At 43.3% G+C, this 71,821-nt stretch overlaps 3 protein-coding genes across 6 annotated transcripts; all 3 read left to right on the forward strand.

Annotated features, from left to right (window-relative positions):
• The first annotated feature begins 1,495 nt into the window (after nucleotides 1-1,495).
• Nucleotides 1,496-2,443, forward strand: LOC112663151 (olfactory receptor 1009-like). Its single transcript, XM_025451728.1, has one exon. The coding sequence runs from the start codon at nucleotides 1,496-1,498 to the stop codon at nucleotides 2,441-2,443; it is 948 nt and encodes a 315-aa protein (XP_025307513.1).
• Nucleotides 2,444-41,002: 38,559 nt separating this feature from the next.
• Nucleotides 41,003-41,377, forward strand: LOC112663703 (non-histone chromosomal protein HMG-17-like). Its single transcript, XM_049096598.1, has one exon. It carries the CDS (start codon nucleotides 41,025-41,027, stop codon nucleotides 41,295-41,297), a length of 273 nt encoding a protein of 90 aa, XP_048952555.1. The 5' UTR covers nucleotides 41,003-41,024; the 3' UTR covers nucleotides 41,298-41,377.
• Nucleotides 41,378-47,411: 6,034 nt separating this feature from the next.
• Nucleotides 47,412-55,788, forward strand: LOC112663702 (olfactory receptor 1052-like). Of its 4 annotated transcripts, XM_035701979.2 has the most exons (3): nucleotides 47,459-47,598; nucleotides 48,533-48,634; nucleotides 52,191-55,788. In XM_035701979.2, exons 1-3 carry the CDS (start codon nucleotides 47,593-47,595, stop codon nucleotides 53,148-53,150), a joined length of 1,068 nt encoding a protein of 355 aa, XP_035557872.2. In that variant the 5' UTR covers nucleotides 47,459-47,592; the 3' UTR covers nucleotides 53,151-55,788. The 4 variants fall into 4 exon arrangements, with proteins under 4 accessions (XP_035557871.1, XP_035557872.2, XP_035557873.1 ...); XM_035701978.2 differs by lacking the exon at nucleotides 48,533-48,634 and having other exon boundaries at nucleotides 47,412-47,602; XM_035701980.2 differs by lacking the exon at nucleotides 48,533-48,634.
• Nucleotides 55,789-71,821: the final 16,033 nt, after the last annotated feature.

Below are 71,821 nucleotides of genomic sequence, written 5' to 3' on the forward strand. Positions count from 1 at the left end.
ATTTTTACCACTTGGTCTGGGCAAAGGGAATTCTGAACACACCCATCTGGGTAGTAACTGTCTTTCTTGCAGCCTGAAATGCCTCGAAGAGACTCTCTATCTATCCCACAGATGTTTGCTGACCGCCTACTATGTGCTGGTCGCTGGAGACACAGCAATGAGCGAAATTGGCAAAAATGCCCGGCTCCACGGTTCTAGCATCCTAATACCAAGACAGAGATCATAGGCAGGAGCGATAAGTCGTGTGTGTGTCACATATTGGAAGGGGAAGAAGTCCTATGAGTACAAAAAAGAAGCAGAGAAGAGGGATAGTGAGTGCTGGAGTAGGACAGGGTTTCATTGTACATAAGATGCTTAGGGAGGGCTTCACTCGCAGGTGACATTGGAGTCTGACCTGAAAAAAAATGAGGAAAGGAGCCCTGTGGCTCCTGGAGCAAGAGTGCTATGAGGCACAGGGACAGGTACTGCAGAGGTTCTGAATCACTTCTTCATGTCCTAAGAGGAGCAAAGGTGCACGAGGAGCTGGAGCAGGATAAGCGAGAGGGAAAAGAACAGACAAGAGGACAGAGAGGTGAAAGGAAATGACGCAGCAGTGGCCAACCTCACAGAGCCATTGTGAGCATCCTGCCTTTTCTTGTGGGGTGACAGCCTCTCCCTGGCTGCTCCTCCTAGGAGGCAAGCAGGACACCAGCTAAGAGCAATTGCAATAAATCAAGCGAGAAATGAGGGTGTCTTGCAAAGAAGGAGGGGGAAGTTGGGACACATTTTGAAGGTACAGCCAATAGGATTTGCTGAGGGGTTCGATGGCTAGAAGGTTCGGGCCAAAATAACTGAAAGGATCCCATTGCCATTACCCAAATGAAGAAGATTTGCTTATCTAATTGATAATGAATTTATATTTATTCATTGACACCAGCACTGTGATAGATACCAGAGCACCAATTACCAAGCTATGAAGTCACTCTCCTCCTACCAAGAGTAAGAAAATCCAACAGGAAACCTGGATGGGCACTTTTTTTTTTTTAATGTTAAAATATAATGCCGTGAATTCAACTGAAGGAGGCTCTGTGAGACTCAAGGAAGAGAGGGAGGGGACAGACCTCTAAGCTGGGTTTGGAGAGATTGAAGGACATTCCAACAAGACAATATAGAATTTGAAAAGACACAGACATTGCAGTAATGTGTGTTTGTAGAAGTAAACCGTTCAGAATTGCAGGCTGAGAGCAGGACAGCACAGAGGTGTCACGGAACACAGGTGATGGGGGCAAACTGAGGGGTGCAGACGTCATGCTAAGGGAGACCGAGAACCCTCAGAGCTTCAGCATGAGTGTAACACAATGGGATCGATGTGGGGTTTGGGGACCAGTCTGCCACTAGGAGATACACATGGGCTCCTCGGTGTAGAAGATGTTGAAGACCATCTCTTTGATGACAATGTTAACATTTTTGTATCTCCTCCCCTTGATCATTGTCCTGCGTGTAACACACCAGTGGAATGACGCTGGGGCAGAACCACACCACAGTGACAAGATTCATCCTGCTGGGCCTCACAGACCAGGCCCCCGGAAGACATCTCCTCTTCGGCATCTTCCTGCTAATCTATGCTGTGACCCTGGTGGGCAACCTGGGCATGATGGACCTGATCCGTACCAGCTCCACCCTCCACACCCCCATGTACTTCCTCCTGAGCGTGCTCTCCTTCCTGGATATATGCAATTCCTCTGTGTTCACCCCCAGGCTGCTGATCAGCTTCCTCACCACGGACCAGTCCATCTCGTTTGCGGGCTGTGTGGTCCAGATGGCCTTCATGATCCTCCATGGCACAGGGGAGTGCCTGCTCTTGGCCTTCATGGCCTATGACCGATTTGTGGCCATCTGCCACCCTCTCCTCTACCATACGATCATGTCCAAGCGCTTGTGCATCCAGCTGGCGGTGGTCACCTATGCGGCAGGGGTGTTCATTTCAGCTCTGCAGACGGGGAATGCCTTCATCTTGCCCTACTGTGGTCCCAACATCATTGATCACTTCTTCTGTGACATCCCCCCCGTGCTCCAACTGGCCTGCTCAGACACCACCGTAGCCAATATCATCCTGCTCTTCCTTTCTGCCTTGGTTACTGTCCCCACGGTGTCAGCCATCTTAGTCTCTTATACCTACATCCTGGTCACAATCTGTAGGATGAGGTCCCTGGAGGCCCAGCGCAAAGCTTTCTCCACTTGTGCCTCCCACCTCATTGCCCTCTCCCTCTTCTATGGGTCTGTGTTCTTTGTCTATGTCCAACCCAACCCAGAAAGTGCCTCAGCCTATAATAAGACCCTGTCTGTGTTCTACACCATTGTGATCCCCATGCTGAACCCCCTGGTCTACAGCCTAAGGAATAAAGATGTCAAGGCTGCTGTACAAATTAGGGTTCTTAACTTAAGCAAAAAAGGGATTTATTAGAAAGGTATCTGGGGGCAGCCCCAGTGGCCCAGCGGTCTGGCGCTGCCTTCGGCCCGGGGCATGATCCTGGAGACCCGGGATCGAGTCCCGTGTCAGGCTCCCTGCATGGAGCCTACTTCTCCCTCTGCCTGTGTCTCTGCCTCTCTCTCTCTCTCTCTCTCTCTTTGCATCTGTCATGAATAAATAAATAAAAATCAGAAAGAAAGAAAGAAAGAAAGAAAGAAAGAAAGAAAGAAAGAAAGAAGAAAGAAAGAAAGAAAGAAAGAAAGAAAGAAAGAAAGAAAGAAAGAAAAGCATCTGTAGCTCATTAAATAGAAGAGAAGCCTAGAGATCTCAGTGGGACAGGAATCCACAGTGGCCAAACACAGCTGAATACCTGCCACAAGAATGGTCTATGCAGACTGCCTCCACGGGAGACATCACCTCTGAGCATTCCTCATTGCTATGGCTAGCACTGCTGCCCCTGAGCACATAGCACTGCTTAGCTGCAGGAAAAAGGCACCTACACTAGCCTCTGTACCACCCTCTGTAGCATCCAACCACATATCATCTCTAACTGTTCCTACACCTTCCCATCATTCAAGCCCTAAGCAGGAACATCCAATATGTTCGGCATATATCCCTCCTGGACATCTATCAATACACCACTTTCAGCACGTATATATTACATGCCCTGATATGCTATGCCCACACTTCTATCTTGCAGAGCCGTAGACCTCCTTTTAATGATTCCAGAAGTAGGAGTCAGATTGTCTTCCTCCTATCTTTAAGAGTTCTCAAATGTAGAAAAGAGCATTGAATGACACAGCAACAGTCCCTAAAAGGTTATATAGGGGATATTGCCCTTCCATGTGATATTAGAGAAATGGTCCATGTGATGTTTGCATATGAAGAAGACGGTGATCTTTTGACTTTGTAGGGCAGAATGGAGCCCCAGCTTCGGAAATCTCCACTGTAACTAGCCAGGGACCAGAAAGTGCTCTATAGTAATAATGAGGTATTATTTCTCTATAAATCACCAACTGAAACAAAAAAAAAGCTTCAAGGCCATAGAGCTTTTTCCAATTGAGATCAAATTACCTTTATGTCTTTAAGAAAAAATTACTTCTATGTCTTTGGACAAAACCCTTCTTTATTATAACAGAAATCAATCTTACTAATTTAAGATGGTAAGAAAGAGGTGGAATTTATTATGAAACCCAGATGTCAACTGAGGTATACTATCTTTCTGAGAATCAAATAAAATTGGTTTGAACTCCGTTGCATGTGTGGTGAAATCCTTGTATTTCTGCTTGTCCAGAAAACCTAAGGTAGCAGGGGATGGGGTATAACTGGTTCGTGTTTTTCCTGGTTACCAGGTTTTACCTGGTTTCCTGATTTCTCCAAATTCTGAAATCCACTGACTTACTTTGGCTTATGAGTCATCCAGGGAGGGAGAAAAGCATGGGGCCAGAAATGTGGATGGTATAAATGGGAAAGAGAAAGAAACAAAACCCAACTGTCATAGATGCTGGAAGGAAGGGGAAAAGGGAGTTTTGAGCAGACTGGGCTGAGCCAACACAGCCAGGCTTGCTTCCTACAGGAAACCAAGAAACAACGCATCTCTTCCAGACGAAACCTCCATGTTCACCTGCAACTTCATAAATATCAAACTGAAACAACATGTTCTTAGAAAATTGAATAATGCATGGGTGAACCTGTTGATCAATGCTGTGATGGTACTGAAATCGCCTCCTGGTTTAATTTACAGGTCTTATGAAACCAATAGGACATGATAGATTAGATGATTGAAGATAGATAGATAGATAGATAGATAGATAGATAGATAGATAGATAGATGATAGGTAGATAATAGAAGAGGATAGAAGAGGAGGTTTATTATAGGAATTGGCTCATGCAATTATGGAGGCTGAGAAGTTCCACCATCTGCCATCTGCAAGCAGAGAACCAGGAAAGCTGGTGGTATAATTTGGTCTAAATCAAAAGGTCTGAAAACTGGGGGCTGATGATGGTGCCGTTCCTGGTGGGAGTCCAAAAGCCCAAGAACCAAGTCCACTGATGTCTGAGGACAGGAGAAGATGGATGTTACAACTCAAGCAAAAAGAGCAAGTTTGCCTTTCTTCTCCTTTTTTGTTGTCAAAGCCCTCAATGGATTGGATGAAGCTCACCCCACATTTGTGAAGGTGAGCTTTACTCAGTCTACCAATTCAAATGCTAATCTTATCTGAAACCCCAGCCAGACGGAGCCAGAAGTCATATTTCACCAGCTTTCTGGGCATCCCTGAGCCCAGTCAAGGTGACACATAAATTAACAATCCCATGTACTAAGCAGGGATTAGCAGGCCCCAGCCGGTCCCCACCACCACCACCACCCAACACTCCATCCCCGACTCAGGAGTTTAGGGACTGCAATCTTTTCATGAAAAGAAGCCATTTGCTTAACTTTTTTTCAAATAATAATTTCCCTTAGGGCCAAGGAGACACAGAGCACCCAGGAACAGAGACACTGGGGTGTCAGCCCCTCCTTCGCTGCCCTGGTAAACTCACAATCTGCTCCTAATTTCATCAGTTCCTAAACACCCTCACCTCACGGTCCTGGGCAACCCAGTCACAGACAGCAAAGTCAACAGCTTCCCAGAAATGGATTACGGAGTAGCCTATGAGGAACAGAGGAAAGACAGGACAGAGTGTGGAGAGCAGGAGCAGCTGAGGCCATGGCAAAGTTTGCTCAGAAACAAGGCACCCAACCCCTTGGGTCCCACGCACACCACCCTGTGTGAATGTCTCCTCCCCTCTTCCTTCACCTAAAACCATCTGGCACAGAATCCAAAGGAGGCATTGGGATGTTGGTTGGAAATAAAGTCAAAGTGTTACCTCTCTCAAGAGCATTTGAATTACATTTTTTTATTTACACTAGGTCTTTACAGAGCCCACTCAGTACCCGAAGCTGTGGAACTTTTGACTGTTGGGAATGAAGCCAAAGGTAAGGTGGAGGGGCAGATCCAGCCACACGTGCTGGAAGGAAGACCAGTTTGCAGTCCAGACTAGGCAGCCAAGGCACTAGGCCACCGCAGACCATTGCCAGCAAGTACTGGATGTTGAGCGAACACTTACTGTTAGCAGGGACTGGCCCCATCACCTGACGGAAGTTAGTTAGCTTTGCCGGGCTTCCACCTGTCCCACGTGGACTAGACATGTGATAGCCAAAGCCAAAGCCTGTGTGTTTACAAATGGAAAGGGGGTTACGTTACTTCGAATCTCTTCAATGTTCATCTTGTTCCCAAGGCTCTCAAACTCATTTAAACTAACCTCAGAGGCTCTTGGGGGAGGAACACTAATCACACAGAGAGGCAGCCTTGGCATTGGGATCGCTAGTGGAACACTCAAGCTCTCCAGTGCTAAGTGCTGTCACTCGCCAGGTGGGACATCTCTCCAGGCATCACTTCCAGGGCCAGCTTGGTGCAGAAAGGAAGAAACCAGATGCAAGCGAGCGAGGGATCTTCCCTAGAGGAAAGAATCCAAGACAGTCCAAGACACTGCCAGCTGGGGCTAGTCAAAGGTAACTAGTATCAAAGAAGGGGCAAATGGGTGGACACCCTCTAGAAGATTCATGGATCCTTGCCCTGCCTTCTCCATAGGTCATGATACTGAACACTGTCCCCACCCCGACTCCAGAATGTCATACACCCAGTTTCATCCCTACCCTCTCCAGGACCTCACAGAAACTGGCCGCCAGCCCCAAGAAGCTGAGCTAGATGGGAAGCAAGCCTGGTTCAGGACAGTGTGCAGATAAGCTCTCTAAAGATAGATTTGCTCAATGGAGGGGCACCAGGCAATCCCAGAATCCCATTCTTCTCTAAATGCTTATAAGACATGATGTTTGTTGTAATTTGAAAGACTAAAGTGCCAAGGCCAGCCCTCCAGAGTAGTTACCAGCCAGAAAATTCTATGCCCACAAATCTGTGAAGTGCTGCCCAGTGAACAACACGTCTAAAGCCTGACTACAGGGTCTGAAGAGTGTGGCTTCCCATGGCTATTATTACTGTACCCAACAACGCACTTCACTGTTATAGTCATTTGTGCTTTTAAGCTCAAAATTGCAATTCTTTTTTGTGGGTTTTTTTTAAGATTTATATATTTATTTATTTGAGAGAGAGTGCACACTCACACAGGTGAGTGGGGAGGGTCGGGGGAGAATGAGCAGAGGAAGAGGGAAAGAATCTCAAGCAGACTCCACACTGAGCAAGGAGTCTGATGGGGGGCTCCATCCCAGGACCCTGAGATCGTGACCTGAGCTGAAATCAAGAGTCAGATGTTCAACTGACTAAGCCACCCAGGCAGCCCTCAAAACTGCAATTCTTTAAAAAAGTAACCCAATCACTCAATTTACAATGTGCTCACCTCGCTTATCTACAGTAAGTAAGTAGATAAGCGAGGTGAGCAAGGCTGGCAGGCATCCAACAACAAATTGTGCCTTAGCAGGAAGGAGGACCAGAGAAAGGATCTCTGGGCAGGATGAGATCCTTCCGATCTTCTTATGGTTCCCATCCGATGTTGTGCTCAAACATCGTGCCCAAACATGGGTGGTTTCCCTGGCCGCCTTGGCACCTAGCGCATCTTTCTGTCAAGGAGGCTTGTCACTTGGTGTGGCGTGGCAATTACAATTCATGGTTAAATCCAGTTCTCATATGAGCTAAATGCTCTCAATCTACTTGTGGTCAGAGGTCCCAGCTCATGATCATCCATCATCCAGGGGGCTGACAGTGGCTCACAAACATGGAAAAGGCAAAATAACCCATTTCAGGGATGAGTCGAGCTACTTTCCCCTTCTTCCTCACTGCTCTAGTTGTTTTCACATGTCAAGGAGCCTGAAGATACCTTCACTTTACAGGCAGCAGGGGTTGGAAGGATCTTGCCAGCATCTTTCCCGAAAGCCCAAATTTCTCAGCCTTAACCTCTTCAACCCGATGTTTGCTTCATGGGAAACTCTGCAGCTTGTCCTTTATGTGTCTTCCTGGGGACCTATCTTCTGGCTCCGTGTGTGTCAGCTCACAGGGTCCCAGTGTGACTAAAATCTCGGGAGAGTAATAAAGCTGTGCTAATGGGCTCAGGGGCTCAGAGGTGCATGTCACATGTGTGTGCATTGGCTTGTTTCCAGGGCAACCCCAAGGAAAGTGCAACCGAACATTCTGTCAATATAAAGACAGTGTCAGAAATGGTGCTCATGTCAGGTGTGACCCTCTAGGGATCACTCTTTGCCCTTTGCTCCCCGACAAGGTAGATCCTGTCTTGAAATCCTACTTGAATGACAGCTAACATGTATCAAATACCTGCGGTGTGTCAAGAATTTTATTTTCATCTCATCAAATAGTCCCGTCTACCCCCATGAAGGCACAAAGTACTATAGCCTCATTTTTAAGATAAAGAAACTGAGTCACAGAAGGGGTGAAGTCACCTGTCTCAGATGACATAAATCACAAGTGGCAGAATTGGGACTGAAACTCAGACCCTGGAGTGCCAGGCTCAACCACTCTGCTACATCGTCTCTGCCTTTTGGGAAGTATTCCATGGACTTCAACGATACTGGATTTCTAAGGATGGCAACCATTAACTCCTCACTTCTCTATATGACATACCACCCCTCCCATCGAGGTTGGGATAAAAATACAGATGCCAGGGATGCCTGGGTGGCTCAGTCAATTAAGCATCTGCCTTCAGCTGGGGTCATGATCTTGGGGTCCTGGGATCGAGCCCTATGAGGACTCCCTGCTCAGCAGGGGAGTCTGCTTCTCCCTCTGCCCCTCCCCCCGTTCATGCTGGCTCTCTCTCTCTCTCTCTCTCAAATAAATGAATAATTTTTTAAGTTTTCAAATAAATAAATGAAAATATGGATGCCCAGTGAAAATCAAATTTCAGGCAATGAATAATTTTTTAGCATAAGTATGTCCCAATATTGCATAAGACACATTTATACTAAAAAATATTTTATTTTGTGTATCTGAAATTCAGACTTAAATGGGAAATGGCACCATGTATTTCATCTGGCAACCCCACTTGTGACTTGCTCTGACCAATAACACACGGAAGTGACAATGTGCTGATTTCAGGCTCAGCCTTAAAGAGGACTGTTGGTGTCCGCTTCTTCCATCTTGGAAGCTCATCACCCCAAGACCACCAGACTGCAGGGAATCCCCGCTAGTCATGCAGAAAGCTTACATGGAAGAGCACTAAGCACCAGATGTTGAGAGAGGCCTTGGCCTTCCATGACCACCCAGCTGCCAGGTGCATACAGCTCTGTGAAGCTCATTACCCTAAGACCACCAGACTGCAGGGAAGCCCCGCTAGTCATGCAGAAAGCTCACATGGAAGAGCACTAAGCACCAGATGTTGAGAGAGGCCTTGGCCTTCCATGACCACCCAGCTGTCAGGTGCATACAGCTCTGTGAGCCATCTCAGGCCACTCCACATAGAGGAGAACAATTTGCCCCAAGCCCTACACAAACTCCTAACCCACAGTATCATGAAAAATAACAAAGGGCTGTAGTTTTAAAATACTCCATTTTGAGGGGCACCTAGGTGGCTCGGTCAGTTAAACACCTGCCTTCGGCTCAGGTCATGATCTCAGGGTCCTGGGATCGAATTCCTCATTGGGCTCCCTGCTCAGTGGGGAGTTTGCTTCTCCCTCTCCCTCTGCCCCTTCCCCCGCTCATGCCTGTCTCTCTCTTCCTCACTTTCTCTCTCAAATAAATAAATAAAATCTTTTTTAAAAAGACATATTTTAAGGAGTTTTCTTTTATAGTTAAAAAAAAAAAAACTGAAATAAGCCCTAATGACTGGTCCTTTAATTATTTTGAATTTAGTCCCCAAACCCTGTGGGGCTCTCCATGGGGCTCCAACAGGTTTGCCCTCCAGGCCTGCGCAGTCTTGCCCAGGCTCACTACTATTTTCCTGAGGGAGGCTACGCATCCTGGAGGTCCAGAGCATGGCATTCGGGGACAGCTAGACCTGGTGCTGGATTCCTGCTCCGGCTCACAAAGCTACATGCCTTAGTCTGAAAAATGAGGATGTCAATATTAATTACTTCATAAAGTAGTTCATTAGGATTAAAGGAGATTTACTGTCTATAAAGCGCTTAGAACAATGTTGGGTCCTTAATTAGTGTTCACGTCTTAGCTGTTGTAAGTAGTTGTCCTTCCACTGAATAATTTCTCCAACCTGTGTTATCTTATTATTTTATTTCCCCTATTATTTCTATGCAGGGGAGACAGTTGAGTGAAACCAGAAATCCTAAGACAACGAGGCTGGTGGCCTCCACCAGTGAGGAACCACAGATCTCCAAGAGGACAGAATCACTGCGAGGGGTCAGGCCCACCCCAGCCCTTCTTCTTTCACACCATGGCCTCATTCCCCTTTCCTCAGGCCCAGCAATTGCTGAGAAATCACAAGGCCCCAAATTCGGCTCAGACCTACTAGGTAATAAAGCTACTCCCAGGCCACCCAGTCACACTCCCCAATTTCCTTCTCTTTTCCGGGGAACCAGAAATGCTAGGCCAGAAAAATGGAGATTCCTGAGAACATAAGATGAAACAGAAGTTAATGGGTTATAGAATCACACAGGACTGATGTCTAAATCTGGTTTTACAACAGACAATCTGGCATAATTTGTAAACAAGAAAGTTGTGTGAAGATTAAATACTCAAATGATAAAAAACCTAGCATGAAGTGTGCTGTTGAATAGATGCTCACTTGAAACGGTTCCCCTACTTCCCCAGGCATTATCCATTCTGGGCATTAAATGGGCATTGGCTGCGACTGTGATGCAGTCATGCAAAATTACAGCTTCTTCTCGCTTTCCTGTGGCCCCAGCATCATCAGTCATTACCCTCTGTGACCTCTATCCCTCTGCGCAACCACCAACTTACCTATGCTAAGGGCCAGGGCCATTCTCTTCCTTCCTTCTGCTCACCCTCCTCCCCATCATGGGCATCCTGGTCACCTTCTGAAAGAGGCATTCCCTGAAGCCCAAAGCAAAGATCTTCCATCTTTGCCTTTCATCTTATTCTCTTCCTTTTCAGTGGCACTACCGTATTCACATATGCTCAGCCACGCTCTCGCAACAGTCTTAACCCTGCAGTCCTGTGGCAGGTCAGAGCCAGGCCAAGTTATTGGATCATGGTGAACAGAGTGGTGACTCCAAACCAAAGATGAGCCAAGGGTCAAACACCAGGAAAGGAGGATAAGATTTCAAAACATAAGTCAATGGAATACTACTCACCCATCAAAAAAATGAAATCTTGCCATCTGCAATGACATGGATGGAACTAGAGGGTATTATGCTGAATGAAATAAGTCAGTCAGAGAAAAACAATTATCCTATAATCTCATTCACATGTGGAATTTAAGAAACAAAACAGAGGATCATAGAGGAAGAGAGGAAAAAATAAAACAAGATGAAATCAGAGAAGAAGACAAACCATAAGAGACTCTTAATCATAGGAAACAAACCGAGGGTTGCTGGAGGGAAGGGGGGTAAGGGATGGGGTAACTGGGTGATGGGCATTAAGGAGGCCATGTGATGTAATGAGCACTGGTGTTATGTGCAACTGATGAATTATTGAACTCTACATCTGAAACAAATGACACATTATATCTTAATTAATTGAATTTAAATTTAAAAAATTTTAAACATGGGGGGCACCTCTATCGGTGACTCAGTTAATCATCTGCCTTTGGCTCAGGTCATGATCCCAAGGTCCTGGGATCAAGCCCCACACTGGGGTCCTTGTTCAGCAGGGAGCCTGCTTCTCCCTCTCCCTGTGCCTCCCCCCACCAGGCTCTGTATCTGTCAAAATAAGTAAATAAAATCTTAAAACACACACACACACACACACACACACACACACACACGGGTCAAAATAAGTAAAGCAGCATCATGAGTGAAAGCAGGATCAGGCATGAAGTTAGGCCAACAGGTGGTACACAAAGGGCAAGACAAATATTGGATTCCTTGTCCTTAAGGCCATTGGGAAGTCATACCTAGCTTGTGAGGAGCCAAACTCAGAGTAAAGAGCTGTTTCCAGATCCCTCTAGACTTCTGCTTATGCACAAAATGTGTTTGTGTGTGAAGACTTCTCCTCTAGTATCCTGGTACCTGACATTGACCTCTCTACCACATCTCTATTCCCAGATAAGAGACAATGACCAAAGACAATACTCCAGAGGCTGCAGTGAAGTGAACTCTTTCCAGCACCTGTTCCCTCACCAGTCCCAACACAAGGACACTTGTCACTGGGACTCTGCAGAATTATTTCCATATAGTTTCATTCCCACTGACTCTGCTCACCACCGTTACCTCACCTCTCCAAGTGAACCGTAGGCTTTCCAAAGCAGGAGCTCAGCTCATACTTCATTTCATCCCCACAGAGCCTGGCACAATGCTGGGTACTTAATCAGGGCATAGGAATTAAGGCACATTTGTTCATATATATTTCACCTCTTCCTCTTTGGATTTTAGGCTTTGGGGCAGTGGAAGATTAAAAAAAAAAAAAATTGCCAGTTGTCATTACACTATAAGACCCAGGCCCAACAAAAACTACTACTACCCGAAGAAGGCATTTTCCCAATAATTATAATTAATAGCTAACATTTATTGAACAGATATTATGTCCCAGGCATTCTGGGAGGCACATCATACACACTAATTTATTTAATCCTCATAACAATTCTGTGAGTAGATTATGCCTATTTCACAGATGAGGAAACCCAGAGTCTGAGAACTCTAAGGTCAAATACAGTTCACAACTGGTAGACCCAAGTTCAGCTGATTCCAAAGCCTAGGCTCTGCTCTAGTGCCTAAAATCCTTTGGATTTTTGCAGGAAATTATGCAACAAGTTTACATTTCTATTGCTTCCAAAAATTCCAAGGAGCTGCTCCTATGTTTCCCACCAGGGCCTGGCTTTCTTCTAATTTCAGAGTCTTGACTCCTACCAGGAGTTTCCAGTTCCTACCTAATACTTGAAAAGCAATTCGGAACAGGAAAAAAAGAAATGGGCTAGAAAAGGCAGAAAGAATTAGGACCTCAAAGCACCCTTTGTGCCCCTGACTTGGCCCCAGCCTTCTTGCCACCAAAGAAAGCCCAAGTCTCTAAGCCAGTTATCTCTCCCTCCAACCCTTCCTGCGTTCCATATTAATGCTGGCATAGAGTTTCTTTGTGAGTCACAGCAAAGAATGAAGGCACTTTTCCTGCCTTGGCCAGGCCAGGCTGGTTTCAAGAGTAGACGAGCAGTGATTCAATGATTCATCAAAAATCAGGGGCTTGGAAAAGTAATGATGTTGCTTAAAGTAGCTAACTTCAGCATCTCTCCCCCAAATCAGAGAAGGGTCTCTTGTCCTAGAACTCCAATTTTTCCTTGTGCCAAAGGAGGTATTTAGAAAATATGATCTTTGTAAGGTGTCCTGACTTTCACATGAAATCTGAACCCTCTTGGCAGTACCAGTGAACCTGTATAGTCATGAAAGATACACTGATGAGGTAACCTCCACAAAGTGACGTAACTCTACTTTTCTTCCCAGTTATCAAGAAGCCAAAACAGGAAGCAAAAGGGCCTTGGGGAAAAAAAAAGAAGAGGAGAAGGGAAGGGAAGAAAGAAGAGAAGAGGAGAGAAGGAAGATAAAGAAGAAAGAAGAAGAGAAGAGAGAGAAGAGAAGAGGAGAGGAGAGGAGAGGAGAGGAGAGGAGAGAAGAGAAGAGAAGAGAAGAGAAGAGAAGAGAGAAGAGAAGAGAAGAGAAGAGAAGAGAAAGAGAGAGAGAGAGAGAAGAGAAGAGAAGAGAAGAGAAGAGAAGAGAGAGAAGAGAAGAGAGAGAAGAAGAGAAGAGAAGAGAAGAGAAGAGAAGAGAAGAGAAGAGAAGAGAAGAGAGAGAAGAGAAGAGAAGAGAAGAGAAGAGAAGAGAAGAGAAGAGAGAGAAAGAAGAGAAGAGAAGAGAAGAGAAGAGAAGAGAAGAGAAGAGAAGAGAAGAGAAAGAAAAAAAAGAGAAGAGAAAGAAGAGAAAATTATCAAAATTTAAATTTTGATAATTTAAATTTTTATTTAAAAATAAATCTTCAAAAGATCACCAGAACACCTGTTGCTCAAACAAAGCTAAGTTCATGAGACCTATTTGTAGAAAGAGAATACACAGAATCCTAGTGTCTCAAAAGAACATTAGTGGAAGATATTTACAGAGTTGGGGGGCCCAGACCCAAGTGGTTTAAGGTGGATCTTTTTTTTAAGTTTGTTTGTTTGTTTAAGCAGGCTCCACACCCAAATGGAGCCCAAAGAAAAGCTTGAACTCACGATCCTGAGGTCAAGAGTCGCATGTTCTTCTGACTGAGCCAGTCAGGTGCCCCCAATGTGGATCTTTCAAATCAGGGAGCACATCAGAACTGGGCAAAGTCTGTGACATTATCCTTTAGGATGGGCAGGTAAGAGGGAAGGCAGAGCCTGAAAGCAAATCTCAAGAAGTAAACTACTGTTTGTTGAAGAGATTGTTTTCCCTGGGTGGGAAATCTACTGTCCTAATAGGAGAGCTGTTTGCCCAGAGGAGCAAACTATTTTTTTAGATAAATTGGTTTGCAGGAATTTCATGAGGCAAACAGTGAGGTTATTTCTTGGCTTATGGCCATATCTTCCTCAGCTGAATTTCCTGGAACAATGAGTAAGGTCATGTTGCCATCGGAAGTCACTACTCTCAGTCCCAATAGTTAAACCCCGTAGGTATAGATGATTTCCATTCTTAACTTCAACTTATTATTTTAAAACACCACTATGGGATGCTATTCTATTCCCTTAGAGACAGAGTTTCACCTCGCTTCCTCCATCAGTGACATTATGACAGGGCTATCATTGACTATTTCTCCCACTGACCACGCCAAGTGAGCAGGGACAGTCAATAGGGAAATCATTTCAGCTGAAAAAAGAACTCATTGCCATGTGTACATAGTCTGTCTGTGTCCTTGACAGTTAATGAATAATCAGCATTCATCTGAAAGGATCCGGGTCACCCAGTGGGTCTGGGAACAGCAGTTCATTACCATGGCATTGTTGAGTAATTTCAGGAAATATTTTTTATTCAGAAAGACCAGGTCTTCAACCCCAGAGTTCACTGGCTTGTGTACAACTTTTAGCCAGCACCTTCCCCCTCTGAGCCTCTTCCCAAATACGTTGACCCCAATGTTCCCCAAGAGTCCGTTCAACTCTGGCTTTCCGGGACTCTTGGACTTGGCCTTATTAATATCTCCACCCTTGATCAGAAAAGATACAAAGACTAGAAAGGGCATCCATTTGGCTGCTGACATAGACCACATGTAGTCTCTTGGTCGGGATATTCCTCAAGACTGGATTGGTGAAGACCATGGACCAGCATTACTCAGTATAGAACTTAGCGCTGTGCCGAATGCAAGCAAGTGCCAAGAACTCATAGCACATTATTCTCTTTCCCATTTCCCAGCAAGTAGTAAAAAAGCAGAGCCCTTTGGTCCTGCATCTCTCTGCCTCCTGGAGGGCCTGCAGGCTGACATGTCTGGTGTAGGCACACTGATATTTCACTCTATGAAGAATTTGCTGGTCAGTGTACCTGAGGACAGAGAAAGGGACTACTCCCAGACTACCAACAGGTTCATTAGCTGTTTGTGCTTGCTCAGAACAATTACATTTATTTGGGAGATCTTGTAAGTTTGGGACACCTGAGTGGCTTCGTGGTTGAACATCTGTCTTTGGCTCAGGTCCTGATTCTGGGGACAACCAGGGAGCCTGCTTCTCCCTCTGCCTGTGTCTCTCGTCTCTCTGTATGTCTCTCATGAATAAATAAATAAAATGTTTATTTAAAAAAAAAGAACTTGTAAGTTTGAATTTAGAGTAAGTAAGTAAGTAGAGTAAGTAAGTAAGTTAGAAGTTAGTCCAGGACTTTATTTCATTGCAACATATCACCTGTCAATCAGGTTTGCCAGAATGGAGTCAGATCAAACCTCCTACTCACAGCTAGAACCTTCTCATGTTAAAAAAAAATAATAAATTCCCATAAAGAAGTCCTGGGGGTGTAGTGTACAGTATGGTGACTATAGTTAATAATACTATATTGCATATTTGAAAATTGCTATGACAGTAGATCTTAGAAGTTCTCATCACAGGAAAAAAACATTGCAGCTATGGGTGTGATGGCTGTTAAGCAGACTTACTGCAGTGATCATTTTGCCATATATACAAAATCAAATCATTATGTTAGATACCAGAAACTAGTAAAATATATATATCAACTAAATCTCAATTTTTATTTTTTTAATTAATTTATTTATTTATTCATGAGAGACACACAGAGAGAGGCAGAGACACAGGCAGAGGGAGATGCAGGCTCCATGCAGGAAGCCCAATGTGGGACTCCATCCCGGGTCTCCAGGATCAGGCCCTGGGCTGAAGGCGGCACTAAACCACTGAGCAACCCGGGCTGCCCTATCTCAATTTTTAAAATTTAATAAAACTCAAAAACAGTAAAAGAAAAAGTTTTTATTATTTGTTTGTTTGTTTCCTCAGGTCCACTAAGCTAGATGCAGTCTCAGGGAGTATGAAGGAGCTGCTCCCTGGAGGAGGTAGGAAGGGGTCCCCCCTGAGAGGCGTGGATGATCTGAGTCAGGGCAGAGATAGAACTGGGGCCCCAGCCAAGAAAAGAACTTTGATCTTAAAGAACACACCAGGCACTGGAGGCCGCAGATGAACAAGTCACACCCCAAATCTCATCGGCTTAGACTAGAAGTTTATCTGGGCACCTGGGTGGCTCCGTGGGTTAAGCACTCTACTCCGGTTTTGGCTCAGGCCACGGTCTCAGGGTTGTGAGACTGAGCCCTTCGTGGGGTTCCACACTCAGCACAGTCTGCTTGAGATTCTCTCTCCCCTGCCCCTCCTGCTTACACCCACGTGCTCCCTCTCTCTCTTTCTCTGTCTCTAATACATAAACAAAATCTTAAAAAAAAAAAAAAAGAATAGAAGTTTATTGCTCAGTCATGCACAAGTTCATCATGAGTCCGTGATGAGTTTGCTCCATCTCAGTCCAAGACTCGGACTAATGTAAGAGAAGCCCCTCTGTCTTGTATGTGTCTGGTATCACCGCAGAGGGAAGAGAGAAAGGGTGGGGGGACCCCCAGGGGCTCCTAAGGCTTCCAGGCTCAGAAGCAGGCACAGATCACTTCCACTCCTGCCCCAGGGCGAAACCCAGTCATGTGGCCTGGCTCAGCATCAAGGCTGGCGGTAGGTGGGGAGCTGCAGTGAGGGGCGCCCTGACAACCTCTACCCCTAGAGGCCCGTGGAGGCCCAGGAGCAGAGGACAGGCACAGCGATGGGGACATCTACGAGGAAGACGCGGTGGGGAAGGTCAGGGAACAGAGCCCTGTCTCGCTGTCTCTGCAGGGGAGACTCAGCAGGTCTCCCCCAAGGGAACAAACCCCCCTTCTTACCTACGGGAAATGTGGGCCATCCAGTCCCCCAACTGCCTGCCGAGCCTCTGCGCCAGATCAGAGTCTAGGGACTGAATTTCTTTTACCCAAACAAGTCATTTGCCTAACAGGGCCCTTCGCCAGGCGTGGTGATTTCCCCTGGGATTGTGGAAACGCAAGGTGCTGGGCTCCCCAAGGCATGAGCCAGAACCTTCCACCAGAGGACAGGAAACACAGTCTGTCTCCACCTCTGCGGCCCTCGGGGCCCCATCCCTGGGGGCATTCGTCAGAGAGCTGCTTGTGACAGGGGAAAACTGGAAATCCCTTGCTGTCAACCCCAGGGGCCAGTACGTAGAGTGGCACACATCCACAGGAAAATAAGACACAGCCATCAAATGTGACAAGGGAGAAAGACACAGATACAGTGAAACGCCGGGACACCTGCACCCCAATGTTCACAGCAGCATTGTCCACAATAGCCAAACTGTGGAAGGAGCCTCGGTGTCCATCGAAAGATGAATGGATAAAGAAGATGTGGTTTATGTATACAATGGAATATTACTCAGCTGTTAGAAATGACAAATACCCACCATTTGCTTCAACGTGGATGGAACTGGAGGGTATTATGCTGAATGAAGTAAGTCAGTCGGAGAAGGACAAACATTATATGGTCTCATTCATTTGGGGAGTATAAAATTAGTGAAAAGTAATAAAGGGAAAGGAGAGAAAGTGAGTGAAAATATCAGTGAGGGTGACAGAACATGAGAGACTCCTAACTCTGGGAAAGGAACTGGGGGGGTGGAAGGGGAGGAGGGCGGGGGATGGGATGACTGGGTGATGGGCACAGAGGAGGGCACTTGATGAGATGAGCACTGGGGGTTATGCTAAATGTTGGCAAATTGAACTCCAATAAAATTTTTTTTTTTTAATAAGACAAGGGAGGCTCGCCCTTATTGCCTGACGTGGGGAAGTGGCCGTGGCGTCCTGCTCAGTGGGGAAGTAAGTGACAGAAGCGCCTGTACGTGGGCTCTGTCCGGCAGGGCCATAACCACGGGCGAGTGTAGACGTTTCTAGTAGAACGTCCCAGCCCCCACCTGCTGGAGTGGTGGTGGGACCCCAACCGACTTTCATTTTCAGATTGTACTGTCTTCTTACTTCTTCCCTGTGTTGCTTAAGTTGTTTACAGCTAGCTTGGATTTGTACAAAAAGCTGCTCTGCGGAAGGGGAAGAAGTACAGTTTTTGTTTTGTCTTGAGGTGGAGAAATGCATTGTCAATAGCGCTGAGCGAATAAAGCAATCACGGTAAAAGCCCAACAGCAAGTACACACCCGTAGGCCCGCGCGTCCCCAGCGAGCACGGTCCGGGCGGTTCTGAAGACGGCGGGAAAGAGCACCTGCCTCGGGGCTTCAGTGGGCACTTCCAGTCGCCTCCCGGGAGCCCGAGCTCCCACCGCCTGCCTACCGCAGAGATGCACCTGCACCTGCTGGCCATCTGTCTGGCCTCCCATCACCTGGGTCACCTCCCTGCTGAGCCCGCTGAGCTGTAGCCTCAGGAATAAAGAGGTGAAGGCTGCGTATGGAAGAGAGGCTTTGGCATCCGCCTTCCTAACCCTAACCGAGCGTGGAACATTCTATCCCAAGCCACACCGTGGGAGCCACAACATAAAGCACAATCATATTAACACTTGGATAGAGCAAAATATGTGCCAGTACTTTTTTTTTTCATTTGTTTTAAGTAATGTCTACACCCGACAGGGGGTAGGATCATGCCCCCAAGATCAAGAGTTGCTTGCTCCTCCGACTGAGCCAGCCACGCGCCCCCAGCACTATCTTAAAAGCTTTGCATGTATCAACTCATTTAATCTTCACAACAACCATATGAAATGGATACTATTATTATCCCTGGGAATCTGAGGCACAGAGAGGCCGAGTAACTGGCCCGAGGTCACACAGCTAATAAGAAGCAGACCCAGAATTTGAATCCAGGTAGTCTGGCTGCAGCTGTGATATTCTCAACCAGTACAGTATACAGCCCCTTCCTGACGACCACATCTCACAAACAGACAATGGGCACAGATTTTCCTAAACTCTTACATCAAAAGAAGGACCAGGACACCTGGTTGGCTCAGTGGTTGAGCATCTGCCTTTGGCTCAGGGGTGATCCCGGATTCCCGGGTTCGAGTCCCACATCAGGCTCCCTGCATGGAGCCTGCTTCTCCCTCTGCCTGTGTCTCTTCCTCTCTCTGGGTCTCTCATGAATAAATACATAAAATCTTAAAAAAAAAAAAAAAAAGGACCAGATCATGGAATCATACAGTGCAGTGGTACAGAAGGGACAAGGGGCCTGGCACACCTGAAGTCATGTTACCTCAGAGTGACTCTGTCCCTTGGCATCTGTGTGATGTTGAGTCAAGGTACGCGACCCCCTGGCCTTCAGTTACCCCAATTGAAAATGGGGCCCTCACATCCATCTGAACTGGTTACTATAAGGTTCCTATGAGTGTAAAAGAGGCTCACAAACAATTATACAAACACCATTGTTTTCCTTTCTTCCCTGAAAAAACCTCTTCATAAGACCAGGTATTTTTATACAGCAGGATTTTTTTAAGAGCGAGGCCGTGTCATATAGCTGTGATATAAATAGCATTTAGCTGAATCACCAGAAGGCTCTTCCTTTTCTCCCTACCTTTTCTTGCTATGTCAAGATGAACGTCTCTACTTGCTGCAGGTTTGATCCTCCCTAATCCAGCATTCCCTTTTTAATACAGAGAGCCAGCCTCAGCACTCGATACTAACTGGCGGGCATTTAATAATGTTACACTACTCTCATTTTTATTGATTATGTCACTTCTTATTTTATTCTGATAACATGTGTGTTTTAATTTTAAAAAATTGCTTAGCACAGTCCAACTTTAAGTCATTTTATTTAAATTTATTTTTTAGACATTTTATTTAAATTTAATTAGTTAACATATAGCGTATCATTAGTTTCAGAGGTAGAGTCCAGTTGTGAACAACACCCAGTGCCCATCACGTCACAACATGGTCCGACGTTTAAAAATCACAAAGCAGGTGATACACAAGGCAAAATATCATAGAGGATGTAAGCAAATGACTTTACAAGCACACTGATCTAGATCATTTATATTTTTCAGAACATCTTCTCATTCATTCTTTATTTTGATCTTTGCCAAATGCTGTAAGATAGATAAGCCAGGTGTCATTACCCCCATTTTAACAGATAACCAGAATAATAATAATGAATCTGAGGGGTTGGACTGGCTAGCTCTGAGTCCCACCGGACGGCCATAAAATAGCCTGGAGCAGGATTCACGATGGAACCCCAAGAACACACTTCTCAACTTCATTTCAGGAAACATGGAAATTCTTGATCCTCCTGGCTCTAGGTTCCTCCTCCCTGCCTTTCCTATTTAGTTTCTTCTGACAGAATGAATCTCCCATTTGCCTCCAAATGTCCCTCCTCTGCCTCAAACCTCTAGAATACACCCTGAGCTAAATCCCTCCTCTTTCAGGGAGCCCTCCCCTGCTAGCAACAGAGAACCGTTCGAAACAGGTGAAACCCCCAAGGTTTCTCATGATGAAGTCCATCTGTAGGAGTCAGAGAAGCTTCCCGAGAGCTGTTGCATTTAAGCTAGGGCTAAACTGATAACAGAGAGATTTTTCAGGCTAACAGAAGGATCAAGGAGAAGTCTGTGTGTCCTAATTGTAACAGAATCATTAAAAAAAAGAAAAAAGAAAAAGAAAAAAAAGGTTTGTGCTGGTGTGGAGGCTCCGTGAAGACAGTGGAGATCCAAACGACTTCCACCTTTCTGTCTGGGTATCTTCAGTGTATGATTTCTGTTGTGGGCTAAACTGTGTTCCCCCCAAAACTGATATGTTGAAGACTTAACCCCTAATACCTCAGACTGTATTTGGAGACAGGCTTTTAAAAGACGTTTACATTAAAATGACCCCATTAGGGTGGACCCTACTATAATCTGACCGATGTCTTTATAATAAAGGAAATTTGGACCCACAGAGACACCAGGGATGCACTTGCCACAGGAGAAAGACCACATGAGGATGCAGCAAGACAGTGGTCATCTTCAAGACAAGGATAGAGGCCTCAGAAGAAACCAAACCTACCAACACCTTGGTCTCAGACCTCTAGCCTCTAGAACTGTGGAAAAAATAATAACGATTTCTGTTGTTTAAGTGACTCAGTCTGTGCTATTTTGGCAGCCCAATCAGACTAATTAATACAACTTCGATATTCAAGGCTGCCTCTTAGTGCAATATGACTGCTGAAGCTCCAGCCATCAGTCCAGTGTCTTGAGGAATGAGGGAATTGCAGCCACCCGTGCCCTCTTGGTAGCCTTTCCAATAACTGCCAGTCTTGGCCATTTGCGTCTCACCCGGAGCTTAGTCACATGAGAGTCAGATGTCTGCAAGGGAGGCTAGGATAGACGGCTGTTCCCTGGGCACCGTGCCAACGTGTCTGGGCTCTGTTTTTCAGGAAGGGGTGATGCATCCTGGCCATGCCCCCCTCATCTCCTACGCCTGAGCAGAGGACGGTGGGAATGACAGCTCACCCACAACCTCCCATGCAACCTGCCAACAGGTTGTGTGTGGACCACACAGTAAGTTTGAATTTTCCAGTGAACATGAAAGGTGTTGATGAGATCACATTTCAGAAATCCATAGCCCCAGTTTCTCCGGGAAGGGAAACCGAAATCGGGCACTCCCCCAGCCTTGTTCACAGCCTTGCCATAAATGCCTGGCGCTGCGTCAAAGGCTCCCCTTTCCTCCTCCTCCCCACCCACTCGCCCTGGACTCCCCCACCGTTCTCCTTAAAGCGTTGCCTTCATATCACGCCCTGAGTTTCTCCTACGAGTAAAGAAAACTAACCACACTCACCTCTCTGGTAATAATGAGAAAACAGGGACCCACAAGGGACATGCTTCGAAGTAGAGGGCCAGTGCCTCGGACGATACCTGGCACGCAGAAGATGCGTGGTCCATACTCTTTGAATGTATGAAGATCATATGTATCTTTTGGATGTGAAAAAAAGGCCATGCATTTGTAATATGACCCCCCCCCAAAAAAAAAATTGTATGTCCGTGTAGAAAGAATAAAATCTACTTTTTTCCTCCGTGTAAGGTATCTGAGTATCCCTCCTAAGCATTTGAGTTTCTGACCCACGAGGCTGGGTGGGAGGTGGGGGGGAGGTATTCTCAACTCCTTCATGTTGTCTCACAAGCTGGTCCCAACCTAACTCTGCAGGGAGCACCTCACAATTTCTGCCACAACCCGCCCTGCAGCCACAACCACAACCAATGGTCTGGCCTGGCCTGAGCCAGTCATGAATTTTGGCCTAACTCTTCCTTTGCTCACGGCTTCCCCTGGCCCCTGGAATGTGCTGCCCATCCCTTTGTCAGCTGTTAGCCCTGACAAATCCCTTCATTACCATTCTAGTCCCTGCCTAAACACCATCTCTCCTGGGACGCTCCTCTGACTCCTACAGAGAGAATTCTCCATTCCTTCCCCTGGGCTGTGGTTTGCATGTGTTTAAAGAAAAATATGTGAAACCCATCAGAAATCAAAGATTGAGAGCTGAGTGGAAGAGAAAGAAAGAGAGAGAAAGAGAAAGAAAGAAAAGGAAGGAAGGAAGGAAGGAAGGAAGGAAGGAAGGAAGGAAGGAAGGAAGGAAAAGAAAGAAAGAAGAAGAAAGAAAGAAAGAAAGAAAGAAAGAAAGAAAGAAGAAAGAAGAAAGAAGAAAGAAAGAAAGAAAGAAAGAAAGAAAGAAAGAAGAAAGAAAGAAAGAAGAAAGAAAGAAAGAAGAAAGAAAGAAAGAAAGAAAGAAAGAAAGAAAGAAAGAAAGAAAGACTGATTTACTTTCAGGCAGGAAGCCCAATCCCACAGTCTAGAACAAATGGGGATCTGAAGATGTGGAAGGAGAAGCGGGGTCACATCCTACAGCCAGGAGACCATGGTGGGACCTGTGTTTTCTCCCCCATGGGACAGGAGCACCTGAAGTACATTGTTTTGGGTTTTTTTTTTTTTTTAACCTTATGTCCCAGTCGCCCAGCCCCTGGCCTGGTGTTGGACACAGAATATGCTGGAATCTTGCTAACGGCCTGACCTTAAGCAGACCGCGCAGTGACGCGCCCAGCACAGTATCTGACACGTAACACTTGCTCAGAAAATTATAGCTCTTCTCCAAGGCACGCTTGAGACTGAGGAACGGGCAGGAATCTTCCTCTTTGAAGCCTCTGCTCCCAGTGAGTCTTCTTTAAAACCGTCTACACTCATTTTAAGTGTGCAGGTTTTCCGTGGCAGCGTGACTGTCCGCTCCCTGAGGGCAGGGAGGGGGAGCTCCAGGAAATGTGGTTGGAAGGTTCCAGCATTGACCAGCAGCACTGCACCCCTGCACACCTGGAGCACGTGCTTTCCTCCAGCAATCTGGAGGCAGGTCAGTTTTTGTTCCCTCTGAGAAAACCCAATAGCTTCTACCAGCTTCCTCCTTGGGGGCTGACACCTACCCAACAGAGGTGGGAGACTTGGTCCGACCAGAAGCTTCTAATGAGCTCCAGGACAGCTCCAGAGGGCACTGGGGGCAGGAAGAAGAGAGAGGCAGGGCATGGGAGGGAGGGTGATGAACCAACCCCTGTGTGCCAATCCCCTTTCTGGGGCTGTCTCGGGGGTGGGGGGGCCTCCACCTGGGGCTCAAGGAAGGATGAGTCACGCCTCTGAAGGAGAGCTGGCTCGGTCGCTCTCCCCCTCCACCAGGATGAGTTCAGGCAGGCTCAGGAATTCAGGAGAAAAGCCCATGAGTCACTGATGATCTAGAAAACACCGGGGAACGGAAGAGGGTAGAACAGGTTCCTGCGCTGAGTCAGCGGCCACGGCCTCCCTGCTGACCCCTGTCCGAGGAGACCCAGGGGCCTTCCTAGGCGCAGGCCAGGCTCTCCCAACCTGGACACCACTAACGTTTGGGGCTGGAGAATTGTCTGTGGGGGTGGGGGTGGGGGTGGGGGGCTGTCCTGGGCACCACAAGACCTAACTCAGGTGCCAGGAGCACACCACCCTAACACCCAGTTGTGCCAACCAAATACGTCTCCAGAAACTGCCAACCGTCCCTGGGGTACGGAGGAATCATCGGGGTTGAGACCCGGGCCTCCTCGGGCTTCCAGCTCCCCTCGGGGCCTCCCAGTTTATGCAGAAGCCGGAGCTGGGATCTCAAGCTTCCCTCTCCCCCTCCGCAGCTGCCTCTTGCAGCAAGCAGTTCCTGGAGATTATCCCTCAGGCCCTAATTACGCCCAGGCTCTACTGCGGCTCCTTTCAGGGCAGTGGGCGAGGAGTAAGTAATGATCACTGAGGAGGAATCAAGTTCTAAGAACCAGTTACTTTTTTATTTATTTATTTGACAGAGAGAGAGCACAAGCCGGGGGAGGGGCAGAGGCAGAGGGAGAAGCAGGCTCCCCGCTGAGTGTCCCCACATGGGACTTGATCCCAGGACCCCCAGGATCATGACCTGAGCAGAAGGCAAATGTTCAACTGACTGAGCCCCCCCAGGTACCCCAAATGAGTTACTTTTGTAAAAAATGTACAGTATCAAAAAGAAAACCACAGGCCCCAAATGGCATCACTTAGGCCCACTCACCAAACCAGGCAGGGCTTACTACCTAACCTAACTAACTGGGGGTTCAACTGCCCCCACAAATACAGTCTTCATGGGCCAGCCAGAGAATTTCCTGGTCAGCACCAGTGAGATCATCTGTCACATGGGCTCCCTGCCATCCCCCAAGGAAAGATGAGGTCATCTGCATGAGAAGAGCCCCTGTGCTTCCTCCTAAGGGAAGGTGACCTCGCCTGAGACAATCCTTTCTTTTCTTTTCCTAAGAGCTTCCTCATCCCGCCCTCCTTCCTATAAAGACCTTCCATTCTGTACAGCTCCTCAGAGCCCCCCTCTGCTTGCTGGATGGGCTGCTGCACTTCACAGAGCCACTTAGACCCTCACATTGACTCAGTTCAACTTTTTTTTAAGGCTCTTATTTATTTCCTTTCTAGTAGTCTCTACATCCAACGTGGGGCTCAAACCCACAGCCCTGAGATTGAGAGTCGCAAACTCCTCCAACTGAGCCAGCCACGCATCCCATGACCTCGTGTTTTTTACCAAAAGAAACGAGTGAAATGAGTGTCAGCAATGTGTTTTACTTCGCCCGATATATCAACACTACCGTCGCTTTGATATGCAATCAATATTCTTAAATGAGCAATGAGATATTTCACCTTTCTTTTCTTTTCTTTTTTTTTATATTTCACCTTTCTTTTTTCATACTGAGCTGAGTCGTCAATACCCGATGCATACGTTTGACTGACCCCGTACCTCAGTGTGAACCAGGCACGTCACAAGTCCTCAACAGCCTCATGTGGCAAGTGGCAACCACATCGGCCAGCGTGGGACAGGTTCACCCCTTCTCCCAGCACCAAGAGGCTTCCAGAGGCCAAGACTTCACCCACACAGGCCATCTAGTGATTTTTTTTTAATAAGGGTTCTTTTAAATTAAGCTAGAACTGACACATAACACTGTATAAGTTAAAGATGAGCAATGTGTTGATTTGATATATTTACACATAGCAATATGATTACCACCATAGCATTAGCTAACACCTCCACCGCATCACCCAATTATCATTCGTTTGCGGTGAGAACATTGAAGATCTGGTCTCTTAGCAACTTTCAAGTATATAATACAGTATCGTTGGCAATAATCACAATGCTGGGCCTTACATCTCCAAGACTTACCTTCTCACAGCAGGTGTTATACCTTTTGACTCACATCACCCTAATTTCTACCCCCACCCACCCACCTCCCACCCCCAGTCCCTGGTAACTACCATTCTACTCTCTGTTTCTAAAACTTCAACTTTTTTTTTTTGAAGTTCTAATTGGTTTTATTCAATAATTCATAATTTGGCACCATCCCATCCGAGGAGCTATACAGAATGGAAGGCTTTTCTAGGCAGACGTGGGGAGGGACAAAAGCTTTTAAGAAAAGAAAGGATTGTTTCAGGCAAGATCACTTTTCCTTTTGGGGGAAGAGGGGATCTATCTTTCCAGACTGATGGGGTTAAAGGGCACAGTCCTGTCATTAAATCTTGGTTTGCTGTCCTGAGAGCAAGTGACTCCATTCTGGGCCGTTTTGTTTTGTTTTGTTTTGTTTTGTTTTGTTTTGTTTTGTTTTAATACAGGTTATAAGTTTGGAAACGAAAAGGATATGGAGGAAAATCATCCTTGTCTTGCATGGTAAATGCCTCAGGGAAGGCTCTTACTGTTTCCTCAGGCAATGGAGAATCAATCCCCTGAGGGGGAGAGATGGACAGACCCACAGCACTATGGGGTGGAGATGCTCCCCCTTACCCCCGCCACACCACTAGGGGTAGAGATACCTCTTCCACTGCAAACACTGCCCATCAGGATTTTGGATTCAATGTTCCCAGCTCCATTACTTTCTTCCCACATATACCCTACACAATGTTTTAAATCCCACTTTTTTTTCCCAATCAATACCCTCACTTGAATGGTAGACTGGAGTCCAGACGTTCAGCTGGCTTTGTAGTTCAGCCAGTCACGTGATGAGATCTTGCCTATGATTTTTCAGCAGTTTCAGCCCTGTGCTTACAAATGATAAAGGTCTGCCTCACAACACACATGAAAGCTCTTGGTTCATTTTCTGTGGCTTGTGCTGGGAATTCAAACACCTGAGCTCATCCTTGTATTTCACCACTTTGTCCAGAGGCATTAGGAGCAACCAAGCAATGTCAGTGGATTTCTTAGTTTTCCAAAATGCTCAAAAGTGTCATATATGGGATCACTTAGCTCCTTGCTTCTTATAGGTGGTTGACTAGGAGTAACCAGTGCAGGTATTTTGTGCAATTCTATAAACCAGTTCCTGCATGGACCGTCAGTTGTTCTCTTCACTCCTGGAGATGGAGTCACTAATATCCTTAAATCTGATCAGATTAGAGTCAATTCCAGAAACTCCAAAACCAATTCAGAAAATCCATCCTTAAGAGTCTATTCCTCTAGAACCACTCATGGTATCAAATCAGCATTCATCAGGGTTCTCCAGAGGAATAGAACCATGAAGATCCCTCCCTCTCTGCATATGTGTGTGTGTGTGTGTGTGTGTGTGTGTGTGTGTGTGTTTATAGACACTACATCCTTCAAGAAGAGATCTGTAACTCAGGGAACAAAATACCCATTTAAGTGGCCCCTCCCCTTTCAAAGCAATGCCCCCACATGGGAAGGTTAACAAAGCAGCCTCCAGGTTGTCTCCCTGGCCCTTTTCACAGACTTGGACCTCAGACATTATACTCCCTGGTCAGGAAGAAAGTTATAAATCTTCAGGCTGTCAATTAGCCTAACCCCACCCTATAGGAGACTCATCTGGAGTCAGGTGTGTCCACACAGGCCTTACACACCCTGCTCCTTTCTCAGCAGCCCAATTTGCTCACCACTTGCTTAACCCAAGACTTCAGATCCATGAGGCCCTGTGGCCCCTGCCCTATGTGTCATTATCTCTTCACTAACCTTTCACCCAGATCTGCTTCCTTGGAGACAGATAAGCACTCAGTTGTGCTGACCACCTCTCTTCCATTCATAAATTCCCAAGCCCTGGGAACAAACTCCTAGTCAAGGCACCAGACCTAGGATTGGGACTCTTGATAGAGACTTACAGACGCTCTTTATGGGTGGGACACCTCCCGCCCTGCCCCGGGGTCCTTCTGCCCAGATGCGCATACTGAAATCAATTCATCCTGGCTCAAAGACTCTGCAAAGGCTTGGAGGAAAAAGACAGAAAAATGCAGAGGCAACAACCAGCAAAAGGAAAGAAATCCCAAAATTTTCCAAACTTTTTTCTCACTGGAAATGTTCGCAGATAATCACTCAGCAGCTTTAAAACAAACAAACAAGCAAAAACGAATAAATAAAAAACTTTATGTCCCTAGTGCATGAGACCTGGCACATTGTAGGATGTCCACACGTACGTATATAAGCTTCTCATAGATGGCAAACAAGCCCAGAGCCTGGGGGGAATCGAGGTACCTGAGACGTCTCCAGGTCTGAAGCACAAGAAGGAATGACCTTGTATCTGCTATTTCCAAAGTCTTAACCCTTTAGTGATAGTGACCCTGGCAACAGCCAGATTTACGGCTCCTGGAGTTGGTTCCAGTGTTCTATCTGCCAAGCCCGCAGTCTAGACTCCCCTCCCACGGTGGCCATTACAGCCCCAAGCCTCCACTCCGAAGACCTCATCCAGTCTCCTTCCCCTTGGAACCACCGCTCAAGTTCCACTTTTCCAGCGTTTAGGAGACTGGCTCTTTAGGTTCTGGCTCTTCAGGATTTCCTTTCTCTCCACGTGAGTTCAGTCATACCTTTTAAATTATTTTGCAATTTTCCCCCCACATTTCCATATATATGCGATGGGAAGGAGTCCCTGTTTCCGCTGCTAAAGTAACCACATGAGGCCCAAGATGGAGTTGCTCAAGCTAAGCCCATGTCATTGAACCAAAACTTAGTTAAGTTCCTATGCTCGGCTCTGCCAGAAAAGGAAGGCCAAGGTCAACCAGTTGGCACTTGCCTGCTCAACACAGATTCCCTGAGCCACCTCCATGACTTCCCCCTTCTCCATTTCCAGGAAGTAACACTGCTTTGACCTGTCAGCAAGTGCCCACTATACCTTTCTTGTTCCCACTCACATTGATCTATGAACATCTCTCGCCTTGCACAGCTCTGGCTCCTCTATCTGCTAGAGTAGATGCTGCCCAATTCATACATCACCGAATAAGAGCTTGCTAGATTAGTAAACTGTCTGTAAAACTTTTTCTTTTAACACCACTGAGTCACCCATAGTGGCTAAAAGTGCCCGGCTGGTGTGCTAATGCAAATCTGATCATCTGAGTTCTCTGCTCCATTCCCTGAGTCTCTGTGTCCTTCAGGAGATAGTCTGAAGAGCATAGCCTGGCATGCAAAGCCCCCTCAGGATCTGCCCTGGGTTGATTTCAGCTTCTTGGCAAGGCCATCCTCACACCCTTTACTAAACATCACTAAAACATTTGCGGTCAGCCACGGTCTCCCACACCTCCCCCATTTACATATGCCACCTATCTACCCAGAACATTCTCCGCCCCACCTCACTCCCACTCACCCTCTGTAATTCACCTCAGATGTCATTCTCCACACAAGCCTTCCCTGAGGTCTACCATGCAAGCTTGAGTCAATTCCCCATGTCTGCTTCCACTTCCATGCTCAAATCCCTCTTCACTGTAGACTATAATTATTTATCATCATAGAATTTCTTTATTTTCTCAGGGAACACCCAGCTCACCCACCAGGTTCAGGTTAAATCTCCACCTGTCCTTTTGTTCTACAAAACCCTGCCCAGAAGCAATTTTTCCATGAAGATGACAAACCAAAGCTTTGGGGCTTCTCACTTGCCTGGACTCTTCCAAGGTTCTGGGAAGGCCATAAGCTATATATTCACAAGGTCAGGTGCTTTTAGTAAAAATTTACAAGTAATTTTAGTCACAATTGGCTCAAACCACTGTGCTTCCACCTTGGCTTCCCCCATCATGCTTTCCCTCTTATAGCTTTAGAGTGGCTGTAGGCAATGTGAAATCCAGCCTAAGGGGTAGTTGAGGTGGGAATATACTTGGGCTTGCTCCACATATCTATATGACTTATAAATAGTTTCACCTATAGTTAAGTATGGGTAGTCATCCCAGTGGAGAGTGACTTCCAGAGCTCTGCCATCATCCACTGCATCAACTCACCCAGCATCATGCATGAAAACCCAAAGCCAGAATTCAGATCGCTGCCTTCATGTGGCCTACAGCCCAGATGCATGTGGGTTGGTCATGTACAGAGCCAGAACATACCCTATGGAAACCTCTTCCAGCCATCAGAGTTAATCAATTCAAATATCACACAATTTTAAAATATTGTAATATTTTGGTATTTGTCAGCTTTAGAACATTTTTAGTTTCGTGTGATTTATTTTCCCATTCACTCTAAGTAATCTTTTTTTTTTGTATGTAAACTGATGTTCTTTTCCTTAATGAGACTCCCCACAATTATATAATCTTCAAGTGTCACAAAACTTGGATTTGTCCTAAACCTATCCCCTGCCACAGCTGACACAAATTAGACTGCACACTCTCTTATTCAGAAATTTGGAGTTAGGATTTCTGTGTTAATTGGAACTGAAACATGTAAAACTCAGGAGCAATGAGGTTACCATGCTTCTCTCTATGGATAAAGTACTGAAAAAAGCCAGTAGACAGGGTAGCCAGAGGCCGAGAGTTCTGTCTACTTTCTAGACTCTGGTTTCTGCCTTCTCCCTTCCTGTGGGGTCTGTTTTAGTTCATTTTTGCTGCATAACAAATTACCCCAAAAGTTAGCAGCTTAAAACAACAAACATTCATTATCTCACAATTTCTGCAGGCCAGGAATTCAGGAGCAGCTGAGCCAAATGATTCTGCTCAGTGTCTTTCATGAGACTGTAGACAAGATGTCATCCAAAACCCTGGTGCACTGCTGGTGGGAATGTAAATTGGTGCAGCCACTGTGGAAAACACCTTAAATATATACGATTTTTTTATTTTTTTATATATACAATTTTTAATTGTTGATTATATCTCAATAAAGGCGGTATGGGAGGGGAAACATGTCGGAGAGAGCCACAGTCATCTCAAGGCTTGACTGAGGCTGAAAGATATGCTTTCGTGGTGGCTCATTCACATGGCTGTTAGCCAGAGAACTTAGTTCCCTGACTTGTGAACCTTACCATGGGTCCTCTTGAGTGTTATCAAAACATGGCAGCTGGATTCCCCTGGAGTGAGTGATCCAAGAGAAAGAGTAAAGAGGAAGCCACAAGGCCTCTTATGATTGCTATGGGTTGAACTGTGTACTCCCAAAAATTCACATCTTGAAGTCCTAACCCCCAGGACCTCAGAAAGTGCCCCTAGTGGGAGAGAAGGCATTTATAGAAGTAATCACATTAAAATTGGGCCATTAGGCTAGGCCTTCATCCAATGTGACAGATGTCCTTTTAAAATGAGGACTTTGGGGGGATCCCTGGGTGGCGCAGCGGTTTAGCACCTGCCTTTGGCCCAGGGCGCGATCCTGGAGACCCAGGATCGAATCCCATGTCAGGCTCCCAGTGCATGGAGCCTGCTTCTCCCTCTGCCTATGTCTCTGCCTCTCTCTCTCTCTCTCTCTCTCTCTGTGTGTGTGACTATCATAAATAAATAAAAATTTTAAAATTAATTAATTAATTAATTAATTTAATTTAATTAAATGAGGACTTTGGGCACAGAACAGATAGCCCATAAAGGAAAACACTGTGTCAAGATGAAGACAATGACCAGGGTGAACAACAAAAGATTGCCAGCAAACCACGAGAAGCTAGGCAAAAGGCATGGAACAGCTTCTCCCTCACAGCCCTCTGAAGGAAACAAGATTTCTGACACCTTGACTTCAGCCTCTGACCTCCAGAAGTAAGATAATAAGCCTCAGGAATCACACATCATTCCTCTGCAGTCCTTTCGTTGGGAGTGTGTCACAAATCCAGCCCACGCCCCAGGGGAGGGGAATGAAGTCCCGCCTCTTGAAAGGAATGTTCTCAGAGAACTTGTGGAAACATTTTTATTTTTTTAAGATTTTATTTATTTATTTCAGACAGAGAGAAAAAGCATGAGTGAGGAGGAGAGGGAGAAGCAGGCTCCCCAATGAGCAGGGAACCCAACACGGGGCTCAATCCCAGGACCCTGGGACCATGACCTGACCCAAAGGGCAGATGCTTCACCGACTGAACCATCCAGGCGCCCCACATGGAGCTATTTTTAAATCACCACAAAGGGCTGCCTGGGTGGCTCAGTTGGCTGGGCATCTGCCTTCTGCTGGGGTCATGGTCCAGGAGTCCTGGGATTGAGCCGGGAGTTGGGCTCCCTGCTCAGCAGGGAGTCTGCTTCTCTCTCTCCCTGTACCATTCCCCCTGCTTGTGCTCACTTTCTCTCTGTCAAATAAATATTTTTAAAAATATTTAAATCACCACTGAAACCATGAGATACCTCTATACCTTATGACAAATTCTCCTCTTTTGTCTAAACTGATTCAAATTAGATTCCTTTATGCTGTCCTTGTTGAGAATTTATTTATGTGTCTTTCTTCTCTAATAAGTTCTTGAGGATAAATTTTGTGACTCTGAATCCCAGGAACCTAATCTAGGGTTGGGAATATGTGTTCTAAAAACTGATTAATCCATTAAAGTTGTCAAAAACAACATCACATTGGTATAGCACTTGGGACTTCATACAGCATTTTCCCAAATGATGCTCACTTTAGAAACCTATAGTGGAGATCAAGCAAAAGGGTGGCTGGAAAGTCTCCAAAATACCAAATATTTTTATATTCTATGTAGGTGATTCATTCAGTAGATAACTAACTGGTATTTGCCTTTTAAACCCTTACCTAAATTCTGGAGATAAGGTGATAGATAAGAAAGTCCCTACTTTCAAAGAATATACAGTCTTGAATTAAAATCCCTGTCAGACCATGTATCCCAACAACCTCTGGGTGGCTCTGTCTATAGCAATCAGCCTTTCCAACCTGGGCCTTTCTTGCTAAGCATTCCCCTTTTCTGGGCACTGGATGGGTAATTGAGGCCAAGATCCCCTGTCTTTAGGAAGTGGCTGTTCTAGGAGGAACCAGATGGTCAGAGAAACACAGGTGTCTGAAGTTTAATTTTAATGAACTGTGAATACAGTTTTTTTCCTTGCATGCTGCAGGGGATCCGGGCCAAAGACTGTGAGTGGGTGAAGAGGAATAGAGAAATGAAAAGTTAAAAATGACAAACAAGGGAAGCAATGATACATTCTCACTTGAGAAAAAACTGAGAAGAGATTGCAGGGACTTGGTGTGGGTGTATGCAAATATATGTAAATGTGACATCCATGCCAGCTCAAATTCTTACTGTCCTTTCACTTTACATATTTGAGTATTGGTCACTGGAAATATTCCCCCTGGGATCTACTATGCGAAATGATTGACTGTTAATCTCACTCACCTCACTATCTATTTGATCAGGGATGAAGCATTTTTCCACTCTGGCCCTTAGTGACATGACAGAGTTGGATACATAATCTTTAAGGTTTCTTCTAGTTCTTAACAATGCTGTAAGCATAGAGAGTAGTCATTCTCTTTGTCCTCAGTATTTTCAGGAAGCTACCTTAGGATTTGAAATCTCCTAGGAAGCCTAAATCATGTTGAAGACATAAAAGATATGGGGTAGAGGGAAGTTGGAAAAGCAAGTTGTGGGAAAGAATAACCACAGAGGAAAGGACAAGAGAAGATAGAAAAGATAGAGATGTTCCTTGCAAAAGGTCGTAGAAAATGCACCACAACTCCAGAGGATCCACAGAAATGCAGAGCCATAGGTTACCTCTTCCTTCCCAGCAGGAGTACCTGCCACAGTGCTAGTGTATACTGAGCTCTCAAACTTTTTAAATTGTGGAAGTAAGCCAAACTAGAATTCCATTCCATTGAATATATTGTTTCTACAGCTAGTAAAGTCCCCAGTACTAGAGGTGTCTGAGCAGAGGTTTGATGCCCACCCAGTGGGGATGTTGAAAAGGTGAATCATGCATCAGCCAATGCCTTTTGGAGTGACCCTGAGTCCCTTCAAACTTGGTGACTCTATCTTTCTATGACCATTTAATCAGATTAGATTGAATTCCATGAAACTCTAAAGTTTTAGGCTGAGGTACATCTGAGTTTTTAACTGTAAATCCTGTTGTAGCCTGTTCCACCCCAATTCCATCCAATTCCCCCCATGCCCAATTCCCAATTATCTTTTTGGGCCTATTCAGGGGGAAAGTAACAACCTATCATATTATCTGTTCCTATGCCTTTCCTGAGAGGCTATTAGTCAACTTCCAGTTCACTTTTTTGTGCTTTTTATTTCCCCCAAAGTCATTTTCTTCTGTTATTCAATCCATAAAAATTTATTGAGCACCACTGTATCTCCTGCTATGGTGTCTGGATCTATATGGAATAGTGAACATGCAGATACATTGGTTCCTATTCTCTGATACCTCAAGTTTGGCTGGAGAGACAAAACTGCCACATGTTCTAGCCATTTTCAAAATGAACTAAAGGCAACTTATAAACAAGGATTAAGTGGCATATCCAAAGTGAAAATGCTATAGGATTTCAGAAGAAAGAAATATTGCTTTCAGATAGGGTGTTCTGGAGGATGAGAAGTTTACTTTGGACGTTTAAATATGGGAAAGACACATCGTGATTGGGAAAGAAAGAAGGCTCTCATAAGCGTACAGAACAAGAAGAAGACAGGAATTGAAGCAAGGTATTACATACAGAGGTCTGACTGGATGGAGCACAGGAGCAGTCCATGCTGAGAGATGTCGGAGACAGAGCTGAAGGGTTTAGCACAGAATAAGAGGCACCTATAACATTGTTTCTGAAAGCTGTCATCCTCGGTATCTCCAGGCTTTGAGGCTGTAATCCAGCCACATTAACACTGGGGGCTATTTATGACTGAAGGAAAAAGTGTTGAGTAGTCATCAGCCCTCAAAGACTCATTCCAGCTACTTCCCACACTCAGCACCATCCTAGGAACAAAGCATGTGCTGGCAGCAGTGAGCATTATTTGCAGGAAGGTCAGCATTCAGCCAGCTGGAAAAGATGACAGGGTGGGATGTGGAGCCTGGAGTGAGAATGGTAGGTGTAGGTGGAAGGTTGAGGTGACAGACTGTGAGAAAGGTAGAGAAGAGTAGGCGTACCTGAGATATGTTGGTTAAAAAGCAGAGACATGTTCAGACACACTTGCAACTTGCTGGCTGCGTCATGTAGTCATTTCAGCACCCTCGTGACTGGACAGCACTCCCTTCAGATTGTTCTTGCCATTGGCTACTCAAGAGTGGGTATGTTCTCTTGTTTCAATTCTACCTCAGATTCACCCTTTTCTTCTTCATTCCAAACACCGTTTACCAATCCTCTGAGAACTGTTTAATGGGTTTCTGACACCTCCTTGGAGATGCCTATGTTTAGCATCCCTCCCTCTCCAAAAAAATCTATACTACTAGGATGGAATCAAATGGTTTACTCTTTTTGTCTTTGTTTCCAGGAAGATAGTTGGATTCAGCAATTAACGAATCTAAACTATCATCCATAGTCGATATAAGCTATCATTACCTGGAAGGTTTCTATGTACCAGGGACTACACTAATCTATGTGTAATCTCATTTGGTTCTCTCAGCATTGCTTGTGAAATAGGGATTTTCAGTCCCACATTCAGATGAGGAACCTGGCAGTCAAAGACACTATGTAATTTATCCAAGGATATACCACTAATAAATATATCAGAACCAGGATCTAAACCTGGTTTAAGTGATTTCCAAGGCTGTGTATGTGTGTACCACTGGATTTTAGGTGAAATAAATGTATTTTAATAGTTACGTTTTACTCTAGTATGCATTAAAAGTACAACTGATTAGGGACAGTTGATTAGGGACATTTTTTTCTTAAGGAAGGGATAGATTTTGTTCATTTTTTAAAGATTTTATTTAAAATCTTTAAATAAGTCTGGGAGAAGCAAACTTCCCATTGAGCAGGAAGCCCGACATGGGGCTCAATCCCAGGACCCCAGGATCATGACCTGAGCTGAAGGCAGACACTTTACCAACTGAGCCACCCTGGCACCACAGTTCTGTTTATTTTAAGTGAATTGTCTTTTGTAAATATTAAGTAAATATTACAAGTAAGATGTAAGTTAGCAAAAACTCATGACTGACTTTTAGAATATATGGTTTTCTAATAGACTTGACTTTTTATATTATTGAGTGACAGTTCTGAAACCCCACCCAACCCCTAATCTTAGAAATGTCACTGTAGCCTACAATTTCTTTATAAAACATGTATTTAACAAAGGCACACTGAGTGAAAATGTTGAGACTCAGCTAAATTCACTCACTAGGAAAGTGACTCCCTCCAAACACCAGCAGGACAGTGCAGGTGGTTTGAATTCATATCTCAGCAAAATTGCAAGTTTTATCTTTGATGAATCTTCAAGGTCATGAAATTGCACAATTTGGTGAGTTTCTAGAGTCCTCTGTACTTAGCTCATATCAGGTATCCTGCTATCTTTTTTTTTCTTTTTTTTTCCTTAAAGATTTTATTTATTCATGAGAGACAGAGGCAGAGACACAGGCAGAGGGAGGAGCAGGTTCCCCAGGGGGGGGAGCCCGATGTGGGATTTGATCCTAGGACCCTGAGATCATGACTTGAGCCAAAGGCAGGCACTCAGCCACTGAGCCACCCATGTGCCCCCATTCTGCTTTCTTTAGCTATCTAAGATAAAGGACTTACCTAAGACGAAGGACCCACGTTTGGTTCCTTGCACATGCTAGGTATTCAATTGATACTTATTAAGTGAATTAATTTTTAAAATGAATGCCCACATACATGCATGAATGAATGAACAGTAGGCTTTCATATGTAAGTAAGTTTTGAACATCTAATAGAGAAGATATTCGAGAAGGGATAAGGGAAAGTTCCCATTTTTCCTTCCTAATGAAAGCAGTTTAATACAGACATCAGGGGTGCCTGGGTGGCTCAGTCCCTTAAGCTTAACCATCTGCCTTTGGCTCACATCAAGATCTGAGATTGAGCCCCGCGTTGGGCTCCCTGTTCAGAGGGAGTCTGCTTCTCTCTTTCCCTCTCCCCCTCCCTATCATTCGTGCTCTCTCTCATTCTCTCTCTTAAATAAATAAATAAAATCTTATAAATAAATGAATGGATAAATAAATAAGCAAACAAACATCAAATCCATCCAGGTCAATGGATCAAGGAGTCATTCTTGTCCCCCCTACCAATCTAAGCCCAGTGTTGCAGACCAATTAATTATACCTTCTCCATCTCCCTTGCCTTCTTCCAACTATGGAGGCTTAAGCCAAATACTCTTTCTCTCAGTCATCTTTGTGATTAGAAGTAACCATGTGATCTACTTCTGGCCAATGAGCTTCCTGAAGACATTAACTTCCCGGCTTCTGGGCAAGAATCTTCTTCACTGATTTAAAAAGTCTACCAATGGGGTGTCTGGCTAGCTCAGTCAGAAGAGCCTGAGACTCTTAATCTTGGGGTTGTGAGTTCAAGCCCCACATGGAGACAATGTGGAGATTACTTAAATAAATACAACTTTTTAAAAAAGTCTACCACCAAATTTATTATTAAATAAGGAATAAATATCCCTACCACCTAAGGCACCTTGCTTGAGTCTTTTGTTACTTGTAGCTGGACAGATGTAATATATTCATCTGGTAATGCTATCTATTCCACAGATTCTGTTTTTAAGCCTCTGTTAAGAACCAAGCCCTATTCTCTCCTCACCTTCCACTAAATTTACCAACCCCTCACATGTCCTTACTTTTTCTGCTCTCTTTATCCTTTGGTAAATGTCAGTCTTTCTTCTCCTCTATTTTACATTCTATAGGTCTCTAAGAAAACATCTGCTTGATTAATTCTATTCCAAAATAGAAAAGGAAGTCAATCAGTTTATCCATGCTTTACAAACATTGCCTCATGTGACTCTCTACCATCACGCTTTAGAATAAGCACTTTATTCCCATTTTGCAAAGGGAAAAATTCAGGTTAGCTGACTTAGCTAAGGTCATACAATTTGTTTGGTTTTTTAAAGATTTTATCTGTTTATTTTAGAGAGAGAGTGCGTGAGCAGGGCAGGAGGGACAGAAAGAAAGGGACAGAAAGAAAGGGTCCCAAGCAGACCCCATGCTGAGTGTGGAGCTCAACATGGAGCTTGATCCCATGACCCTGAGATCACGATCTGAGCTGACATCAAGAGTTGGACAGTCAATGACTGAGCCACCCAGGCACCCCTAAAGTCATACAATTTGTAAAAGCCAGATTGTCTTAACCTGTTTAATTGCAAAAGCCATGCTCTTTCTAATTTGTTCTCTCCCACCTACTCTCACTTCCATGTAAATTGGTTTCTATCAGCTTTTTCTATTTGAACAACTTACTTAATCCACATATGCACCTCCAGTTCTATATTTGTATTTGTGTCATTTACAGCCAGCACTTAGTTATCAGTATCCATGGGGAGAGAGCAGTTGCACAGATATTCTAAACATAAGTCATATTTGTCTCAGAAACCCACAAGGCAATTTGTTTTTATAACATATTTTCCTTCTAATTCCTTTTTTCCTCAGGCTAATACTAAGTTAATTTGAACGTTCTAAATACTCACCCAGAGATAGCAGAGTGAAAAAGCCCAAGCTGAGAAAGGTAACCACCTGGTGAGATTAGAAATGATGCTTGGTTGGAAAGTAATGTCTAATTGGATAGTGGAAAGTTAGCCCTAAAACCATATCCTCAGACTCTGTATTAGTCTCCTAGGAACACCATAACAAAATGTTATAGGCTCAGTGGTTTAAACAACAAAAACTTATCTTCTCACAGTTGTGGAGGCTAGATGTCTAAGATCAAGGTGCCTTTGGGGTTGGTTTCTGGTTTGAATTCTCTTCTGGGCTTGCAGACAGCCACCTTCTCACTGTGTCCTCATATGGCCTCTTCTCTGTATGTACAAGGAGATAGAGATCTCTGGTGTCTCCTCCTCTTCTTCTAAGAATGCCAGTCCTAGCAGATTAGGGCCCCACCCTTATGACTTCATTTAACCTTAATTACTTCCCAAGACACAGTCTCCAACTACAGTCACACTGGGGGTTAGGGCTTCAACATATGATTTTGGGGAGCACACAATTCATTCCATACAGATCCTGAACTTAGAAATTAATGCAACTCAGAAGGAAATGTAGAAGACAATAGAAGACCTGAGGGAGAAGGAGAGGAAGAAACAAATAGCAGCCAACATTTAGGGAGCATCTTCCATGTACCCCAGAAGGTGCTTTCACAAAGAATACACTGCTACCTCTCACAGCAAGATCCCAAGTCAGATATTATTACCCTTCCATCTCCTTTTTTTTTATTATTGTGGTAAAATATACAGAACATTACATTTACCATTTTAACCAATTTTAAGTGTATAATTAAGAGCCATCAAGTCCATTCAGAATTTTGTGCGATCATCACTACTATCCATTTCCAGAACTTCATTATCCCAGATGGACACTCCATACTCATGAAACAATAGCTCCCATTTCCTCATTCCCCAGGGCCATGGCAACCTCTACTCTACCTTCTGTCTCTTCTCTGTCTCTATGAATTTGTCTATTCTCAGTACCTCATATAAGTGGGATCACAAAATATCTGTCCTTTTCTGTCTGGCTTACTTGGCTCAGCATGAAGTTTACAAGGTTCATTCATCTTGTATCTTATATCAGAAGATCATTCATCCTTCTGGCTGAATAATATTCCACTGTATGTAGGTACCACATTTTATTCATCCATTCATCTCTTGGTAGACATTTGGGTTGTTTCCACCTTCTTATTATTGTGAATGAGACTGCTAGGAGCAGGGCCCCTGGGTGGCTCAGTGGTCGAGCCTCTGCTTTTGGCTCAGGGCATGATCCCGGGTCCTGGGATCAAGTCCTGCATTGGGCTCCTTGCAGTGAGCCTGCTTCTCCCTCTGCCTATGCCTCTGCCTCTTTATGTGTGTGTCTCATGAATAAATAAGTAAAATATTTTTTTAAAAAAGACTGCTAGGAGCGTTGGGACACAACATCTGCTTGAGTCCCTGTGTTATGGGATAAACTATAACTCCCCTCAACAACTCCTGTTGAAATTCTAACCTCTAGGGTCACAGATTGTGACTGTATTTGGAGAAATAGTCTTTAAGGAGATAATTCAGGTAAAAGAGGGTCATATGGGAGGGTCCTAATCCAATATGTCTTGTATCCTTCGAAGAAGAGGAGATTAGGATACAGACACGTGGAAGAAAGACCAAGTAAAAACACAGGGAGAAGCCAAGGAGAAAGGCCTCGGAAGAGTCCAACTCTGCCAACAGCTTTATCTTGGATTCCCAGACTCCAGAACTATGAAAAAATTAATTTCTGGTGCTTAAGCCATGCAGTCTGTAGTAATTTGTGTGGCAGTCCTAACAAACTAATACACCCTGCTTTCAAGTCCTTTAGGCATATACCTAGAAGCAGAATTGTTAGATCATATGGCAATTCTGTGTGTAGCTGTTTGAGGAACCATCCTACTGTTTCCCAGAGCAGCTGCAACATTTCACATTCCCACCAGCAATGCACCTGGGTCCCAATTTCTCCACATCTTCACCAACACTTGTTATTTCCAGAGGTCTTTTTGTTATAGTTGTCCTAATGGGTCTGAGGGAAATCCCTTTCCTTTTAGAGGGTCAAAAAAATTGTTCCTCTCCAGTCAGATTCAGACCCTATACATACAGATCCCTGTTCTGTCTCTGCCTCTGTGCTTCCATACTCTCCCTCTCTCTAAAAAAGGGGAAAAGCCTCCGGCCTTCTGTGAGCTATTATCTTGGGGTCAGTTAGAAGCTATGGCAAGATCACAGAAGGCCTCATCTGCTCCTTCTGAAGTAGACAAATTTCATTTTGAGGTAATTAACTTAGAAAGACCCTCACACACATACACAAAGAGACATATTTAAAAATATTTATGGCACACTGTGAAAACTCGGCTTATATGTTCACCATTGCAGGAACAGGTAAATTACCTGCTCTATAGTAATACATTGGAACAGTAAACAGTAGCATTGTAGTCAAAGGGAATGAGCTATAATGATATCCCAGAAAGTTCTCCAAAATATGATATTGAGGGTAAGACAGCAAATTGTAAAATAGTGTACAGTATGACACCAGACAGCATGGGATTGGATCATTGCTCTGCCACTTGTTAGCTCTACAACCTTAGGAATTTTATTTTTACCTCTGTGCTTCAGTTTATTCATCTGTAAAATGAGAATAACAATAGTACCTAAGGCTCAGTGTGAAGAAGAGCCGAGAATGACCCCCAGACCGGCCAAAGCCCACGTGCTGCTGCATCCCTGCATCCAGCGCCTACGGCCCACTGCCGTCGTCACCATGCCCAAGAGAAAGACTGAAGAGGATGCTAAAGGAGATAAAGCCAAGGTGAAGGATGAGCCACAGAGAAGATCTGCAAGGTTATCTGCTAAACCTGCTCCTCCAAAGCCAGAGCCCAAGCCTAAAAAGGCCTCTGCAAAAAAAGAAGAGAAGGTACCCAAAGGGAAAAAGGGGAAAGCTGATGCTGGCGAAGATGGAAAGAACCCTGCAGAAAATGGAGATGCCAAAACAGACCAGGCACAGAAAGCTGAAGGTGCTGGAGATGCCAAGTGAAGTGTGTGCATTTTTGATAACTGTGTACTTCTGGTGACTGTACACTTTGAAATACTATTTTTTATCAAGTTTTATAAAAATGCAGATAAATAAATAAATAAATAAAGTGCAGAATTTTGTTTTACTTTTTTTTTTTTAAGCTATGTTGTTAGCACACGGAACACTTCATTGTTGTTTTGGGGGAAGGGCATATGTCACTATTAGATTATCTCTGAAGCTAGATTGGTAACAAGGGGAAAAATACTTTTCCCTTCTAGTTTTGAGAAACTTCCTCTTGGCTCCCAGGAGGAGAGATTCCTTGATGTTGACACACATGAGCCACCTTGGTGGTGTGGAAAAACTAAAATTCATTTTTTTGTATCCTCTTCTCCCTCTCTGCCTTCAACATAGACTTGACTCCCTTAAACTCAGACACCTGTTGGAACCTGAGCCCATGAAATGGTTCCCAGTATGTCAGGCAATCTGGACTTTACAGTGTCACCACTGAGATGGCGTCCCTCAAAACAGTTCCTTTTTTTAGCTTGTGGATCTTCAGATTGATAATTCAGCTATTTTCATTTCATTTCCTGAAAGTCAGGGTTGGCTTGTGAAAAGTTGTTAAACAACATGCTAAATGTGAACTGCCAACCCTCACTCTAAACTTTCCCTGTTCAGAGCATCACATGAAGACTTCATTGGGTTTTACAGTGGCTTTCTGATTTTCGTAGTCCATTGAAGAAGGGAGTTTGAAAGTTGTATACTGTTAACGATCGTCCGCCCATATCCTGCCTGAAATACCATGATTGTTTATGAAAAGTATCTTTAATAAAGCTGGATACAGTTTGGCTTGAAATGCTGCCTCTAATCTTTTCCTGGGAGTGGGAGAGCCTGGTTTCTCCAGGTCTCTCAGGACAGGATGCATTCTGGTGTGAGGTGTAGAGGTTTTAGGTACAGCCATTCTGGTCTAGAGTCAGTGTGTAGAACACAGTGCTAGGCGGAGTTAGGAAAGATCCCTGGAGTGGACTGGTGGTGAGAGGCTGGGAGCAGAGGAGTGATTTCTGTACTTGTTCTGCAGCATTACCTGAAGCCTATCTTTAAAGGCAGAGTTTTGGTAGGTCTGAGGTGTTGGCCTGGTAGCTGACAGAAGAGCTTTTTCACTTCATTCACATTTAAAATCTCTATAAAATTAGAAGGTCCAACAATGGTCCTTGTATCAGGAAAAAGTGCTTCTGTGTTTGTGTACTACAATTGACCACGAGATGGGTAAGACAGCTGGGCACGCTTGTTCTGCAGCAGACCTACAAGTCTTCTGTGAATAGATTAAATTCTTGTCCTTGCTGGTGAACTGCTCTGACTCCCAAACCAGAGCTATTCCTGGTTTTTGTTGTTTTGTTTTGTTTTGTTTTGTTGTTTTTTTTTTTTTTTCTGATGGCTTCAATTTAGAGACTCCTTTCCTCTAGGGAAAGGAGCAAGAAGTCAGTTTTTAAGAAATAGAACTTGTCATAAATTGCTACTTGCAGTTTGAATGTCCTTCCACAGGTAACTGACCTCTCTTGTTTGGGGGAAATAAAGTGGAGACTATAAAACAAAAAACAAAACAAAACAAAAAAAGCACCTAATATTGATTTGGAGGGACAAAGGACTTAGTACATGTAAAACCCTTAAAACAGTGCTTGATTTCATGATCTCAGGGTTGTGAGCTAAACCGCACTGGGCCTGGATCCTGCTTAAGGTTTTCTCTCTCCTCTCCCTTGCCCCTCCCCAGTCTTGCAAGTATACACTAGCTCTCTCTCTCAAAAAAGAAAAGAAAAAAAAAAAAAAACCACCAAATCAGTGCTTGGCACAAATTAATGCTTAATAAATAGCTACTATTATTATTTATAGCTTCATATCTTCAGGAAAATATAGAAATATAGATTTGCTAAGAAAAATTATCCAAAACATGGAAATAATACGAAAAAGTGAGTGGTGTGTCCTTTCAATGTTACAGTGGGGCATTAATAGGCCCAACCCAAGAATTTATTTAGGAAAATGTACCTGGTTTGGCCTGTGGTAACTACTGATTAAAATTTCTAGACTTAGTAACGTTACATGTTAACTTACAGATTTTTGTCCAATTATATCTGTCTTGTAGAAAAAATAACCCCAAGTTCATAGTTTATTGCCACATAGGACAAAAATCACTCAAGTATCTAACCTACCAATGTTCTCTTAGCTTCCTTTTAAATTGATTTTCTTTTATTATTTTTATTAAGTTTATTGCCTATAAATACTGGGTGTTATTCTGTATGTTGATAAACTGAACACCAATAAAAAATAAATTTATTAAAAAAAATTCCCATCCCTTCAAATGCTCTCTGAACCGGCCTTAATATCTTACTGTTTTTCTTATTGATAAGTTGAATAAAGTCTTCGATATGTGTGTCTTTTATATTTGTATGAGTCACAGTTTCAATTAAAAAAAAATGCTTTCAATTAACAAGGCAGGAAACAAATGTTGGAGAGGATGTGGAGAAAAGGGAACCCTCTTGCACTGTTGGTGGGAATGGGAACTGGTGCAGCCACTCTGGAAAACTGTGTGGAGGTTCCTCAAAGAGTTAAAAATAGACCTGCCCTACGATCCAGCAATTGCACTGCTGGGGATTTACCCCAAAGATACAGATGCAATGAAACGCCAGGACACCTGCACCCCGATGTTTATAGCAGCAATGTCCACAATAGCCAAACTGTGGAAGGAGCCTCGGTGTCCATCAAAAGATGAAAGGATGAAGAAGATGTAGTTTATGTATACAATGGAATATTGCTCAGCCATTAGAAATGACAAATACCCACCATTTGCTTCAACGTGGATGGAACTGGAGGGTATTATGCTGAGTGAAGTAAGTCAATCAGAGAAGGACAAACATTATATGGTCTCATTCATTTGGGGAATATAAAAAATAGTGAAAGGGAATAAAGGATAAAGGAAAAAAATGAGTGGGAAATATCAGAAAGGGAGACAGAACATGAGAGACTTCTAACTCTGGGAAACGAACTAGGGGTGGTGGAAGGGGAGGTGGGCGGGGGGTGGGGGTGAATGGGTGACAGGCACTGGGGGGCACTTGATGGGATGAGCACTGGGTGTTATTCTATATGTTGGCAAATTGAACATCAATAAAAAATAAATTAAATAAATGAATGAATGAATGAATGAATGAATGAATAAATAAATAAATAAATAAATAAATAAATAAATAATGCTTTCATAGACTATAAAGGCCACAAGTCAAATTTATGATAATGGTTGTCTCTAGGGAGGGAGGGGCATAGAACTGGGGTAGAATATATGGGGATTTCAATGACTTTCCACGATTAAAAAAAAAAAAGATCTGAAGCATATATAGCAAAAACATGTACATTTACTAAGTAAAAGTGGTGGACATATTGGTGTTTATCATATTAATGTCTGCTTTCAATTTGTAAGCAAAAAGTACAGCAGTATAGTACTGAATTATCTTGTTAGGGCAAAATAGAAAGTTCTCTGCACTCATTAATTCCAAATTATTGCCCAGGCACTAATTAAGAAGACAAAGGCATTGTATAAAGACTCACAGACTGGGACCCAGAAAACACAGGCTGAACTTTTGAGTCTAGAACTAATTGGCTACAACTCCCTTCCTTTGAACATCATTTTTGTTTCCTTTAAGATAAATACTGAAAAATTATGGGGTGTACTATTCCACATATTAACTTTAAACTATAAGTATAAGGAATTGTCAAGAAAATTTTGATTTCTGTGATGCTTCAATACCTTTTAAAATTATGATGAAGAAGTTCAAATATGGGGCGTCTGGGTGGCTCAGTCGGTTAAGCATCTGCCTTCGGCTTGGGTCGTGATCCCAGGGTCCTGGGATGGAACCCCTAGTCAGGCTCCCTGCTCAGTAGGGAGTCTGCTCCCTCGCCCTCTGACCCTCCATCTGCTCATGCTCTCTCTTGTGCTCTCTCAAATAAGTAAAATCTTATTTTAAAAAAAGTTCAAATATATACAAAGCAGACAGTATGACAAATTAACTCTCACGTACTGATCACCCAGCTTGGACAATGACCAACTTACTGCCAATTCCTGCTTCATGTCTGCCCACACCACTCCTCCCACTCAGAATTTTTTTTTAACTTTTTGATTTAGACATGATTTAATATATATTTATTTTTTTAATATTTTATTTATTTATTCATGAGAGACACAGGCAGAGGCAGAAGCAGGCTCCATGGGGATCCCTGGGTGGCTCAGCGGTTTAGCTCCTGCCTTCGGCCCAGGGCATGGTCCTGAAGTCCCGGGATTGAGTCCCACATCGGGCTCCCTGCATGGAGCCTGCTCCTCCCTCTGCCTGTGTCTCTGCCTCTCTGTGTGTCTCTCATGAATAAATAAAATAGTAAAAAAAAAAGAAGAAGAAGAAGAAGAAGAAGAAGAAGAAGAAGAAGAAGAAGAAGAAGCAGGCTCCATGCCGGGAGCCTGATGTGGGACTCGATCCTGGGACTCTGGGATCATGACCTGAGCCTAAGGCAGATGCTCAACCACTGAGCTATTGGGCGTCCGATATATATTTATAATATGTTTAATATACTTTTTAAAGTTGCAAGAATAACACAGGAATTCTATACATCCTTTCCCTAGAGATGCCTCTAGTTTACATTTACATATACATGTGTATATTACATTCACATAGAATATTCATATAGATATGAATTTTTTTCCACAGCAATCATCACTAAACACTTCAGTGAGTAGATCCTAAAAATAGTTCATTCTCAGGGCACCTGGCTGGCTCTGTGGGGGACCATGGGACTCTTGATCTCAGGATTGTGAGTTCAAGCCCCACATTGGGTGTAGCAGTTACTTAAAAAGATAAAAATCTTAAAAAAGAAAAAAGAATACATCATCCCCTTCCACAGTCAGGACAGTTATCAAAACTGGGACATTTTACTGTGCTACAGTACTATTATCTAACCCACAGTTCATATTGGATCTTATATCTCTAGAATGCCTTTTATATTTTTTCCCATGTCCCCACCCAGATTATTTTATTCCAACTTTTTATTATTTCCTGGTGCTTTTTTTAAAATGTCCAAATATGGGACGCCTGGGTGGCTCAGTCGGTTAAGCCTCTGCCTTCAGCTCAGGTCATGGTCCTGGATGGAGCCTGCTCAGTGGGTGGTCTGCCTCTCCCTCTCCCTCTGCTCCTCCCCCTGCTTGTGCTCGCATGCGCGCACTCTCTCTCTCTCTCTCTCTCTCAAATAAATAAATAATCTTTTAAAAATAAATAAAATAAAATGTCCAAATATGCTCTTTTTCTAATGTGAATGCATCTACTCCACTGGCGCCCTGAGAATGCACCTGGTCCTCCCAGGGGGTGTCACAGTCCTGACGCAGAGGCACTGCTGCGCCACCACATCTCGGCTGAGTGCCCCCTGGGCTACAGGCTCTTCTCTTCAGCTAGAACGGTCGGGGGACTCATGGACCCAGAAGCACACCTCTCCAGTAACCTCAGCTGGGCCCAGTGCTAGGCCGCAGGCCCCTCTGGAGAGCAGAGCCCGCTGAAGACCGAGAGGGAGGGAACAGCCCCTGCCCATCCTCAAAGCAGTCAGAGCAGGGAAGAGGAGGAACAAAAAAACAGCTGGGAGATGATCACTGTGCTCCTGGCTTCTGGTTAACAATCCCCTGGGCTCCTTCTTATGCCCATCGGCATTTCCTAGGCTTAGAAGTTAGCTTCCTTTCTGAAAATAGAATTTTTTTAATTGCTAATATAAATAAATTACCTATGCTGTTAACAAGGCCCCCAGTGCCTCCTCAGATGATTCCCTGGCTGCCCAAAGCAGGAGAGCTTCACAGAGAGGGTCAAGCCTCAGACTTCCTACCCCATGGGCCCCCAAATCCCCTCCACACCCCTCTGCTGCTAGAACACAGAAATAACAAGGAAAAGCACTGAGCCCTGGATGCATGCTCTATATGTATCAGTGTCGCTAACTTGTCTAACGGGATTAGGGCCCAGCAAAGAGCCCCTGGGTCATTTAGCAAGGCTAGCTGGGTCAACGGTCCCCCAGTTTTCTGCAAGCTCCCAAGGGGCAAGCTGACCTTTGCTCATCCAGACTTCAGACTCCGAGGAGGAGTCAGGAAGTCTTTCTGCTGAGTCTTCCTGCTGGTGTGAATGAACCATAAGCTCCAAGGCCTCCAGGAGACCCTGACCTCGGCCTCAAGACCAAAGCAAGTGACCACAATCTACAGGGGATCGGCTCTTCTTCCCCAGCGCCTGAACCTTGCAGGACCCCTGAAGAGGATATGGGGGTGGGTATGTTTCCAGCACCTCCCAGAGCTCTGAGCCTCCAAAGCCACCTGGGATCCAGAGGGAATGGAGCTAGCTTTATAAGCCCAACAGAACCAGGATGCACCCAAAGCCTCAGTCCTAAGCTGTGTGCCTTGTTACCGGGTCTGGATGTGTGGTCACCCCAGAAACAGCTCTAGGGAGGACAACTCGAAAGACACAGGCTGGAGTGAGAGTAAGTCCCAGATGCTTCCCTATGTGGCTGGGCTGAGAGGATCTTGAGGTGTATCAGGCTGGGAGCATCATCTGCAAGGTGGGTATTTGTCTCCAGGAAATTCTACTGAGTTCCATCAGGGCTGATTCAGAAAGCTGAGGTTGCCTGTTTAGCCTCTCCCTCTTCTCTCCCCAGATCTGCACCCACCCCAGCCCCTACTGTCAGCCCTTAAGAATCCCTGAGATCCCACTGTGCTCAGGGGTCCTGAGAAATCTCTTCCAGCTCCCCATCCATGATGTGCTCATAATCTAACTTGCAGTGGGATTGAACTTAATGTATACCCGGTGCCTACCCTGTTGCCAGAAGTGTGCTAAGTACATGGATACCCATTGTCTTTCTGGCCTCAGAAACTAGGGAGACTTGGGGCGCCTGGGTGGCTCAGCAGTTGAGCATCTGCCTTCAGCTCAGGGCATGATCCCGGGGTCCTGGGATTGAGTCCCGCATTGGGTTCCCTGAATGGAGTCTGCTTCTCCCTCTGCCTTTGCCTTTGCCTCTGCCTCTGTCTTGCCTCTCTCTCTCTCTCTCTCTCTCTCTCTCTCTCTCATGAATAAATAAATAAAATCTTAAAAAAAAAAAAAAAACCTAGGGAAACTCAAAAAGTTTGAGTAACTCTACTGGATTTCCTCTTTCCAATGCATCTTTGGCCTGGTAAATATTTACTGAGAAGCTTAATTCTCTTCTAGGCTGCGGTGCTTCCCAATTTCCTGCACCAGGCTCCACCTTCCTCCCCCCAGGCTCAGCCCCATGCTCCCATTTCTGAAGCCTTCCAAAGGACTCCAACTCTGGTGGGTTTTATCATCTTCCCTCTTATTTCACGGGAATGAGTTTATCTCTCAGCAAAATTTCAAGATCCTAAATGGCCAAAGCCATGTCTTACCCTATTTGAACAATAGTTGTTTAAATACTTAGAGTAACTGTAGTAGCTTCAATACTTTTGAACTGCAGTTGTTCAAATACTTATGCATAACAGTAGTTGCTCAAATATTTGCTGTTCACTTCATACAAAACTTAGAAAAGGCTCTGCTTTCAGAATCTATAATGTGATAGGAAAGCAAAACAACCAAGTGGGAGGAAAGAAAGACAGCAAAGTTGATGAAGCCCTGTTAAATAATTCTAAATACATCTGTGTGAGTGAGATTCAGCTGCCAGATAACAATCGCACACAAAAAGAGAATTCGGTTGGGTAAGGGAAATCTGACAGGAAGGGCTGAGGGATGGCTCTGCGGGATTTACGGAGGATGCCTGGGGATACTTCGCACACCGAGAATCTCAGGGTACATCTGTAAGGCTGTTGCTCCAGGCCACCGCAATCCAGAATTATTGGTAGCTGTGGCTCTGAAGGTATAGAACAGCCATCTGCAAGTTGGGATGGGAATAGCAAAGGATTAGGAGGGAACACAGTCTGGACCATCAGAATACAGTCAGGAAGGGAGATCTGGGGAGGAGGACAAGAATCCTTATTTACTGGAGAGCAGGATCCAAGAGCTCACCCTAAAAACACTGAGTGTGAGTATGCATGCGTGTGCATGTGTGTAGAGGATTGGTTGTCATCCCCTCAGAGAATATTGAGAACATTAATACTCATGGTAGATCAGAGACTCGGAGATATTTAGATTTGGACACAACTAAATCCTTAAAGTCAGAAAAGGAAGAGCAAGCATAAAAGATACGCGGATCCCTTGGTGGGGAACATGGAGCACAGGGCAGGAAGCTGACTCCCTTAGGTAAATGCCAAGACTGAATCACGTGATAGGATTCTGCCCCAGCCCCGGGACCTTGACTTTCGAGGTTGCTTATTCTGACTTTTGTACTAAACAGAAGGTTGGTCTCTGAAGGGCACAGAATGTTCCAGCGAATTCTCCTGTGGTTAATCACAAAATCACAAGACTAGCCCTGAGAGGAAGGAGAGGGAGTAGGGCAGAGGGTGGTGTCCTGGAACTAACCAGTATGTCTAAGGCCACGTTACTCAAACCAGTAACCACCTTACTCCTGAAGGTGAAGTAAAAACTTTTCAAGGTCTTCGTAGACAAAGCCATTTTGAAGGGAACTAATTTCTAGAGCCTAAAGGTCCACATCTACTCTTTATAAAACCAGTGTCCTTGGAAATGCATCTGGGAAGGAAGCGCTATACTCTTTCCTTGTCTCCCCCTTTACAGTTGTCCTTTCATTCCTGGGGGAAAAAAAAAAAAAAAAACGCATGCTTCTAACCCATCCTGACTCTTAGCAGGAGGCATTTTGCTGGCATACAAAACTTCCAGGATACCACATAAAGAGGTAATTTCATAAATAGGTGTTGAAAAAGTAGATGAATTTATTGACTACCTATAAAATCCTTTTTAAGTCAGATGGAAATCTTTCAACAAAATAGAGGGAAGATCTTTTCAAATTGACAGATGATGCAACATTAAAAATGATTTCTGATGATATATCCCTATGTGATTCTTGGCATTAACTAAAAAGTTCAATGAATCAAATGGCATTACCATAACAAAACTCCTCATATTCCAATCTATTCATTTATGTTAACACGGTTTCTCACAACTTCCTCCTTCATGTATAAAATATTTGCCAGGGATCACTGCTGTGAGTGGCCAAGGTACTTAAATATATCCTTGCAAGTTGAACAGACCTTCCTAAAATTGTCTGTTACAACCAGGTGTAGAGTACACTTTTTCTGGATGAATTCATAAGGATTCTTTTTGTGTTGCCTGGGGCTCCACTGGCACAAATATCCATTCCCAGGCAGCAAGTTCAGGGAAGATGCACTCACTCATTGTCATTGTGTGATCAGGGCCAGGTGTGAGCTCTGAGATATTCCCTGCCAAACCTTGATTCTGCCAACAAGGAATCAGAAGCCCAGAGAGAGGAAAATCAGCCACAGTAACAGAGCTGGAACTAGAAATCAGGTCTCTATCCTGTCAGCCCCATACCATGCTCTGTACCTATTACAGCAGGTGGGAACAAAGGTGAAGCTAGTCCATGTTCTTCTGCAAGAAGACACCAGAATTCCTCCTTGTCTCCACATAAACCATTTGACATGGATGAAGGCATTAGTGAGGTTTTCCTACGACTAATTTTCAGGATGTATCCTAGACCCCCCAAGGAAGTGAGAGATGAGGGGCAGAAGAGAGAGGGAAGTATGGGGAAGAAGGAAAGGATTATGAGTATTTCCAGTTCTCCTACAGATAAACATCTTGGAGGACAGTCAAGCAAGCACTAAAACAGTATTTCCAAGCTAATGGTCTCTCAGGTGACATTCAACTCAATAGATTCTCAGAGGACACACTGGCTACTATAGAGTGGTGATGCCATGAAGGATGTTTAAATACAAGACAGAATGAACACCCATACATGCTACAACATGGATAAATCTTTAAAACATTAAGTGAAAGGAGCCAGACACAATAGGCCACTAAATGTATGAATCCATTTATATGAAATGTCCAGGATAGGCAAATCCATAGAGACGGCAAGGAGATTAATGATTTTCAAGAGCTAAGGGAAGGGTAGAATGGAGGGTGGCTACTAATAGCCATGAGATTTTCTTTTTACGATGATGAAAGTGTTCCGCAATCAAATAGTGGCAATGGTTGTACAACCACTAAGTCATACACTTTATTATTTTTTTAAGATTTTATTTATTTATATATCTATTTATTTTAGAAAGCCAGAGAGAAAGAACATGCGGTGGGGAGGAGCAAAGGGAGAAGGAGAGAGAGAATCTCAAGCAGACTCCTTGCCAATCATAGAGCCCAATGTGGGCTCAATTCCAGGACCCTGAAATCATGACCTAAGCCAAAATCCAGAGTCAGACATTCAATCCACTGAGCCACCCAGGCACCCCTAAGATGGTGAATTTTTTTTTTTGATGGTGAATCTTATAATACACGAATTATATCTTGATTTTTAAAAAGAACAAAATGATTGTCAAATGTAAGCATATTTTTAGATACAGGCACTAGAAATTGGGGAAGAGGACTCATAATTTATTGATCACCTACTATGTCCCAGACATTCAGATGTTGTACATTCACTTACTCATTTAGGCCATGCAGCAACCCTAAAAAGTAGGCATATTTTTTTTCATTTTATGTCAGGAAGACTAAAGCTCATCAATACCTTATCCAAGGATACACAACTAGTTAGTGCCATAATCAGAATTAGGACTCAGGTCTGTCAGGCTTCACAGTTATGTCTTTTCTACATGCACGATGCTCCCCATTAGCTTCTTGTGCAAAGAGCCTTATACTTGCTTGGTGTTCTCCCTCATTGTCCTATGCACAGTGGTGGACATGCTCAGGTAATACCTGTTTGACTGATTGTCATTTGTCACCTCTGCAGATGACACCTGGAGAACTAGCCCTCGCAAGTGGCAACCACACTCCAGTTACCCAGTTCATCTTGTTGGGATTCTCCAGCTATCCAGAGCTCCAGCAGCTTCTATTTGTAACCTTTCTGCTCATTTATGCCATGACAGTGATGGGCAACCTGGGAATGATGGCACTCATCTTCACAGACTCCCGTCTCCATAGTCCCATGTATTTCTTCCTCAGTGTCCTCTCTTTTCTTGATATTTGTTACTCTTCTGTGGTCACACCCAAGCTCTTGGTCAACTTCCTGGCCTCTGACAAGACCATTTCTTTTGAGGGCTGTGTGGTCCAGCTAACCTTTTTTGTGGTGCATGTGACAGCTGAGAGCTTCCTGCTGGCCTCCATGGCCTACGATCGCTTTGTGGCCATCTGCCAACCTCTCCATTATGGTTCGATCATGACCAAGGAGACCTGTCTCCAGCTGGTAGCTGCTTCCTATGCATTTGGTGGCGCCAACTCTGCTATCCAGACTGGGAACGTCTTTGCTCTGCCTTTCTGTGGGCCCAACCAGGTAACACACTACTTCTGTGACATCCCTCCCCTTCTCCGCCTGGCTTGTGCCAACACAGCCACAGCAGGAGTGGTCCTCTATATCTTCTCTGCTCTGGTTACCCTTCTGCCTGCTGCAGTCATCCTCACCTCCTACAGCTTGGTCTTGGTGGCCATTGGGAGGATGCGCTCGGCCGCTGGACGGGAGAAGGCCCTCTCCACCTGTGCCTCCCACTTCCTGGCCATTGCCATTTTCTACGGCACTGTGGTTTTCACCTATGTCCAGCCTCATGGATCCACTAATGATACCAATGGCCAAATAGTGTCCGTGTTCTACACCATCATAATCCCCATGCTCAACCCCTTCATCTATAGCCTCCGCAACAAAGAGGTGAAGGACGCACTACAGAGAAAGCTCCAGGTCAGTATCTTTCCCTGCTGAGTCCTGCAACATTGTTTGTTGGAATGAGGAAGGCACAGCATCTTCCAAATCAAATTATGAATTGACAGAACAGAGAGCAGCCCTGGTTTTGAAGGAGGTGGAAAAAGTAGGGAAGGAAGAGAAAATATCATTCTTTGTACAGAGAACTGCAATTTTTAAAAGCATCTTCTTATCCATTATTGTGTTGAATGTTTGCATCCATATTGTGAGGCAATCATTGTTATGATGATCACATTTTACAAGTGACTTGGTAAAAATAAGTTACCTAAAGCTGCACAGTTAGTAAGAGAGTATTTAATATCAGGACTTCCCCACCCAAACCAGGGATGTTTCTTGCACACCACAGCCACAAGCCAAGTCCTCTACTGGCAGTTCATCACAATTTCCGAGAGACATTGGACAAGGAGCAGCGGAATCATTTGTTTTGCCACTGATTTAATGAGGTGGGGGTAAGCTGTGAGGGGGCTCGGTTCTTTCTATTCCTATTCAAAAAAGAAAGATGGCCAGAATAGAAGTGTCCTTATTTCTTATTGTTGCTGCCTTTGCTGAGCTGCCCCATTATTTTTTTTAAAAGATTTTATTTATTTGTTCATGAAAGACACAGAGAGAGAGAGGTAGAGACATAGGCAGAGGGAGAAGCAGGCTCCATGCAGGGAGCCTGATGTGGGACTCGATCCCGGGAGCCCAGGATCATGGCCTAAGCCAAAGGCTGACGCTTAACTACTGAGCCACCCAGGTACCTCATAAGCTGCCCCATTCAATAAAATCTCAGAATCGAGACCTTCCCTCGTATATGTATTTTCTAGTCAGATGTATGTACATGCCTCATAATTCCCAAAGGCACATGTGTGTATGGGTGTGTGATATTTGCACAGTTAACAGGCATCATATAAGATACTGTATTTTAGGACACCGATTCCAAAAAAATTTATATTTGGCCTTGACATCTTTAAATATACATGTAATATGGTGAGTATATGTTTCAGGGAATCACACGGATGAAGAAGCTGAACTTGACCTAATTCAAGGCCGAGCACTGGCCTGGAAGGTCTGCTCTGAAACTTTTACAAAGTCCTAACCTGAGTTGAGTAAGTTTCAGCCTGAGATTTTTGACCTGGGGTCATTTAAAAGGAGCATTTTTTTTAATCCAAATCTACCTTAAAGGAAATTATTCTAAATACAGAAAATAAAGAGGTTTGTCACAACATCATTTTTGAAAACAGAAAGTAGGGGCACCTGGGTGGCTCAGTGGTTGAGCATCTGCCTTTGGTTCAGGGCATGATCCCAACGTCCTGGGATCAAGTCCCACATCAGGCTCCCCACAGGGAGACTGCTTCCCTCTGTCTGTGTCTCTACATCTCTCAATAAATAAATAAAATCTTTAAGAAAGAAAGAAACAGAAAAGTTAGAAACCTCCTAAATATTCAAAGGAGGAAAAGATTAAAGGATTCATCCCTGAGATGGATTCTGATGTAACCACTAACAATCACCCACATGAAGACTACATAATAAGAAAATAGCAGGCCAGAAAGTCCAGGGGGTGACTCTAACTCTGTAACAAACATGAATGCTAAAAAAAAATTGGAAAGAACACACAGACACATAAATAATGATTGTATGAGAGTGGGCGCACAATGGGGAATACGTCCTGTTTTTCTCCAAAATTCTCCAAAACTTTTGTATTGAACATGTTTGATTCTGATACTCTATCCTAAAAAAATAATAATAATAATTAAATCCTTTCCAGGAAGCTGAGTGTGAAAATCTCTTACTTCTCTTTTCTTTCATTAAGCCAATACTTAACTAATGTTCCTCCTATGTTCCACATTCCTTTAAGGTATAAACTGAGTTTTCGGTACATGCCTACAATTGAGGTCAGGACTGGAACATTATGGTGGAGAGTATAAATCAATCTAATTCATTCATCTGGAAAAATATTTATGAGGCAACCAGGTGCAACACCATGTGGTAGGCCCTACCTGGATTAATGGTTAGAATAGCAATAGCCAGCTTGTGCTACAGTGAAAATAAACCCCATTGTGTCAGTGAGTTGGTACCACAAAGTCTTTCACTTATACTAAGGATGGGACAGATCAGGTGACTCTTCAGAGCAACTTTTATCCATCCATCATATCTGAGCCCCCTGTCATCTTACAACACTGCCATCTCAACCTGTGCCCTCTAAGATTTTAATCATGGGGGGAAATAATCAAGAAAGTCTTGTAGAGTGGGGTTTTTTAAAAGATTCAATTATTTATTTGAGAGAGAGAGAGCACATACACTACATAAGTGGGAGGGAGGAGCAGAGAGAGTCTCAAGCAGACTCCCCAGTGATCACAGAGCCTGACATGGGGCTCGATTCCACAACCATGAGATCATGACCTGAGAAGAAACCAAGAATCAGACACAACCAACTGAGCCACCTCAGGTGCCCCTGTAGAGTACTTTTAATTACCTGACCCAAAGGGATGCCTGGGTGGCTCAGGGTTTAGTGCCTGCCTCGACTCTGGTCATGATCCTAGAGTCCCGGGAGATCAAGTCCCACATCAGGCTCCCTGCATGGAGCCTGCTCCTCTCTCTGCCTGTGTCTCTGCCTCTCTCTCTCTCTCTCTCTCTCTCTCTCTGTGTGTGTGTGTGTGTGTGTCTCATGAATAAATAAATAAAATCTTTTTAAAAATTGGCTCACATCATTTCAACCCACACGCCATTACCCTGAAACCAGTCTTTGAGTTTCACATAACTGCAAAGGAGCCCAGAAAAACGTAGTCTCCCAGAGAGAGGAAAACTAAATGAGATTTAGTAAATACGCAGCTTTGTCTCTGTTACTGGCCAGTTGGCCAGTTGATTAAACCATCTTCTATAAAGGGTTCTAAAGCATCACTAGAAAAATCAGAAACAAGGTGCTGGTTTACTCGTATTTCTATGTAACTGACGTGGACTCTTTCTTTGGGTGAACATTTTAAAATATTCCTTGCCTGATCTAAACTATCCCTGTTGAGTATTTTTTGAATCACACACTTAAGTTGCATGGTGCCACCACAAGCAGTAAAAGTAACTCTAAGACCAGCTAGGTAACCGTTGCCTGAGGTTGGAGGTCACAATTACCTTGAATTCTAAAACTAAATAATGCACCATATGGTAGTATTTAGTAAGAGTGATCTTATCTAAATTTAAAGGATGTAATGTGTCACCCAAGAGTTGGTAGACACACAAACACACGAGTTCCTGAAGAGAGAATAAGAAACCACAAAAAAGGAAAGCATTTTGAAAATGTGAAAGTCAGGGGTAAAAATACAAAGCTTAAATGTACCTCTGATGTGGCTCTGCTATACAATATTTTTTTTAAGATTTATGTATTCATGAGATACATAGACTGAGAGAGTGAGGCAGAGACACAGGCAGAGGGAAAAGCAGGCTCCTCACAGGGACCCCGATGCAGGACTCAATCCCAGATTCCAGGATCACAACCTGAGCCGAAGGCAGGTGCCCAACCGCTGAGCCACCCAGGCGTCTCTGCTGTACAATTTTAATTGACTATATAAATGTCGAACAAATATGTATATGCTTTCAGTCTAAGGAGTGGCAAATTATTATCCTAGCCCATTCGCTGTTGTACCCTCAATGTCTGGCACATTGTAGGCACTCAATATTAAGATCTGTTCGATAATTGAATGGATGGGCATCTATATGAGTGCTCTCCTTGGACCAGTGGCACTGTCATCACCTGAGAGCTTTTGAGAAATGCAGAGTCTGGGGCCCTGCACCAGACCTACTGATTCAGAATCTGCAGTTTCACAAGATCCCCAGGTGATTGGGGTGCATATTAAGGCTTAAGAAGCACTGATGCACTTACCTCAATCCAGCTCTAAATTCTTGAGTGAAAACAGTATGCAATTCTTCTCCCAGAGTTCACAGTTTAGTCTGGGAGAGGATGCTTAGCAGGGAAAAAACATGACAAAAGCCAACAAATGAGAAAATTATGTGTCTTCTTCCCTGATCTTTTCTCAGCAGTGTGTATCTACGTTAAAATGAGCAGTAAGAGGGGCACCTGGGTGGCTCAGTGGTTGAATGTCTGCCTTTGGCTCAGGTCTTGACCCTGGGGTCCTGGGATCGAGTCCCACATCAGGCTCCCCACAGGGAGCCTGCTTCTCCCTCTGCCTATGTCTCTGCCTCCCTCTGTGTGTCTCTCATGAATAAATGGATGAAATCTTTAAAAGATAAATAATAAAATGAGCAGTAAGAAGAGAATCAACAGGGAAGCCCCGGTGGCTCAGCGGTTTAGCGCCGCCTGCAGCCCAGGGTGTGATCCTGGAGACCCGGGACTGAGTCCCACGTCGGGCTCCCTGCATGGAGCCTGCTTCTCCCTCTGCCTGTGTCTCTGCCTCTCTCTCTCTGTGTCTCTCATGAATAAATAAAATTTGTAAATCCTTTTAAGAAAATAATTTTTTGGGACACCTGGGCGGCTCAGCGGTTAAGCGTCTTCCTTCAGCCCAGGATGTGATCTTGGGATCCTGGGATTGAGTCTCACATTGGACTCCCTGCAGGGAGCCTGCTTCTTTCTCTGCCTATTTCTCTCTCTCTCTCTCTCTCTCTCTCTCTCTCTCTCTCTCTCTCTCTTTCTCTCTCTCTCCTCTGTGTGTGTGTGTGTGTGTGTGTGTGTGTGTGTGTGTCTCATGAATAAATAAATAAAATCTTTTAAAAAAGAAAATAGGGCAGCCCCGGTGGCTCAGCAGTTTATTGCCACCTTCAGCCCAGGGCAGGATCCTGGAGACCTGGGATCGAGTCCCACATTGGGCTCCCCACATGGAGCCTGCTTCTCCCTCTGCCTGTGTCTCTGCTTCTCTCTCTCCTCTCTGTGTATTCTCATGAATAAATAAATAAAATATTAAAAAAAAAGAAGAAGAAGAAGAAGAAGAGAATCAACAGGAACAGGGGATTCATGTGACCTAAATGGGGATGGAATGATAGGGTAGCAATGCCATCTGACTTTGTCTTAACAACAGTGGAGAGAATTATCATGAGTTAACGCTGTATATGACTGCGGCTTCCCTCCCATAAAATCCTGTTGAGGCTGGTAAGTGACCACAACATTTCTGTGGCCTCCTTGCATCTGGATGTGGCCATGTGACTAGGTTTCACCAAAGGAATGTGATCAGAGGAGAGATTTCATTTCAAGGCATAGACTTTTAAGAAGTGGGTGGATGTTAGGACCACTTGACTGTTTCCTCTGCTGCCAGCTGGAAGCAGGAGACTCCGTGGCCCTAGGGTACAGTGGAGGCCACAGGGAAGGAGCCTGGTTTCCTAAATTAGTGGAGAAAAGTTGCCTCCTAACTGGGAACACAAGAACCAAAATATTCTATTTTGTTAAGCCACTGAAATTTAGGGTTTGCTGGTAAAAGCTGTTAGTGTTACCGTAAATAGAACAACAAATATTAGTTGGGTTTTGGGGTGAGGTTTTTTGTTGTTTTTTCATTTGTTTTTGTTTAAGTAGGCCCCATGCCCAGTGTGGAGCCCAAAGCAGGAGTTTGAACCCACAACTGTGAGATCAAGACCTGAGCCGAGACCAAGAGTCAGATACTTAACAGGCTGAGGCACCCACGCGCCCCTTGTTTTGTTTTTTATACAGCTCCCTCCTTTCCCCAGACTGCTTCTCTGAACCCATCATCTCTCCGTTGATCACTGCATCATTTGGAGATGCATCCCCCAGCGATCTACTCCTAAGAGCAATACTGGTCAAAATGCTATCTAAAAGTAAGCTAAGTGGGCAGCCCGGGTGGCTCAGCGGTTTAGCACCGCTGTCAGCCCAGGGCCTGATCCTGGAGACTTGGGATCGAGTCCCACACTGGGCTCCCTGCATGGAGCCTGCTTCTTCCTCTTTCTCTCTCTCTCTCTCTCTCTCTCTCTCTCTCTCTCTCTCTGTATCTCTCATGAATAAATAAATAAAATTTTTTAAAAAAATAAAATAAAAGTAAGCTAAGTGTCATTTTACTATGGCAGGTCCTTCCTCCAAAGGGCAATATTTTGTCAGGTATACATCATTACCCTCCTTTTACCAATGAAGAAAAGAAGATCCAAGTTAAGCAACACATCCAACATATCACAGCTAATAAGATATGCTGGACTTGGTTGGCCAACAACCATTTGAAAGTCTCACTGGCAATTAAAATTAAGGAGATGAAAAATCCCAAGATATATTTTTATACCCTCCAAAATAGCAAAAATTAAAAATCAATCTAGAGGTGCCTGGTGGCTAAATCCGTTAAGCATACACCTTCAGCTCAGGTCATGATCTCGGGGTCCTGGAGTCAAGCCCTGTATTGGGCTCTCGACTGAGCAGGGAATCTGCTTCTCTCTCTCCCTCTGCCCCTTCTCCCTGTTCTCTCTCTCTCTCTTTCTCGCCAATAAATAAATAAAATCTTTTTAAAAATCAGATAATCTAAATGTTAGTAATGGCTGTGTATAAGTTATACCAACCACTTTGACCACAATTAGACATCAAATTTAAAAGTTGATCCAGCTGGGGCACTTGGGTGGCTTACTACGTTGTGTCCTACTCTTGATCTCAACTCAGGTCATGATCTCAGGGTCATGGGATAGAGCCCCGTGTGGAGCTCCCCGCCCAGCAGGGGGTCTGTTTGGGAGCCTCTCCCTCTCTATCTGTCTCTACCCCACTTGCACTCTCTCTCTCTCTAATAAATAAATCTTTAAACAAAAAAAGTTGAGCCAGCAGTTCTATAAGTAGGCATGTAATCTAGAGAAATCCTTCACACTGCATTATGAAACATGCTTATAGCAGCATTGTTTGTCATAGCAAAAAAACAGAAGTAGCACAGATGTCTGTAACAGTAGAAATGGATGAATACAACAGGGCACAGTCACGTAACAGAAATTAAACAGCAGCAGAAATAAGTGAACTACAGGTCCCTGTACCAACATGAACATGTCTCTAAAACATCAGCTTGAGGGATGCGTGGGTGGCTCAGATGGTTAAGCGTCTGCCTTCAGCTCAGGTCATAATCTCTGGGTCCTGTATTGAGCCCCTCATGAGGCTCCCAGCTCAGCAGGGAATCTGCTTCTCTCTCTGCCTCTCCCTCTGCTCATATTCTCTCTCTCTCTCTCTCTCTCTCTTTCTCCCTCTCTCTCTCTATTTCTCTCTCAAACGAATAAATAAAATCTTAAAAAAAATAAAACATAAGCTTGAGTGAAGTAAGGACAGAAATAAGTAACAGAAGGATGCACACAGTATTATTCCACTTGTATAAAATTTTAAAACAGACAAAACTAAACAAACATAATGTTTAGAAATGCATTCACAGATGGTAAAACTATTTAAAATGAAGCAAAGACTGACTGACAGAAAATTTGGGACAGTGCTTCTTGTTGGGGGAGGCAGGGACAGGGGTGATATTTGGGAGAGGCACACAGAAGCCTCCTTAGATCAAACCACTACATGTGTGACCTGTGCACCAGCAACATCGGCATTGTCTGGAAGCTGGGTGGAAATGCAGAATCTCAGGCTCTTCCCCAAATATACTAAATCAGAACTTGCATTTTAACATGATCCCAGATGATTCCTAAACACATTAAAGATACATAACATTGTACTTTTAAGGTGGATGGTACACACAGGGGTGTTTACTTTAGCTACATTCTTCAAATAGTATTGGTTTTTATAACACTTTTGCATGCATGATATACTTCACAATTTAATAACCTTTTAAAAACTTATAGTTTTAATAAAGTTTTTAAATACTTTAAAATGTACATAAATACAGGGCAGCCCGGTGGCCCAGCAGTTTGGCGCCACCTTCGGCCCAGGGTGTGATCCTGGCCGGGATCGAGTCCCACGTGGGGCTTCCTGCATGGAGCCTGCTTCTCCTTCTGCCTGTGTCTCTGCCATTCTGTGTGTGTGTGTGTGTGTGTGTGTGTGTGTGTGTGTGTGTGTGTCGTGAATAAATAAATAAAATCTTTAAAAATAAAATAAAATGTATTTGTATACATTTGTATATAAATACAAAGAAAAATATCATAAAATGACAAAGAACTGAAACCAAAACATAATACACAGACTCAAAATCCAGCACTATTGGGGCACCTGGGTGGCTCAGTTGGCTAAGCATCCAACTCTTGATCTCAGCTCAGGTTTTGATCTAATCTCAGGTCTTGATCTCAGAGTGGCGAGTTCAAGACCTCAGTTCGGCTCTGTGCTGAGGGTGGAGCCTACTTAAAAAAAAAAAAAAAAAAAAAACATCCAGGACTATTTCCACTGTGCCCTTCCTTTGACTCAAGGTGGTAAATGAACTGACTCCAGTGAATTTATCCATTTCTAATTCATACTGCAATTGGATGGGGCAAATTCGTGATAAAAATAAATAAGCTATTGGAAGATTGGTGATTTGATTTTTTTTTTTTTTTAAGATATTCTGGGATGAAGAGTGATCAGGAAAGTAATTTCCCCACTCAGATAATCCTTGCCTTTCCTGGAAATGCTTTCTTGGAACATATTTTAGAAAGTGGAATGCCTGAAATTTGCACTTTATTCTTACGTTTTATTTGTTTGAAAGGAAAAGAAGAACGGAAAAGATACAATTCAGAAAGCTAAAAGGAATTTATAAAGTTTCAAATATGATATGATTGCTTAATTTGATTTTATATCTGAATGTTATATACCATATACATGAATATTTAAAATATTCAAAATAGATTATACTCTAAATATTGACAATCAAATTCAATTTTCTGCTGTAACTTTGAAACTCAAAAGTCCTTGTTCATCCGGTTTACTTAAAATGATATTTGGTAAAGAGAAAATTTAACTTTGATGTTGGATATAAAGATCTGCTAATAGTAAATATGCAAATGATAGAGCAGGAGATGGTGTGACTGTGAAATGTCTTTTCAGTGCTCTTGAATAATTTGCAAAGAGAGGATTTAAACACTGCTGGTCTCTCCCTTGATAAAGAAGCCTGCAATGCACAAAATCATGGCAAAAAGTTTGTTGGACTGTGAGGTTCCCTCTATGAAGCTGGCTTACGCTGATTCTTAGCCCAGTTAGAATAAGTGCACATGTAAGGTGCCAAACTCACCTGTACAAGAAGTGTGGCTTTTTTTTTCCCCCCTTGGCAAGTTCTCTTTTAAGCTCCTCATCTACTAGATGGTGAAAAATCCTTTTTGTCAAATCTGGGCAATATTGGTCAACTTAAGAGTCTCCCTCCCCAACACCCACCCACATACACTTCTCTTTCTCAGGGATATAGTATCAACAAGTACACATGGGGTAGACTGGGATGTCTGTCGCCGTGTCCTCTGTCATGCTCTGTCCAGGCTGGCATTCGCCAAGACATACATCCTATTCTTATTTAGTCTCCAATTTCCAGACTATGATGATCATGGTCATAACTCTGTGTCCAAAAAGAAAAGCCTCTCTAGGGACCCATGGATGGCTCAGTGGTTGAGCACCTGCCTTTGGCTTAGAGTGTGATCCTGGAGTTCTGGGATCGAGTCCTACATTGGGCTCCCCAAGGGGAGACTGCTTCTCCCTCTGCTTATGTCTCTGCCTCTCTCTGTCTCTCATGAATAAATAAATAAAATCTTTAAAAAAAAAAAAAGGAAAGCCTCTCTAGACTCAGTTACTCCTTCCTTTTCGGGGAGGAGGGGGGCGCCACCACTTCCCCACCACACTCCAAGTCTCAAGGAAAGGTCTCAGGCTCTCAGCGCCACAGCCGTTTCTTTTCAATTGATCCTACACCTTGAGAGGTACAGGAGCTCTAGAGATTGGGCCACAGGATTCTTTCCTAAGGATTCACCAGCCTTTAGACTTATTTCTGCTCTGGGAACTTTAATCTAGTCTCTGAGAGAAAGAGAGGCACTAGAAAAACTGGCTCTGAACTGATTCACATTCTTATATGCCTGTGGTTGAGGCATGAGTTTATGCCCTGGGTTATTGATGGTTCTAGCTTTTGAAGTTCAAAAGCTTCTTATCACAAAAGTTTTATCTCTGCCTTGGGTTTCTAAAACATATTTTAAACCGCAAAGGCCAGGGATTGACTTTTTTGGTATCTGCACTATGCTGTAACAACCCTACCCTGAGGCACGGCTGCCAAGGGGTCTAGTTTGAATGGGGAAGGACCACTGAGTAAAAACCAAAAAAAGAATAAACAAATGATCAGAAAAACAAAATCAGTGTCTCAAAATAAATAATATTCTATTAAACATAATTGTCAAGATCTACACATTTGCTTTACCACTACGCCCTACCTTTTAGCCACAAACTATGACAAGGTGCTTATAGCATTTTGTACATGTGTTTTAAATTGCGTTGTTTTCCTTTATAATTGAACACAGTTGACAGACTTGCTTAAATTCAATAAGTATCAAATTTACTGTTTTTGGCCTACCAAATGATATCTTCCTTTTGTGTCTCAATTGTAAAATCATTAACATCAGCACTTAATTCTTCCATTTTCCACTATCCTTTTATAAATATGGGCAAGTATGCAATAAAATGTTCAAGCAATTACACAAACATTGCCATATTTAGATGGCAATGCTGCTAAAATAAAACTATTGGTTGGCAGACAGCAGTACCATAAGGTAACTTAGGGTGGTTATTTGCAGAAATAGAAAAAGTATAATTTGGTTGAGGAAGGAAGCTTACAGGTGTGGGTATATAATATATGAAAGGGCCAGTTGTGCGAATTAATGATTACTTTCCCTACCTTCACATCTCTAAGTAAGAACAATTATAACAATTTTATTTGTGGCAGCTTTATTGAGTTATAATTCACATATCCTACAGTTCACTTAGGTAGGAAAAAAAAAAACACCACACTTCTGCTCCTGTGTGTTTCTCCTTTACCCTTATGCCACCACCACACTCACAATGCTCCTGACCCCACACTTTTGGGGATTTTTCCCACACCAAGCAATTCCTGGCAATGTCAGCTGGGTGTCCTACAATTCATTTCCGACACTAACCTGAGTTAGCACAGACCCCACAGGTGAAAGTTTGGTCCTCCAAGACTACCCCTGCCTTAATTCAACACAAATCCCAAGGTGGTAGGAGGTCCCAGGTTACCCACAACTTCTGTCCTACTTGGCTACAGGTCAGAGGCTCCCATGATCCCACTCATCCTTGAATTTGATTATTTGCTAGAATAGCTCACAGAACTCAGGGAAACACTTAAGTTTACCAGTTTATAATAAAATAATGGATACAGATGAATAGCCATATTAAGAGTTATATAGGGCAAGGTCCAGCAGTCCCAAATGCAAGAGCTTCTGTCCCTTTGGAGTTGGGGTGGACTACCCTCCCAGCATGTGGATGTATTCACCAAACTAGAAGCCCTGCTAACTCTGTACTCCTGGGATTTTTATGGATGCTTCATCATGATTTCATTTCCACTCCTCTCCCCTTTCTGGAGCATGGGCAGTGTGGCTAAAAATGCCAAGCTTCTGATCATAGCTTGGTCTTTCTGATGACCAGTCTCCATCCAGAAACCCACCAAGAGTCATCTTATTAAATCAAGACATTGTTATCACCTAGGAAATCCCAAGGGATTTAGGATCTCTTGTCAGGAATCAGGGTCAAAGGCCAAATTTTAGAACAAAAAAATGTTCCTAGTGCTCTCATTACTTAGAAAAATTATAAGGGTATTAGTTTCTTGTGTCAGGGACCAGGGATAGGGATTAATATACATATTTTTCTATTTCACATCACCCATTTAAAGTGTTCAATGATTTCATGGGATTGTGCAGCCATCATCACAATTAATTTTGGGACATCTTTATCATACCCAGAAGAAATCCTGTAGCATTTGGCCACCATCCTCTAATCCCTCCACTCTTCACCCCTTGGTGATCACTAATCTACTTTTTGTCTCAAGAAATTTGCCTGGACATTCCATATAAATGGAATCATAAAACAGTGGTCTTTTATGACTGGCTTCTTTCACTTAGCATAATGTTTTCAAGGTTTATCAGTGTTTCATTTCTTTATATGGCTGAATAATAATACTCCACTGTATGGCTACACCACATTTTATTTATCCATTCATTAGTTGATAGATATTTGGATTGTTTTCACCTTTTAACTATTGTGAATAATGCTGCTAAGGACATTCATGAGAATGCAGCCATTCACACGGCAGAAACAGCCCTCACTGAAAAGATTCACACTCTGATCTCAGACCTCTAGCCTCTAAAACTGAGAAATAAATCTCAATTGTTTAAGCCACTCAGCCTATAATATTTTGTTAGAGCAGCCTGAGCTAGGAAATTTATTTTTTGTTGTTGTTGCTTAAGCTTTTGATATCAAATCTAAAACTCCACTGCGAAATCCAAGGTCATAAGATTTACCTCTATGTTTTCTTTAGGTTTTGTTTTTTGTTTTTCGTTTTTTTGTTTGTTTGTTTTTTGTTTTTTGTTTTGGTTTGGTTTGGTTTGGTTTGGTTTAAGCTTTTACATTTGGGTCTTTAATCCATTTGGAGTTCATTTTTGTATAAGGTGTGAGGAAAGGGTCCAACTTTATTCTTTTGTGTGTGGATGTCCAAGTGTCTCAGCACCATTTGTTGTAGAGACTATTCTCTATGAAAGAATCTTGGCATACTTGTCAAAAATCAACTGGCCATAAAGGTATGGGTTTATTTTTGGACTTTCAATTCTACTTCATTGGTCTATATGCCTATTCTTATGCCAGTTCCCACACTATTTTGATTACTTCAAAAATTAAGAATCATGAGTTTTCCAACTTTACTATTCTTTTGCAAGATTGTTTTAGCTAACCTTCGTTCCTGAATTTCCATACGAATTTTAGGATCAGCTTTTCCATTTCTTCCCAAAAGTCAGCTTGGATTTTGATAAGGATTGCTTTGAATCTGTAGACCAATTTGGAATTTAAAAAAATATTATTTTAAATTATTTTAAAATATTAAGCCTTCCCACTCATGAACATTAGATGTCTTTCAATTTATTTAGATCTTTTATTTCTGGGCAGCGTGGGGGGCTCAGCGATTTAGCACCGCTTTCAGCCTAGGGCCTGATCCAAGAGACCTGGGATCAAGTCCCACGTTGGGCTCCCTGCATGGAGCCTGCTTCTCCCTCTTCCTCTCTCTCTCTCTCTCTCTCTCTGTGTGTGTGTCTCATGAATATGAATAAATAAATAAAATATTTTTTTAAATATTTTATTTCTTTCAACATGTTGTAGTTTTCAGCATTAATTCTCCTTTTGTTAAATTTTATTCCTAAATATTTTCTTTTTGATGCTACTGTAAATTGAATTCTTTTTTTTTTCTTTAAATATTTATTTATTTATTTATTTATGATAGACATAGAGAGAGAGAGAGGCAGAGACACAGGAGGAGGGAGAAGCAGGCTCCATGCCTGGAGCCCGACGTGGGACTCGATCCCTGGTCTTCCGGATCACGCCCTGGGCTGAAGGCGGCGCTAAACCACTGAGCCACCCAGGGATCCCCGGATTGTTTTCTTAACTTTATTTTTGAAGTGGTCATTTGCAAGTATATAAAAATATAATAGATTTTATAACAATTTTATTGAGATATAATTCATACTATACAATTCACTAATTTAAAGTGTACAATTTGGGCAGCCCTGGTGGCTCAGCGGTTTAGCGCCGCCTTCAGCCCAGGGTGTGATCCTGGAGACCCAAGATCAAGTCCCACATCAGGTTCCCTGCATGGAGCCTGCTTCTCTCTCTGCCTGTGTCTCTGTTTCTGTCTCTGTCTCTCTGTGTGTGTGTCTCTCATAAATAAATAAAATATTTTTAAAAAATAAAGTGTACAATTCAATGGTAGAAATACAATTGATTTCTGTATATTCTATATCTTGCAAGCTTGCTGAACTCCTTTATTACTTTTAACAGTTTTTAGTGGATTCGTTAGAAACACAGGGTCATATTGCCCTGAATAAAGATGGTTTTACTTCCTTTTTTCCAATCTGGATTCCTGCCTTCCTACCTCCTCCCCAGTTTCCCTGGATAGAAACTCCAGTATAATAAAAGTTGTGAGAGCAGATATTCTTTTCTTTTTCCTTATTTTAGGGCACTCAATCTTTCACCATGGAAAGTATTATGCTAGCTGTGCATTTTTCATAGCTCCTTTTAACAGGTTGAGGAAATTCCATTCTATTCCTAATTGTTGAGTTGTTTTATCCTGAAAGGGTGTTGGATTTTCTCAAATGATTGCTTTCTGCATCTGTTTATGTCCATTAAGTCAGTGATAATGTCTCCTCTCTCATTTTTTATTTTAATAATTTGAATCTCTCTTTTTTTCTTGGTCAGTCTAGCTAAAAAGTTTGTCAATTTTGTTGATCTTTTCAACATTTAGGTTGTTGATTTTTCTTTATGTTTTTTCTATTCTCTCCTTCATTTCCACTGTAATCTTATTTCCTTTATTTTGTTTGCTTTAATTTTGGTGTGCTCTTTTTTTTCCTTACATATCTTAAGGGAGAAGTTTAAGTTATAATGATTTGGGAGCATTCCTCTTTTATAATACAGGTTTTTGTAGCTATAAATTTCCCTCTCAGTACCACTTTAGCTGCATCCCATAAATTTTGTTCCATTGTATTTTCATTTTCATTCATTTCAATGTATTTTCTAGTCTCTCTTGTTATTTCTTGTTTGACCTGTTGGTTATTAAGGAATGTGTTCATTCCAAATATTTGTCAATTTCCCAAATTTCTTTCAGTTGTTGATTTCTAATTTCATTTCATTGTAGTTAGAGAACATTGAACAATTTTAGTCCTTTTAAATGTATTGAGGTTTGTTTTATGATCTAATAGATTGTCTATCTCGGAGAATGCTCTATGTGCACTTGAGAAGAACTTATATTCTTCTACCATTGGACAGTGTTCTATAGTTGTCTGTTTGGATTAGCTGGTGTATAGTGTTCAAATCATCTATTTCCTGTTGATCTTCTATCCAGTTATTCTACTCACTGTTGAAAGTGAAGTACTGAGACCTGCAACAATTATTGTCAAATTGCCTCTCTCTCCTTTTATTTCTGTCACTTTTTGCTTTGTAGATTTTGGAGCTCTGTTGTTAGGTATATGTATGTTCATTGTTATATCTTCCTGACAGATTGGTCCTTTTATCATGACAAAATTCCCCTCTTTATCTCTAGTTAAAATTTTTGTTTTAAAACCTATTTTGTCAGGGCACCTGGGTGGCTCAGTGGTTGAGCATCTGTCTTTGGCTTAGGTCATGATCTCAAAGTCCTGGGATCAAGTCCCGCATCAGGCTCCCTGCAAGGAGCCTGCTTCTCCCTCTGCCTGTGTCTCTGCCTCTCTCTGTGTGTCTCTCAAGAATACTTAATAAAAATAAAACCTATTTTGTCTAACATCATTATATTCACTCAAGATTTCTCTTGAGACTCTATTCATTCTTCTTCTTCTTCTCCTTCTTCTTCTTCTTCTTCTTCTTCTTCTTCTTCTTCTTCTTCTTCTTCTTCTTCTTCTTCTTTCTTCTTCTTCTTCTTCCTGTATTCTGGGTTTTATAATCTCTATTGATCTTCAAGCTCATTAATTTTTTTCTTCTACCAGTTCAAATCTACTATTGAACCTGTCCAGCAAGTTTTCTTTATTTCAGGTATTGTACTTTTTAACTTCATAAAATCCTTTAGGTCCTTTTTATAACTGCTATCTCTTTATTTATATTATCTACATAGTGACAGATTATTTCTTTGAGCATGATTTCCTTTAGTTCTTTGAATATGGCCACTTGAGAATCTTTGTTAAGCCTGACATTTGTCCTCAGAGGCAGTTTCTATTGCTTGCCTTTTATCCTATGTATGGGTCACATTTTCTTGTTTCTTTGAATGTTACATACCTTTTGTTGAAATTAGACACTCCAAATAATATATCATAGCAACTTTAGATACCAGCCCCTTCCCTTTCCCTCCAGGGTTTGTTACTATTGTTTGCCTGTTTATCAACTAGATAAACTCTTTTAGTGAAGTCAACTTCGTCCATATTGTGAAGCCTCTGATGTTTCTCTTCAGAGGGTGCAATACTGGCCATGCACAGTCACCCTAGGATGACAGTACATTTTAGCAGGGCTCTCCTCTACTGTCCCTTTCCTTTATCATTCCCATAGGCTCTACTAAATGCCTATTTGTTGTGCTATTGTTTGTGACAATTCCCTAGGACATAAATTGTTCCACAGTCTAATCCAACTGAATTTGTACTTCTTTGCAGGGGTAGTTTTTGGGGTCAGTGTTTGAGGTTTGCTCTGTTTGTTTTTTCCCTGGCTCTCTCTAGTAAACTGGCTGGACCATGGTTTAGCTTTTTTTTTTTAATATTTTATTTATTTATTCATGGAAGACACAGAGAGAGAGGCAGAGACACAGGCAGAGGGAGAAGCAGGCTCCATGTAGTGAGCCTGATGTGGGACTCGATCCTGGACCCCCAGATGACGCCCTGAGTGAAGGCAAACGCTCAACTGCTGAGCCACCAAGGAGTCCCACTAGCCTTTTCTTAATTGCTTTCTCACCAAACCGCCATTGTTAAGATTACCCTTAGTCGTGAACTTCCCCACATTTGGTTTTCAAATAATCTGTCCTAAAAGGAGAACCTTAGAGTTCTCCCTTTTTGAGCCTGCCTCTTCTGGGCAAAATCCCAGAGCCAACATCCTGAGCTTGGGGCTGGAATGGTGATTATGTCTATCTCTGAGTACACCCTTGCTTTAAGAGGAAGCCACTGGGTGGGACAGTAGCCTCTAGTCCTCTGGTTTGCCTCTCCCAGCATGTTATCTCTGCCCTACAATCTGGAATTGGGGCCCATGCAACCCCTGAGATAGAACCTCTCTCTCAATCTCTCTGCTGCATTTGCTATAACTTAACATCTGCAACAAACAGCTGCTGTGGATGGGAATTGCTGGGGGCTGGGTCTGCTTCTTCTGGAAAGCTATCACTACCCTAAACAGGGAACTGGGGGAAGAGAGAGCATTGTATTCTTTGCTGGAGTCTTGGGGTAGTGTTTCCTTCAGGCTGAGCTGGGACAGGGAAGGGAGGGAAGGTCATAGTTCAAAGGCCACAGACTTGCTGTTCTTAACAAGTAGATTTTCTTGAATAAATGTTTCTTAATTTATTGTATGTCCTAAAAACCATTGCAAGACCTTAAATAGTTGTTGTTTTTTATGATATTGACCAGTTATGCCTGTTTGACTGTGAAGCAGGTCCATGGAACTCCTGACAAAGATGCTCCTTGACCAAATTTTAGACAGGCTTTTCTGAGGCCCCTCTTCAAAAAGTTCTTGTCCTTAGGCCCTGTCCTTGGCCCCTGAAAATAGTCTTAGCAAAAAATCCTGCTAACCCAATCCCTTACCCTTGAGATCCGAACACCTTTGATATCTCATCAAGTTCCTCCTCTCCCATCTTAATACCTGGTCACCTTGGCCTGTATTGTTAAGTATTTTGGCCTGTTAAGTATTTTGTGAAGTCAGTTTACCAAGAACCTGCCTACCCTGATTATTACCTAGTAATAGTCCATCCATTGACCCCTTCACTCTGCTTCTCAGCTCTATAGTCCATGTGTCCTTATTGTATTTGGAATTGAACTCAATCCTATACAGAAGCCTCCCTCCCATTTGTAATATCACTGGATAAAATCTTCCTTTACTACTTTTTTTTTTAAGATGTATTTATTTTAGAGAAAGAGCAGGAGGAGGGACAGAAGGAGAGGGTGAGGGAGAGAATCTCCAGCAGATTCCCTGCTAAGTGCGGAGCCAGACATGGGGCTTGATGCCAGAACCCTGAGATCATGATCAAGAGTCAGATGCTTAACCAACTGAGCCATCCAGGCATCCCCTCCCTTTACTACTTTTAACTAGCACTCATCTCTGTTTCTCTTTAACACTGCTCACACTGACATTCCAGAAGTGAATCCCCACATAACAGTTTTCTAACACACCATATCATATGTTGCATCTCAATCCACAAGTCATGGAATATAAAAGTTAGGAGCTGTCAAAAATATTGCTGAAGTATAACATATATTACTAATATATTACCTGAGTATTACATAAGTTATTACATATCATTTCATTTCCTTCCAAACCCCCATTCCTGATGCTCAGCTCTCACAAACCTTTTTGGTTTTATTTTACTTTTTGTACTAGATCATTATTTTCTTATGTTTTTAATTCCAGTTAGTTAATATACAGTGTAATATTAGTTTCAGATGTACAATATAGTGACTCAACGCTTCCATACAACACCCAGTGGTGATTACATCAAGTGCACTCCTTAATCCCTATCACCTATTTAACCCATCCTCATACTCATCTCCCCTCTGGTAACCATCAAATTTTTCTGTATAGTTAAGAGTCTGTTTCATGCTTTGTCTGTCTCTCCCTCTCCCTGTTATTTTCTCCCCTTTGCTTGTTCATTTGTTTCTTAAATTCTATAGATGAGTGAAATTATATGGTATTTGATTTCTCTAACTTATTTCACTTAGCATAATACATTCTAGTTCCATCCATACCATTACAAATGGCAAGATTTCATTATTTTTATGGCTGAGTAATATTCCATTGTACATACATTCCACATCTTCTTTATCCATTCATCAATTAATAGATGCCTGGGCTGCTTCCATATCTTGGCTGTTGTAAATAATGCTGCTATAAACATAGGGATAATATATATATATATATATAT

This window comes from Canis lupus, chromosome 18, assembly GCF_003254725.2.
Source record: "Canis lupus dingo isolate Sandy chromosome 18, ASM325472v2, whole genome shotgun sequence".
Lineage (NCBI taxonomy): Eukaryota > Metazoa > Chordata > Mammalia > Carnivora > Canidae > Canis > Canis lupus.

Bases quoted from the DNA above. Each gene is read 5' to 3' on its own strand.
- LOC112663702 (XM_035701978.2), top strand. From the start codon at position 47,462: ATGAACCATAAGCTCCAAGGCCTCCAGGAGACCCTGACCTCGGCCTCA. The intron at 47,603-52,190 runs GTATGTTTCCAG...TCACCTCTGCAG, and splicing joins TGAAGAGGATATGGGGGTGG to ATGACACCTGGAGAACTAGC.
- LOC112663151 (XM_025451728.1), top strand. From the start codon at position 1,496: ATGACGCTGGGGCAGAACCACACCACAGTGACAAGATTCATCCTGCTG.
- LOC112663703 (XM_049096598.1), top strand. From the start codon at position 41,025: ATGCCCAAGAGAAAGACTGAAGAGGATGCTAAAGGAGATAAAGCCAAG.